The sequence below is a fragment of the Cetorhinus maximus genome, chromosome 12 (assembly GCF_964194155.1).
Source record: "Cetorhinus maximus chromosome 12, sCetMax3.hap1.1, whole genome shotgun sequence".
Taxonomy (NCBI): Eukaryota; Metazoa; Chordata; class Chondrichthyes; order Lamniformes; family Cetorhinidae; genus Cetorhinus; species Cetorhinus maximus.
This window is the reverse complement of record NC_135890.1, coordinates 101,367,453-101,439,541: the sequence shown is the minus strand read 5'-3', so window position 1 is coordinate 101,439,541 and position 72,089 is coordinate 101,367,453.

The window sequence follows — 72,089 nt, the reverse complement described above, 5'->3', positions numbered from 1 at the left end:
ACATTTTTGCACAATTTTTAAAGTACTGGAAATGCACAGCAATCAGTGACTCAGAGATTTTCGATGTAACTTACACTTCCAGCTGTCTGCTCATGTATGCTGATCAATTTACAAAGAGGTTTCAACTTCAGATTCAGGTAGTTTTTAATTTATTCATCCCTCCCCTGTAAGTTGTAAGAAATTAATGTTAAATATAACTAAATGAGTGATGTTGTCAGTTAAATTATTAGCGTGATAAACTGCTGAGAATCCAAGGAAATGAATCTCCAGTTGTTGCTGTTTGCTTTTTCTGTCTAAATCGCTACTCCCGGAGCAGGGAGGGTGAGAACATTTCTGGAGTCTGATCCCAATCTGAATCCAGAGCACAGGGTGCAAACATTCCTGGAGCCTGATCCCAATCAGATTCCAGAGTAGAGAGTGAAAACATTCCTGGCGTCTGATCCCGGAGCAGAGGATGAGAACATTCCTGGAGGCTTATCCCGGAGCAGAGGATGAGAACATTCCTGGAGTCTTATCCTAATCTGAACCTGAAGCAGAGAGAGAGAACATTCCTCGAGTCTGATCCCAATCTGAACCCAGAGCAGAGTGTGAGAACATTCCTGGTGTCTTATCCTGGAGCAGAGGATGAGAACATTCCTGGAGTCTTATCCTGAAGCAGAGGATGAGAACATTCCTGGTGTCTTATCCTGGAGCAGAGGATGAGAACATTCCTGGTGTCTTATCCTGGAGCAGAGGATGAGAACATTCCTGGTGTCTTATCCTGGAGCAGAGGATGAGAACATTCCTGGAGGCTTATCCTAATCTGAACCTGAAGCAGAGAGAGAGAACATTCCTTGAGTCTGATCCCAATCTGAACCCAGACCAGAGGGTGAGAACACTGCTGAAATCGGCTGTGTAACTGGGGTTGAATCATTGCTGGTTTAAGAAGAGCTGAATCAGTCCCACCTCCTGAGTGTTTTTGAAACTTTCCCAGTGAAGATGCCCCAGGTTGGTTTAAAACTTTAAAATGAAATTAGCAACTTTCCACGAGTGCCCCGGGCATTCATATAATTTTTAAAGTTCTATGTAGTTTCGATTCAGTTTTTTGCCGTGGTGCCAGTGCTGGCATGTGACACCCACAAATCTTGCCACCCTACATGACCACTTAGTTCACCTGGTGGTTGCACCAGCCCTGAAGAGCTGCTAGCTCTGTTTATTTTTAAATAGCCTTTTACAGACTCATAATAACAACTCAGAATTTGGTTTGAACAATGAAAGAGGACCAAACTCTCCACCACCCACCCCACCACATCCCCACCACCCCTGCTACCACACCCTCTGCCATCCCCCCTCCAATTCCTGGATGCAGCAGGTCCATTAACAACTCAATTTAACTCCATCTCCAAAGATAAGTTCCTCAGGGATTATCCCTTCAGTTGCACAGCAGTTTTAATTCCAGCAACTCCGCATCCTTGAGAGGAAACATACAGAGTCCTCCTCTCTCATATTCCACCTTGCTTAGTCCTGAAATAATCTCCTGCATTCCTCCAAATCACGCAGGTCACCTAAACATCTCTGTTATCAAATGATGGAATTTCTGGGCTCAGTTTATATATGAGTGCATGCTGCTGGTATGTTAGCCATGTCTCAGCCTGCGTGATATGGGTTCAAGTCCCACTCCAGAGTCTTGAGCACAAAATCCCGTCTGACGCTCCCACGCAGTACTGACTGAGGGAGTGCTGCAATGTAATAGGTCCATTCTTTCGGATGAGACATTAATCCAAGGTCCTTGCCACCTTCGTGGGCAAAGATGAAAGATCCCAAATTACACCATTTAAATGAAGAGCAGGGGAGTAATTTCTGGTGTCTTGGACAACATGTATCCCTTAACTAAGATCAGTAAACCAGATTAACTGATCATTACCACAATGCTATTTGTGGGAGTTTGTTGTTCATAAATTGGCTGCCACATTTGCTACATTACAACAGTAAATACACTTCAAAAATGGCTGTGGAGCACACACCTCCTGAGGTCATGAAAGGCATTATGGAAATATAAGCCTTTCTTTTCCCTCTTAGTCCTTGCAGGTGTAAAGTTCAATTTCCTCCCCAAGCAAATGAACCTTGTGGAGATTATTAATGACCAGTTGATGTAGTGTGATGGACGACATGATGTGATTTGAACATTGTGAGATTCCATGATAGTACTGCCTGACCCCAATTATATAGACATTCAGGGAAAGTGATTGCAAAATTCAGAAGAATAAATTTCAAATGTCCATCGCACATTTCAGCTTTCTTGAATGCAGTATTATTTTCTGCAAGATACATTTGTAATCCAAGACCCTATGACAAACATTGAGCACTACCTGTGCTGTTACATTCAGGCTGATTTCACAATCATTTTGTTCAAACCCCCGACTAAATAATGTGGAGGAGAAGTCGAAGTAATTTTCTCATCTTTCCCTTGTATAGTTTGGTCAATAAACAGAATATTGATCACTAGGCTACTGCGGATTATTGATTGTCCCACAGGCAAAGTGATGCCTGTTAAAATTCCATATATTGATCAAAAGTCCTCCAAGGCACACTAGTTTCATAACACGTTTGGAGGAAACTTTGATTGGAAAGTACAAGCCTTCCTAAGGTTATCCAACTCAAAGCAGATTCCCATGAAGAAAATCTTTGTACTTTTTCATCAACAGCTTTCATATAAGGAAAGCGTTCTTTAGGGGATCCTTTCATCAATGTATAATAGAAACAGCACTCTAAGAGAAGATTGGGTACTGCTCTGATTTCCCATCTTCCCCTTTTTATTACTGAGAGGTCGCTATTGTAGCATTAGTCATTACTGGCTTATAATTTAATTGAGTTGTTTTTGCTTACTATCCGATGCACAATAAATAGAATTGAATCAACAAAGATGACCTTTGAAACAGACCTGGGAGAGACAGTAGACAACTCGTTCAATGAATGAACAATATTACAAAATAATTAAAGCATCTTGGTATATATAACCAGCGATTTAGGTTTGGTCTTTAGCAAGCATTAGTCATACTGCAGTTGGAGTCTATTCTGCTTGGAAAATCACAAGAAAATATAGACAAGCATAGTATTTTTCTCACACCCTTGCTCGTTCTCCTTCAACATAATAACTGGAGCCTGGGGAGCCAGAAAGGCACAAAGCAGAAAAAGGTATTGGTTGCTTTAGCAGTACAAGAAAAAGAGCTCCATGCTGAGCTGTTTGAACCTTAAAAGCCATGGCATGGGCATCAGGAGAGCTATGTGTCACTTCTTGAACCCTCCACTGTCCAGCAATGGATCCTTCCACTCTGAAGTGCAAGAATTCCTATGTTGAAGGTTATAAAGAGCAATGAAATCATGAAATAATTGCTTTTGGCCTGCTGGAATTCTAAGCTACCAGCAACCCAGGGATCCAAGCTATTTGGACTGAATAACAGACCTGTCACAAACACAGCAGAAAAAAATTGACTGTTAAAGGATTCTGTGAGCAGGAGAGAATGTCAAGTGACTTTATTTGGTTTATCAAGTTTTATTCTGGGAGTAACAGTACTTGGCACAGAACATCAATTTCACTTGAAATAAAAGAAGCTGTTCACATTTTTAAAAATTCATTTATGGGATGTAGGTGTCACTGGCTAGGCCAGCATTTATTGCCTATCCCTAATTGCCCTTGAGAAGGTGGTGGTGAGCTGCCTTCTTGAACTGCTGCAGTCCCTGTGGTGTAGGTACACCCACAGTGCCGTTACAGAGGGAGTTCCAGGATTTTGACCCAGCGGCAGTGAAGGAGTAGCAATATATTTCCAAGTCTTCAAGGTATCAGAGACAGAAAGTATTTACTTCCTTACTGTTCAACATCAGTATGTTTTGTACGGAAAGGACTTTGTCTTTTCTTAACTTTGAATGTGTATTCCAATTAAATAATTCATAAGCAATGTGAGGTTAAAAATACAGAAGGTTATTTATTCTCACATATTAATCCTGAATTGACGCATTCCACACACTTGGTCTCACACACACAAACATGCACACAAAGATTGGATACAGATAAAGATAATGCGCTTTTACAGGTTACGGTTAATTCAGTCTCTGATTTATGAATTCCAGTCTGACATGTGGCAGGCCTGGAGTTTCTTAGGTTTGATGATTTAAACTTGACCTGAGGGTCTTGTAAAACGAAGGGTTCACTGCAGGATGTGAGGTTTTTTGTAGTCAAATATCTAGGAGCTTGGTTCTCAGGTGAACTTTGAAACTGGACCAAGTTAAGTATTTTGGCTGCTTGATGACTTGCAACTAGTTTCAGAGTCTGGATCTCAGACTGGCTGATGACTGATGGTTCTATTGGATCTACTGGGTCCTAGGGTCATAAAGGTGCTGTCCCTGAAGCCAGCTTTGATCACATGAGCACTGAGTTATCAGTTCTCAGGCCCACCCAGTCTAGTTTGAATGGGAGAGGCCATCACGATACAATGGGAAATTGCTAGTAACTATTGAGTTTCAATCTTCCCTTTTGTCCGGTTAGAAACATAGAGACAAGCAGTCTAGAAATTTCATAGTCTTCAAGGGCTGGCCCATCCTTAAACAATGAAATATGTGAATTCAACAAGTAGCTATGAGGTACCCTCACCTATGTTCATATTTAATTAGGTTTTCACTGAAGTCTTGATACTGCCGGTAGTCCAAATGCCAAAAGCCGCATGATTTGTGGCAGCCTTCTTAACAGCTTGTTTGTGTCTAATTTTTAAAAGTATTGACTGAAAGTTCATAGTATGACAAGCCTTTGCTGGGTATGACACAGTCAATCGATTACTTCTGAAGGGTGGTCAGTGTTGTTTTGTAGGTGAACATGCATTGTCCCATAAAAAGCAAATGAATGATACCAAGAGAAGTTACCACTCTTCTCCAAATAAAGCCTTAGGACCTTTGTGACAGGTCTCAATATTTACTTCTTGGGCCGGATTTTCCTACGGGCTTGGACAAACCCAACCTGTGCACTTTTGCACCATACGAAATGAACACCCGACCCCTTTCTTACTTTGCCCCTGATTTTGGTCTTTTCACAGGGAATGAGTGAATTTTGTGAGCTGTAACAGACTTTGTGAGGAGTGTGGGTGTGGAGGTGGCCTGGTTGGAAGGCCTGCCTCGGTTCTCCAACAGTCCAGCTCCCAACAGTGTTTAAAGGCCTCCGAAACATTAACTCTCACCTCCCTACTCACCTCTCCATGCCTCTGCATGCCCCTTCAGGTCACCCACTCCACCCCACCCCATCTCAGATTGCCCATGCAACCTACATGTCCCCATATATCCTTCAAAGCCACTCACCTGGTTTGCACTATGTACAGTCCTCAGGAGCAAGCAATAGCAATGGGAATTATTTTAAAATCATTGGAAAAAAACAAACCTGTAACAATCTAATAAATCCTAACTTCAAACATTGATACTAGAAAGAAGAAAGACTACATCAGTACAAAAAATATTGTAACCTTTAAGTGCCTATTAAGTTTGTAAACAAACAATAAATTACATCAAAGGCATATTCTGTTATTAAAGCCTATTAAAAGTTTCAATCATCCTTGGAACAATAGACCATCTGCTGAGTTGAAACCATTAAATGTTTTTGAAGCCCAGCCAAGCATTCATAACAGCTACAGCTGTCATAATAAAGTTTCCAGCTGCATTGTCTGAAACTGACAGAACAGAATAATATTTCATTTCTATTTCAAAGCAGAGTGCCTGTCAATCAATAGTGAGGAGCAAGTGTAGAGATTTTTTCAACTTTCAAAAACAGGGTTTTTTAACAACTGGAGCTGTCAGTTGATACAAATCGCAGCACAAAACATAACAGCATAGGCTGACATGACATTTTTTTTTAACCTTTTTTCAATGCATTATGGCTTTTCTCCAATGGAAAGAGTACTATAATACATGAGAACACTTACACAATTGTGGTCAATGTAAGGATCAATGTACCTTTGCAGGTCAGACCCCTATGATGAATCACTGCATTAAAAACATATCTTCATTACAATACAGCATCTAATAGTGACATTTGAAGATGTCAAAACATTTTAACTTACCTTCAGGATGTACCCGACTCCTCAGCAGGCTTCCCCCAGTGATAACAAACTCTCCAAGGAGGTACGGTTTTTTAAGGATTTCCAAACCCACACCAGCAAACGGAATTATGTGCAGAAGGAAATATAATTGTCCTGTGGTCCTCACAATGGGGCCCCGGACACAGAAGATGGACGTGTGTATTTTGCACCCAAAGCCTTCTCGGCCCATGAAAAGGCAATAGGAAAATGGTGTGGGTTCAGGAAGGCAGAGGAAAATTGTTTCTCCAGCAAAAAAAAATTTAAGTTCAGCCTTTAAAGACCTGAATCGTACCTCCATTGGGAGATGAAAATCCAGCCGCTTATCTGAAAAGACGCACCTCCAACTCCCTTAGCGCTGCATTGAAGTGTCAGATGAGGTGATGTGCTCATGTTGCTGGTCCAACCCCTCCCTGCATGTATATACTTGACACCTATTTCAAAGCTAACAGTGGCCCAGTTATAGCACAACTCTTTGCTGGTGGGTTCCAGCCTCAGCTCCATTGTAATTAGGCCTGAGCCCCAATGGGGACCTTCTGGCTGCACCAATAAGGAGAAGGGAGTTTCTGAACCTTTGTCTTTATTGGTGAGCAAGACTCTATGCTGGAATGCTTAAAACAAACGTTACCTCAAGCCGTGCACCAAGAAAGGAAAATGGGAAATAATAGGAAGATTAAAAAAGGTAAAATTAAACACCAGAGTGGTTGAGAGGAGAGTAATATCTATGCATTTTAAAATAAAGAAAATGCACTTTCTCCACAACCTGCTAGAGATCAAATGCGGTGTATGTATTGCATAAGTCAAATATTGCACTCCATCTGTTGTTATGTTGGTCCATTCCTCCTGAGCTGACACATGAACGGAAATAGTCTATTATGCAGCTTCTAAATGGGAATTAAGGTCAGTATAAATGCTGTGCAAACATTCTCAACCCAGATTATTATGGGAGCTGCATGCCCTTTGTTGATCTACATATGCTGTGCTGTAAAATCATTATTAATTAAAAAAGACTTTTACAGCCTACCCATGTAAACAAGTGATAATAATCAAAACATTAACTGTTCTATTTTTAGAACAGTTCTCATTTTGAACTATCTGCAGGATTCTCTGTAATCCAATATTGAATTAAAAATAATAACTATATTAAGGGTTAAAAACATTGTAAGTTCCAGCAGACGCTCAGCTTCCACTAAGAGCAGACCTTCAGTCTGCAGTCCTCCGGCTGTTGTCTGGCTGATATGTTAGCAAAAACCGAATGATAAGATATTGATCAGGAATCATTTCAAAGTGACGCTGCTAGAGGATCATTTTAACTTGCTGAAATTGACATTAACAAGGCCACAATGGTCTCAAATTGACATTAGTAGACCTACCATCTCATTAACATGGACATTCTGGCCTTGCAGGTGTCAGCTGTGACTCAGTTCATAGCACCCTCGCCTTTGAATCAGAGGGTTGTGGGTTCATGTCCCACTCCCGGAAACCAAGAACTGTGATTGTACTCGAAAGAGTTGCAATCTGTGACTGTTAATAACTCGAAAGAGTTTAACAGAAATCTAGCTATGGGCAGCCAAAGGGCCTGCCTGTTTCAGTAGTTAGGTAGCTTTTAAAATGCAAATCAGAGACCACTGATGTGCATAAGAGCTGGAATTTCATGTCATGTTTTGAACTGGTAGGAGCATGCATGATGAGCTCTTTTGACCAGTTTAGCTGGAGATAGTGCCAAAAGAGGCCCCGCAAAGGTAATTTTTAAATTATATGCCTTGGGCTAGGAGGAACCTTATGGAAATAATCTCTGACACTCCAGCCCCAAGCTCTCCCCACCCCCCCAGCCCCACCCCCCACCTCCAACACCATCCTCCACTGATCCCACCATCCCATCTGCAAGTACCCCTTGTTGGTGTGCTTATAGCCTCCCATCCCCCTAATATTGGGCCAGCCTGAGTCCAGCAAGCCACACAGGGACATAAATTTGTGGTGCACAGCTCGCTGGTAACATTTAAATAAGGCCTGGGCCTTAGGATATCTCTAAGGAATGGACTGCTGGGGTACGCTGCCAGTGAACAACCCAAGAGTCAAAGTCTCTCCGCAGTAGCTGGTTCTCTTGTGTACAAGTTATTTTCAAGTTGAGGATTATTATACAACTGAGGAAGATTAATTTTTCAATTTGTACTCCTCTAGCTTCAAATATCCAGTCTAACCCTTTTGGTTTGAGATAAAACCAAGTAAGATTCTGGAAAAACGCAGCCAGACTGACGGCATCTGTGGAGAGAGAAATAGAGTTAACATTTCGAGTCCAGTACCACTCTTCTTCCTCTTCTTTGTTCTGAAGAAGGGTCATACGGACTCGAAACGTTAACTCTGTTTCTCTCTCCACAGATGCTGACAGACCTCCTGAGCTTTTCCAGAACTTTCTGTTTTTCATTTCCAATTTCCAGCATCCGCAGTATTCTCCTTTTGATATTAAGGCAACGATATGATTATTTTTTCTTTGGGTTGCAAAGTTCCTCTCGAATCAATCTGTTCAATCTTATTCCAGGGACATTGTCAATGAGTTGCAATCAAGGCAGTCATCTTTTTTTTCAATTATTTCCTTCTCCTTCCAACTTAGTAATCTTGCACGTAAATGTTTTTCTCTGATATTATGCCGTAAATTGACCAATGCACTAAAATTTACACTTGCAAATCCTTGAGCTATCTGATACATGTTCAATTGCTTTTCATAAATAAAGTTTTTGGCCTATAAATTGGGCCATACAGCGTCTGTTTCCCTGTGCTAACCTGCCTACTAAGCTTCCAGTATGGCGGGCAGGAAGAACATTGCCATTCCATTTCGGAAGTGCATTTTCCACCATGTAGGTAAAGCTGTTGGGTCATTTGTCTATGCAAAGTAAGGGGCATAATGCCTGTTTGAGACTCCCGTTGAAAGATTAATTTGCCCTGACGTAGTCCACACTGGCTAAACTCAATAAGACCAGGCTTTGAGATTTGCTGGACCTACATTTTGGAAGTGTCCTGTCCAGATTCTAAGGATCAGAGGACTCATGCAGTGCAGGTCAGCTTAGGCATCCAAGAGAAAACATGGCAGATACTTAAAAGTTAATAGCTTTGCCCTGTTGATTTTTATTTAATGACCTGCCTGCCACAAAGAGGACAAAGAACAGTGAAGCTGCCACAGGGGCAATCTGAGACAAGCAGCTGAGAGTGGCTGATGCCGGGATCTTAAGGGTGAATTTGTGTGTTGCGGTTCGATGGTTTTTAAAAATATTAACAAATGGAATTTCCATCAGAAGAGGATTAAAGGACATGTAATTGGATGCATGCTGCTGAATGGTTTAATTTATCTTTAAAGAGGGATTCGGGCTAACAGTGCTGCAGGTACACACAGCACTGAAAGAATATTAGTACCGCAACTGCCACTGTGATGGGGCCAAAGTACCTGTTCCATAGTACAAGAATGGCTTCACTTAGCAGACTTCTACATAGAAATAAATAAATTATACAACACAGAAACCGGCCAGTACACTCAGCCAGTCCATGCCAACGCAAATCTTCCACATGAGCCTCCTCACATCCTTCTTCTAACCCTATCAGCATAGCCCTCAATTCCCTCCTCTTTCATATGCTTATCTAACCTGTCCTTAAAAGCATCTGTATTATTCATGTCAACTTCTTCCTGTGGTAACAAATTGCACATTCTCACCACTCTCTGGGTGAAGAGGTTTATTCCCCATTCCTGATTATTTTTTTTAATGACTATCTTATATTGATGGCCTCCAGCTTTGCTTTTCCCAGAAGTTCAAATACACTCTTCGGGCTTGATTTTAAGCTTGGCTGGGGCCCTGCCCCCGATCCAGCAGTGCAAATGCCAATGGCGAGCTTGGCACTGCTCTAGCAACCTGCAGCAGCAATTTAACAGTCGGTGTACCAAAAACCTGCTCGAGGCGAGCCTCCTTTCCCCCACCTGGGGAGGAAGGCCTGCCTCTGAGAACTGCTGCACATTCAAATGGCCAGCAACTTTCTGGTTCCAGCAGTGTCACTGGGAGCAGGGGCCACTGTTGGGAATACATCCAGTCCCCAACAGAGATCATCACTGGAGCCATACACCATTGAGTGGAAGTCCATTATAGAGAATTGCAAGATCCTAAGTGACACAGATCACGAGATGGTGAGCAAAAATACAAAACAAGTAGCTGTACTTACATTTTAGAATAGGTGGCGGTCCTAAGGGACAGCATCAAAGGGCAGCTGAAAGAGAGCTGCAAGTAAAAAACAAAGGTTAAATAAAAACAAACCTGTAAAAATTAGGCTAGTAGAGTCAATATTTTTAAGAAGTAAAACTGCAGAGTAAAGCAGAAGCTGCTGAAAAAAATAAGAAAGTTGCCTGAAAGAAAAAACAAAGGGCAGGCAGTGCAGAGGAGAAAAGTGCTTTCAATTTAAGTTAAAAAAGGGGTCCTGATTGGACAACAAACCCGCGAAAATGCCAAAGAAGAGGACCTGCAGAGAAAAAAAGAAAGAATCACAGAGAAAAGCAATACCCCTACCTTAAATATTTAGTAGTTCAAAATCAAAAGCAGCCACGATCACTGGAGAGCCCACCAAAACCCAAAAAAGCACAGGAAACTCACAGCGCAGAAAGCCAACAGCTGCAGGCAACCCAAGTGAAAAAAACAGTTACCTCGCTGCCATCTTAAAAAGCAGTAATGACATTTAAAGCAGTAATTACAAGGAACAAAATGGCCATGGACAGCAACAAGAGACCCCAGAGAGAGGGAAACTCCCAATAAAGTACCAAGGGCACAAAAGTCCCCAGGGCAAGAGCAACAAAAGACTCCAGAGTGAGGGCAACAGAAAACCCCAGAGAGAGAGAGCCAAAAGACCCCAGCGCAAGGGAGACAGGTGGCAGTGCAGAGTGAGCAGGTGGCTATGAATGAAGGAAAGCTACCTGAAGTAACTCAAAAGAAGGAAAAGTGGCAAAAAAATAAATGAAGCTATTCCACAAGGGAATGTTCACATCAGAGCTAAACTGGAAGATTTGAAGCATAAGATTCAAGCTGAGATTGAAAACGCACAATAAACTGAAGTCTTCGATGAACCAAGCCGCTCACGATCTGAACAAACAAATTTCAGGGATGACACAAAGGTATCAGGAGGAAATAATGACCCTTAATTCCACAGTTGGCAAATCAAAGCAGGAGTGGGAAAGCTCAATCAAATGTACAGCCAGGCAAAACAGCAGGCAGAAAAAGCACACAAAGCAGTCACAACCCTGAAAGACATCTTGAAGAATCAATATGTAGCCATGGAAAAACATAAGGAGCTAAAAAGAACGTTGACTATAACTTCAGAAAAGGCTGCGTTGGAACTATCAGTAGCAATGAAATGATGCACTGAAGCCCAGAGTGAGTTGGCAAGAGGTCAACAAGAAAAAAAACAGTTGAAAGGACAGTTGATTGTCCTTCAAGATCAAATGCAAAAGGAATGTGGAACCATTCAGCAACATGAAGAAATGAAGACTGGCTTAAACAGCAGAAGAAACTCGAGGAGACTCTGCTTAATTAAAGGAAAGCTCAAGATGAAGTAAGCGAGCTTCGCAAAGAAAAGGAAAACCTGCTGACAGACCTTCACACACTACAAGAATTCCTTAGGACAAAGTTTATTCCTCTGGAAAATTATGAAGAGAAGGAAAATGAATTCAATGTCACTCTATAAAAATTGAAGAACTAGCTGGCAGAGAAGACACAACAATGTTCCATATTCCAGTAGGAAGCCAAAAACTACAGGAAACAGACTAAAGAGCTGAAGAAGCAGTTGAATGGAAAAGAGGAGCCATTGAAAGAAAAAGCTGTAGAACTTTCCAAACTGCGAGCAGATAATGAAGCCATGAGTTGCACAATTACAGAACTGAAACCAGTTAAGACTTCACCAAAAGCAGACCTGGCCAACAGTGAAACCAAAATGAAGTTCAAAGACAAAGTTCTGTTGCAGACAGAAAAAGAAAATGAGGTTGGAAAATACAAATCCGACACTGAAGCACAAGGCACTAAAAGAAGAGGAAGCTGAGATGCATGAAGCGATTCATAAGCTTAGAAAATGACTTGTAAATAAAACAGCAAACAAATGTTTGGCTGAAATTGTGGCACAAATGGAAATGAATATTCCAGTTGTGAAATGCCAAGGTCCAGCAAGAACATGGAAAACACCACGGAAAAAGAAAATTCGAGTCCACTCTAGGAACGAGAGTGCACATTCTCCTCAGAAGGAACAGGACACACCCTCAGTGTCCGAAGAAAGCTGGCCGGTAGTTAATAAAGAGAAACGCAGTTTGAAGGAACACAAAAGGCGACTCAAATGGAGATAGCCAAGTATGAGGAACACAGAGGACAGAATTTTCCCCCGTTGGGGGGGAAGTTTAAGAGCGGGCGCGCGGACGCGTGCCTCCGATCGGCACCCCCGATCGGGAGCGCGCCGCCATTTCATGTGGGCGGGCTAATTAAGGCCCGCCAAGCGTGACGTCTGCCAGGACAGCAGCTATGCGCTCCCTGTGTGGGTGGGAGGGAGATTCCCTGAGCCGAGAGTGCGTGCATGCGTGCAAAAGAGCGCGCTCATCTCCCTGAGGCTAAGTGCTGCCTCAGGGAGATCAGCTGTACATTAAAAAATCTGAAAAATAGAGAAAAAAAATTCCCTGACATGTCCCCTCATGTGACGCTGTCACATGAGTTGGGACATGTCCATAACTTTTACATACACTTTTATTACATTTTTTAAACCCTACATGAAACCTCATCCCGCCCATGAATGAGGTTTCTTGATTTTCTAATGCCCGCCGGGGCTCCTTGCCTGCCTGCCAAGCTTAAGGTTGGACGGGCAGGCACATTAATTAGTTTAATGACTCTGTCAATGGCCTCAATTGGCCATCGACAGGTCAGCGGCCGCACAGCTGATTTTGCTGAGTTCCCGCCTACCTGAAAATTTAAATGGGGCAGGGTAACATCGGGAGTTCTGCCCAATGTCATCCCGTGTCATTTTACACGTCAGCAAGCGGGCCCCGCCCCCCGCTCACCGACCGGAAAATCCTGGCCAGAGTACTCCTACCATTCCTCCAAATGTAACAGATCAAGATGTGGAAGAACTGTCAAGCCTCAAGACCATCTGAATTTATAAAGTCAGAGATTTGAGATGGGGGAGCAGGGATAACAGATAACGATTGTATCACAAATAGTTACACTGCATTGGAAAGGAAAGTTTCCATTGGATAAGAAAGGGGGATGTTGTATGATGTTGTATGCGCCTGCATACCATTGTAATGTAAAGGTGCTCAGCAAAGTAAGGGTTAATGTGGGATTGGAGAATAGCACTCTCCATGGCATGATGTGTAAAGTCACATGGCAGTAGACTCAGAGAACGGTTTAGACAGAACATCCTGGAACCAGTTTGCATGGAGGGAACAGCACCATGCATGGCAGTACCTGGGATCTGTAAATAGTTAAAGGTAAATAATAAATGGTTCATGTTTAAATGTACAAGTCTCAAGATCTCATCATTGAGACATCTAAAGACCCATATTACAACAGGTCCTACCTCTTTGGTACTGGGATGAGAAATTTTCCCTTTGTCTTTCTCTTTCTCGTTATCTTACTGTTCTTCTCCCTCCATCTCTATCACACTGCTTGATACCATTCTGCCCTTATTTCTTTGTGTCAGTCTCTCTAGCTGTGTCTCATCTCATGCTCTCTCTGTCCAACTTTGTTGCTGTCTCATTGCCCCACTTAGGCAGCATTTTTTTGTGACACTATCTCTTGGTCTCACCTTCCCTCCCTAGTTGCCTGACTGCCTTAGTCCTGAGTCTTTTTTTATTTCTAGATGTTCTTGTTGGTCAGTGTTATAGACCCTGGAAGGCTGTTCTTCTCCTGCAGAATGTCATGGAGTACATGTCTGTGTGCAAGTAGAGCTCTACTTAATCATCCCTTGCCCAGAGAAAGATCAGCTTTGAGCCCAAAATATCTCTGAACAAATACACTGAATATTTCAGGATCTAAGCTTGCAAATTACACTGTGCAATATGATCATACGGTGCTAAAATGGCTCTATATCAAATTCTTTTGGCCACTATTTTGACAGAGGTATTAAATTGCTCAGAAGAAATCATTTGCACCTCTCTCAAAATAGCAAAAGAAGTTTGTTAGGAACACACTAAATATTCCTGCAATAATATTACACTGTGTAATTTCATGCTTAAATGGAGAAATTCTCCCTTGATGTTCACAGATATTTCTTGAATGCTTTGAATCTCTGTTGATTGACAGTTTGAGGTGTTCCCAGGATCTGACTGTACAGCACACATGGGAAACATCAATAAAACAGTTTTTAAGATTTATAACACATCAAGATGCTCTAAAAATGTTTTGCTCCCAAACTCAAAAAGACCTAGCTGGTTTCCCTGGTGGCCGGCCATGCTGATTGGATGAAAGTGACTTGTGTGACAGATTGAGAGGAGGTATAAGAGGACTGGGCTCTGCATTGTCTCCAGTATCATTGAGTCATTTCCTGGCATATTCGGTGCTTACTCATTACTGAGATTTCAAACCAGGATTGGAGTTTGTCTGTGTTCCAGTTCTTTTGAAGGTTCTAGAAACAGTTGCACAACTCAAATAAGAAGTGAGTTTCTGTGCAAATCTTTACTCACTTGAAGAAGAACATAGGAGGTCTGTGGAAACTCAACCATCTCCTTGAGATTCAGCACTGTAATACTAGCAACACCTCCATTCCTTACCAGGATCATGTCCAAGCTCTTGGCTTCCTCTTTGAGCAGTAAATCAACTAGTCTCCTTCCATTATCACCCTATACTTTTTTGATTCAGTTTTTCCTTATCCTGAAAACTTCTCTTAACTCCTTTCATTTCTTCTGGGTCAAAGCAGTCACTATGGTAATTTGCAAGGGACAGAGTGATGCTAGATTTCTTTGTATTGTGGAACACTTTCTGTCCGAATCCTACTTGATCCCTCTTACTGACCACTTCTAATTCAATGCTGACTGGGTTATTACTGCTGCTTGTTCTTGCTCCAAACTAGGGAATTTCATTGAATATGTCTCCTCCCAACCATGACCTGTTCCATCAGATCAACTCCTGGACTGTTTCTCTACCTCTGGCAATGGGCTTTTCATGGACAATAATGAAAATAAAGCAAACTGCCCAGACCATATTTCAGTCCCTTGACAAACTCTGATTGATCTTCCCAATTTCTCCAGCGTCTTTGTACCTCCCCTGATGAGTTCACTTGCTGCACCAGCTATTCTGAAAACAGGTCTTTCTCCTCAGTTGAGGCTGCCTGGCAGCTGTAGAAAAGTGTTTCTCTAGTGGAACTGCCTAATTTTATGTGCCTTCCCTCTCATTCCCTTTTCTTCCGATCACAACACATTGTCTTGTTCTCACTTTCCACTTGTATTTGATCATTCTTCCCCAGGGACACAGATACTTCTCCTGTGTGAAACTTCTGCACATTTACTTCCCTTTGTTCGGTCCTCATGAAATAGTCTCTTCTAAATTAAGGAAACCGAATACATGCTAGGTGACCATTTAACAACACATCTTCAGTCCAGCTGTTAACATGATCCTGGCCCATTGACCCTCACTATTTAAATCTTATTCCAATTCTTTTTCTGACTTTTCAGTCTTTGTTTCCCTATATGTGATCACCAAAGGATATAAATAGGATAGACATCTAGGATTATTGATCGATTGATGGCTAAAAACAACAGTGCTGTCTAAATAAATATTACAGAAATCTGGCTAAATCTAGAGATACACAGCCACAGGGGTTACCATTGACCAGAAACTGAATTGGACTAGCCATATAAATACTGTGGCTACAAAAGCAGGTCAGAGGCTTGGAATCCTGTGGCAAGTAACTCACCTCCTGACTTCCCAAAGCCTGTCTGCTATCTATGAGGTATAAGTCAGGAGTGTCATGGAATACATTTCATTTGCCTGGATGAGTGCAACTCCAAAAACACTCAAGAAGCTTGACACCTTCCAGGACAAAGCAGCACGATTGATTGGCACCCTTTCCACAAACATTCACTCCCTCCACCACCGACGACCAGTGACAGCAGTGTGTACCATCTACAAGGTGCACTGCAGGTACTCACCAAGGCTCCTTAGACAGCACCTTCCAACTCCACAACTGCTACCATCTAGAAGGACAAAGGCAGCAGATACATGGGAACACCACCACCTGAAAGTTCCCCTCCAAGCCACTCACCATCCTGACTTGGAAATATATCGCCATTCCTTCACTGTCACTGGGTCAAAATCCTGGAACTGCCTCCCTAACAACACTGTGAGTGTACCTACACCATGTGGACTGCAGCAGGTCAAGAAGGCAGCTTACCACCACCTTCTCAATGGTAATTAGGGATGGGCAATAAATGCTGGCCTAGCCAGTGACACCCACATCCTGTAAATGAATAAAATAAAAGCTTGACACCATCCAAGACAAAGCAGCCTGCTTGATTGGCACCCCTTCCACAAATATTCCCTCCCTCCGCCATTGGCAAACAGTGGCAGCAGCATGTATCATCTAAATGATGCACTGCAGAAACTCACCAAGGCTCCTTAGGCAGTACCTTCCAAGTCCATTACTGCTACCATCTAGAAGAACAAGGGCAGCAAATACATGGGAAGACCACCATCTGGAAGTTCCCCTCCAATTCGCATACCATCCTGAGTTGGAAATACATCGCCGTTCCTTCACTGTCGCTGGATCAAAGTCCTGGAACTCCTTCTCTAACAGCACTGTGCGTATACCTACACCACGGGGATTACAGTGGTTCAAGAAGGCAGTTCACCACCATCTTCTCAAGGGAAATTAGGGATGGGCAATAAATGCTGGCCTAACCTGTGATGTTCGCATCCCGTAAATGAATTAAAAAAAGACAGGACATAAATTCTTGGAGTTGATAACTTCGAGGACAATGTAATCTTCTTCACATGCATTTTAAAAATGCTTTTGCATTTATCAAACAAATTTTACAAAATGCGTTCTGAAAATCATCCTGCGCTGTTTTGCTCACCATGGATATATCCATTGTCAGGTGATTAAAGGGCATTCTAACACCAGCAATGGAGATGTGCATATTTAAACCTGGGTCCTGACCCCAGGGAAGAAAGCAGGAATGGGTATTTTCCTGTTGGAGAGGACAATATAGAGGCATCAATGCCACAACATTGTTGGGGAAAATATTCAAACTGAGAGGGCCTTCTGGTGTCCTGCTGATACAGGATACTTCTTTTCCCTTCCACCTCCTCTTCCAAGGTCTCCAGTACAATATTAATGGATGTCACAGCCCATGTTCTCCATTGCTGTGCCATTATCCAATGTTTGACAAGTCACATTCACTTTCAGCACCTGCTGCAACCACAAAGCAGTTCCTCTTTGATAGGTACAGGCTAGCTTTAAATGGCACTAACCACTCACGATATTGGCCCCTTGTTCAGGCATCAAGTCAGTCAACAGCCTAGTTAGTGCTGGCTGGATGCTGTAATTGTGTAAACCAGCAGGCAAGGTGAAGTTGGTGTGTTGCAGGCGCGGGTTAATTACACATCACGACCCATGCATCCGTTTTTGGGGGGAATGATCAAATTAAGACTCAGTTGTCTCATAAGCATTCCATCTACCAACTCAAGTCTTCAATGCCTGTCTTTCCACTACACCCACTGTCATCTTTTTATTCTATTGGTACTAACTATTCTCTTTTGTTCCTCCTAATCTATAAATTTGTCTTCTACACTTTCTATTACATCCCTAAGTGTTTACTGTATTAAAATCAATGGTGTAATTCTAAAATATGGCATTTCAAGTATCATATCTTGGCTAATTGTACTGCACAGCCCTTGCCCTTCCAAACTATGCTTCCAATGAACACCATTTCCTACTGGAAGCATGAATCATGGAATAAACGCTCAAGACATTACACAGACTCCGACTCTCACTCAATCTTTAAAAGAACCTCAACATTGGGAATTTACTGCATTCAACCCCCCTTTTGCCTAGTATCAGGCTTTCAAAACCCACGGTTGATGTTATTAGTCCTAATTTACCTCATCTTCTCTTGTACTTTTTCCAACATTGGTGATATTTTTCACTGCGGGTGAGGACATATTAATAAGATTTTCTCAATTAAAGAAGAAAATTTACAAATCATTCCCCAATAGTCTGTATGCTGGGTGAGAGGTGAAAAATGTGCCCTGTTATTTGTGATTTGGGGCAGGATCGTCCCAGGATCGCACTAAGTGCAGTAGAGGGCGTGAAAAACGACATTTTACCCATCGGCCGCAATGGCGGATTTTCACGCCTCATAAATTATACAGTTACAGGAAACACACCATCTCGCTCACGGGCGGTCTCTGATTTGCGTGCCACACTGTTACTTTGCCGCTTCCTCACTCCAGGAACCATATTTAAACTGCAGCCACACGCACAGTTCTCAATGCTTGCAGCTCAGGACTGCTCCAGTGAAAGCATGGTCCCAAAAGCGAAGAAGAGTGCAGCCTACCGATTCAGCAACGCATCCCTGGGACACCTTTTGGGTGAAGAGGAGGCCAACCTCAATGTCCTCTGCTCCTGCTCTGGCCGCAGGAGGCCCATCAGTCTCACCAGTCCGGCTTGGGATGCAGTGGCAGAGGTGGTCAGTGCCAATGCTACACACAAGAGGTCAGCCATCCGGTGCAGAAAAAGGATGAATGATCTCATCCGTGCTGCCTGGGTAAGTCAACCGTCTCATCAATCTCAACACATAAGCCCATCACAAACTCATTGGCATCTCACTCACCCTCTCATACACACCCTTACATTTCCATCTGGCCTCACCTCCTCTGGAGACTGCCTCCTCATCCCATCCATGGCTGCACTCGGCACACGGATGCCTGGCATCCTTTTGACCTGGCATGTGCCTTGCTCACACTCTCTCCATCTGTCTTTATGCAGGGCAAGATCACGCACAATCAACGGGAGAGGTCCCAGACCAGGGGTGGAGTGCCAGACATCAAGGCCGTCTCTCGATGGTGAGGTCAATGGCAACCATCCACGTGAGGATTCTGCATCACGTGATCACACTGTCAACACTGTGTCCACTAAGCACTTCAGGGAAGCGTCTCTCAATCAGGGGGCAGCATGTTTCCTCCCTTTGGCAGCCATCAGTCCCCAGCAGCTTCCTATCCTTTGAAGGGTGCTAGCGGTGTGCAGGAGTGCCCTTTTAAGAATGCGCTCAGTTTGCAGAAGGCCTAAGGTGACGGCCAGCGAGCGAATCAGAGGCTGCCCCACCAGCGACCCAGCGTGTTTCCCAGGAATGCATTATTAATGAGATGGGAATGTGATAATACGGCACGAAAAGCTGCTATTGCGGCCGGTGGGAAAAAACACCCTCTTTCCTGCCCGCTACCGCACTTGGTGCAAATCTGGGACAATTCTGCTCTTACAATGTGCAGTGAAGACATAGGCACTTTGGGGACCAACAGGGAATGGGTTATGTGTTTCTTAACAAATAGCTGCTGATATTGGATAGCTAGATGGGCAGAATTGGTGACGAGGAGGTTATTATACATTCAGTAACATGTTGGTGTTTGTGTGAATTAATTACCTGAATAAAATTTCAAGCGGATTTGAGTGCTGTTCTGCTTTGCCACATCAAAACAAGCAAAATTATTTGAAAGAGGTTTGTCGTGTCTCTGTGTCGTGCCTCAATGAATGCTTTGCGCTTAACTTAGTTTATAAATATGATTCAGTTTCTTTGGATTTGCAGATCGCGGGGTAAAAATGTTATGCCCGTCTTCACTTCCACAAAACAACTGTCAGAGTCACAGAGAGAAGAATTCATTCATTCAAAATGAAACAAAAGTCGCAGCTGACAAGAAAGGGTCGTCAGTTTTCAGCAGAGCAGAATAGCTCACGCTCACGCAATGCAATCGATGTTTAATTTCATTTTCTGAAAAATTTGTGGAAGTCTGGGAAGCAGGGGGGGTGGGGGGAATAACCAGCAGCAGTTCACAAGCCAAATAAAGCAGAGAGTATGCAAGGAAAGAAGCGAGCTTCAAGGAGTGCTATTGCATGAAACCTGATTTTCTCCACATTTGCTGCAATTTTACCCTTCCTCGGGGAAATCAGTTGTAACATGGTGCAATTCGCTTCGTTTGCAACACAGTCCCAGCATGATAGGCTGATTCCTTGCCTGCTTTATGCTGGGTTTTTTTATATTGGAGCTCACGTTAATGAGATTCTCAGAAAATTCTGGCATAATTTGCCGTCAGCAAAAATCGGCGCAGAAACGGGTGTAAATTTCAGCGTAATTTCAGTTTGGATCAGATCGAGGAAATTCTACCCCCAGGGTATCTAATATTACAAACACGTGTAACAGGCTTGATTTAAGTATACATGAATTTACATAGAGTGTAATCTGTCACAACCGAGTTGCACTTGCAGAGCACAGGCTGGGATGAGGAGTGTGTTTTTCAAGCTATAACGGCCCCTGATGGTCACCAACCTGTGGGTGGGACCAACAAGACTCATTCCAGTTAATGGTAATTATAATTGGACTGTTTCATATGCAGTGCACAGTGACTAATCAGGAAATTTTACCTGAGGATTTTACAGTGGGTTAAGGATTCTTTTGTGAGGTTAAAGGGTAATTGAGAGCAAAGTAGAGATGACTGTGTTAATTAGTGAAGGATAAACAGATGAACATTTTATGTTTTTGTAATCTATTAAAATATGATAATTACACAAATACCACTGGGCTAGTTAGACATTGAGAGCCTGATTCTTGGTGCCTGTGTGTGCAGTCACAGTACTTGAGCAAGTATTGTTGCGAAAAGATGACATGCACCTTTAAGGGAAAGTATCATAAACTTCTGTCAATCATTACACGCTTTGGCAGGGTGTGCTGTATTAGTTCCGTGACTTGTAGATATTGTGCAAGCAGGAGTGGACAAAGTCAGACACATGCCTCATGGTCTCCCAATGAACATTCTCTGCATATAGTCTTATCTTCAAATAAAGAACCCATATTATTGTTTCACCAATCCTTGTGTGCGGGACTGGCATGTTTACATAAAAGAACAAGAATATAACATGGTGGCAGCACAGTTTTGAAGATTTGACTGCAACCATTCGCACGCAGTGGAAGAAAAGAGCTGGTGTGAAAGAGAAGCAACTATCAAGAATCACCATATATAAGGATTTTGCAGCTTTTTAGGGATTTTACATACACCGTACCATCGTTCTAGGATTGCACCTTGTTCTAGCCTTCCCAATTCTTATTGCTCTGCCAACAACAACCATACCTTCAGCTGTCAAGATCCTAGGCTTTGGAATTCCCTCCCTGAGCCTCTCCAACTCTCTAATCCTCTATCCTCCTTTAAGACACACCTTAAAACCTAGCTCTTTGATCCAACTTTGGGTCAACTGTCCTAATATAATATTGCCTTATGTGGCTCAGTGTCAAGCTTTGTTTGATTATTCGGTCAATGGCCCGAATCTTCCACACCATCGGATTACCACTCCAACTATATTTCTCTGTGCCCTGACGCAGCTCCGCATTTCTGGCCGGGTCTTCTGTGCCGAGCCTCTTCAGAAATGCAGAGCATACAGTCCTTTGGGGAACTCTAATACAGTGCTGTAGCATCAGGGGAGAACTGGACACCCTCACTACTTACAGCACCAGCTGCCGTAAGGTAAGTTTAAATATCCAGTGTGACTGTTAGCGAATGGGTGAATTGATGAATGCTGCAGCCTTGGTTCAAACATGAAGAAAAGAGCTGAACTCCAGAGGTGAGGTAAGAGTGACTGCTCTTGATATCAAGGCAGCATTCGACCAAGTGTGGCATCAAGGAGCCCGAGCAAAACTGGAGTCAATGGGAATCAGGGGGACAACTCTCCACTGGCTGGAGTGATACCTCGCACAAAGGAAGATGGTTGTGGTTGTTGGAGGGCAACCATCTCAGTTTCAGGGCATCACTGCAGGTGTCCCTCAGGGTAGTGTCCTATGCCCAACCATCTTCAGCTGCTTCATCAATGACTTTCCCTCCATCATAAGGTCAGAATTGGGCATGTTCGCTGATGATTGCACCATTCGTGACTCGTCAGATACTAAAGCAGTCCATGTCCAAATGCAGCAAGACCCGGACAATATCCAGGCTTCGGCTGAAAAGTGGCAAGTAACAGTCGCCAGGCAATGACCATCTCCAATAAGAGAAAATCTAACCATCGCGCCTTGACGTTCAATGGCATTACCATTGCTGAATCCCGCACTATCAACATCCTGGGGATTACCATTGATCAGAAACTGAACTGGACTAGCCATATAAATACTGTAGCTACAAGAACAGGTTAGAGGCTGGCAATCTGTGGCAAGTAACTCACCTCCTGACTCCCCAAAGCCTGTCCACCATCTACAAGGCACAAGTCAGGAATGTGATGGAATACTCCCCACTTGCCTGGACGAGTGCAGCTCCAACAACACTCAGGAAGCTTGACATCCAGGACAAAGCAGCCTGCTTGATTGGCACCACATCCACAAACATTCACTCCACCCATCACCGATGCACACTGCCAGCGGTGTGTACCATCTACAAGATGCACTTCAAAAATCCAACAAGGCTCCTTTGGCAGCACCTTCCAAACCCATGACCTCTACCATCTAGAAGGAGAAGGGCAGCAGATACATGGGGGCACCAATACCTGGAAGTTCTCCTCCAAGCCACTCACCATCCTGAATTGGAAATGTATCGCCATTCCTACAGTGTCTCTGAGTCAAAATCTTGGAACTCCCTCCCTAACAGCACTGTGGCTGTACTTACACCACATGGACTGCAGTGATTCAAGAAGGCAGCTCACCACCACCTTCTCAACTGCAATTAGGGATGGGCAATAAATGCTGGCCTAGCCAGCGACACCCGCATCTCATAAATGAGTTTAAAAATGCATGGGTGAATGGATGAATGAGTGAATGGGTAGCCTGGATAGGTGGTAGGTGAGTGGAGTGAGCGGGTAGGGTGGGTGAGATATGTGGTTAAGAGGGTAGTGTGGCAAGTGGGTGAGATGGGTCAGGAGGTGTAGTCAGGTCAGGGACCAGTCAAGTCAGGTCGAGGTAATCGGGTGGTGGATGGTAGTCAGGTTTGGTCAAGGGGTAGTTGGCAGTTCGAGGGGGTAGTCGGAGGGGTCACGGGGGATAGTTGTGGGTTCAGGGGGGTAGCCAGGGGTCAAGGGGGAAGTCGGCGGGTCAGTTTGAGTGATCCAAGAGTTAGACTGTTTAACATTTCCTGGGTAACTATCCAGTTAAGTATCTCGGAACTGCTCAGACTGTCGGAGACTTTCACCGAGGGTCCTGGGGAGCATGGGAATTGCTGGTCGGAATATCAAACTTCCCGGGCAATTCCCACTGAAGTCAGCTCATCAGGAGTTCCCTGTGGTCCCAACGCACCTCTTGGATCCCACGTCCAGTCTCCAACAATCCCGCAGGCCTGAAGGTCAGGGTCAATATGTTTTGCATAGACCAGCAGGCACATATGGCAGGGTTTTCCCTGAAGGGTCCTGAATCCCTCCTTCAGGCTGAAATACGGGGCAGAAATTTTCATTCAACGGTGGGGAAGCTCGCCGACATCAACATGTAGCCGCCCGATAGCTTGGTCGACGGGCGACAATTAAAAGGCCTGTTAAATAATCAATTAAGTTAATTTTTTCACTGCCCGTCCAACTTAACGGATGGCGGGCAGGCGAAAAGGCCAAGCGGACTTTGCTTTTTTTTTGCAAACCTCACCCACGGGCGGGATTAGGTTTCCAAAAGCAAATAATAATAAAATAAAAGTTTTAAAATTTAATCAATAACATGGCCCTGCTCATGTGACAGAATCACATGAGGGGACATGTTTCATTGCATTGTTATTTTTTTTTATACCTCTTCATCTTCAGCATGGAGCTGCCTCAGGGAGATTACCCAGCGCTCACTCGCACGCATGCATGAAGTTCGCGCACAGTCCGCTGGCCCTCTTCCTCCCCCCACCCCACCCCCACCCCGCCGCACAGGAAGCGCCCAGCGTGAAATCACGGTGCGGCGCCAATCGCAGGCAGCGGGCAGCTTCCTGACCATCCCCGCCCGCCCCCACCGAGCACCCCTCCACCAAGGGCAAAATTCTGCCCATGAGTCAGAAGCCCGCACTGTGTGGGAAACAATCACTCACTCAATGTGATCTTCCCTGGAGCAGCCAATCACTGGCCAGAGGGTGGGCTGACCTTCCAATTAAGGATGGTGGGTGGGCCCTGGAAGTTGGAGGGCCAATCAGAGATTTTCCAGCTTGAAATGGGCAATAGGTTGCAATGGAAGGTCAGTAAAAGATAGGGCACTTCACAATGGAGGTGCCCTCCCTCTCCAACCTTTCAAGATTTAAACTGAAAGATGGGTCAGGATTTTACAGCTCCGTCACAGAGTGTCTCCCCTCCAGCGAGTCATTTAAATCTCCATTCGGTTCAGCGGGATCATAATATCCCGCCGGGGGGAGGGGCTGTAAAATGCTGGCCATGGTTTTTTGCAGCAGGGCCACCACTGTTCAGGAGAGCTCCTCCACAGTGTAGCCTCTAGCTGTTGCTGCAACTATCTAGGCAGGAAGGGCCTGTTGCGCCTGGAGTGCTGCACACCAAACCCACCCAACCGCGCCCCCCGCCACTGGCTGCCACTAAGAGGCCGCCTCCCACCACCTGTGGGAATCTGGAGGCTAACTGGAAAATGCCAGTTGACTTTCTTTAATTGGCCATAAGTGGCCATTAATTACCTGGATCAGATAGCTGTTACTCTAGCCCCACCCCCCCCACCCCCCGCCACCTCCTGTAAATGAGCCGGGGGGTGGGATGGAGACTGGGAGACAGCATACAGGTCAGTGGTACCGCCCACCTCTGATCCCACCCCAAGCAGAGGCTAAAACCCAAGCCCCAGATCTTTCCAAACCACCACAGTGTCAGCTGCGGCCCATTTGGTATCACTCTATCCTCTGAATCAGAAGGTTGTGGGTTCAGGTCCCTTTCAAGAGACATCAGCACAAATGAGTCCAGGCTGACAATCCAGTGCAGTACAATTGGAGTGCTGCACTGACAGAGGTGCTGTCTTTTGGATAAAATGTTCAACTGAAGCCCAATCTCACCTCTCAGATGGATGTAAAAGATCCTGCAGTACTATTTTGAAGAAGGGCAGGGCAGGTCTACCCAATGTCCTGACCAACCTTTATACCTCATCCAACATGACTAAAACAGACTATTTGGTCATTTATCACTTGGCTATTTGTGAGACCTTGCTATTCATAAATTGGCTGCTGCATTTCCAGATTACAACATTGACTGTACTTCAAAAATACCTCACTGATTGTAAAGCACTTGGGGACATTCTGAGCTCAATATAAGTGCCATATCAATGCAAGACTTTTCTATTCTTTTGCCGTCTTTTTCTTATTCATTCATGGGATGTGGGCGAGCATTTATTGCCCATCTTGAGTTACCCTCAAGAAGGTGGTGGTGAGCTGCCTTCTTGAACCGCTGCAGTCCGTGTGGTGTAGGTACACCCACCGTGCTGTTAGGAAGGGAGTTCCAGGATTTTGACCCAGCAACAGTGAAGGAACGACGATATATGGATGGTGAGTGACTTGGAGGAGAACTTCTAGGTGGTGATGTTCCCATGTGTCTACTGTCCTTGTCCTTCTAGATGGTAGTGGTCATGGGTTTGGAAGGTGCTGTCGTAGGAGCCTTGGTGAATTTCTGCAGTGCATCTTGTAGATGGTACACACTGCTGCTACTCTGCGTTGGTGGTGGAGGGAGTGAATGTTTGTGGATGTGGTGCCAATCAAGCGGGCTGCTTGTCCTGGACAGTGTCAAGCTACTTGAATGTTGTGGGAGCTGCACTCATCCAGACAAGTGGAGAGTATTCCATCACACTCCTGACTTGTGCCTCATAGAGGGTGGACAGGCTTTGGGGAGTCAGGAGGGGAGTTACTCGTCACAGGATTCCTAGCTTCTGATCCATTTTTGCTAAATGGATTTGCCTAGTTTGAGAGGGGTAACATTTTTACCATTTTCCCCATAAAATGGAGGCAAGAGTGTGATAGGGTGCAACACTTTTATCAGATGGCAGGCTTTGTAAAGCTGTAGGGTCTCAGGAGAAGGAAGAAGACTGGCTGAGAGATATGCACATTCAGGGTGACAGCTGCATCATTTAATGATGGAGGGATTTTTACTTAACTCTGTAAATGTGTCCCTGTATGAACAATCCTATGGTCTTGAACACTATGTGGCCCATAAACAACATATCCTCCCTAATCATCAACACTGCTAAACAATCAACAGCCTGCTACATTAATATGTCCCTTCTAGTAATAAGTCTCCACATTACATCCAAAAGAAGTTGCAAGCAGTTTGTCTCATGTCTACAATATGTCTTAATGTTTTCTTCCCTCCTGTTTGTGCTCAGTGGAAGTGTATGGTGTGTGGTGTCTCCTACCTAATCTTGGGAATACAGCTACTTAAATCACTAAAAGTAGCAATGCAAGTTGAAAGAGCCATAAAATGTGTAAATGAGGTTCTGGGATTCAGTTTGTAGAGCAATAGAATACAAAAGTAGGGAGGTAATGTTAAGTTTAGATAAAGCCTTGACTAGGCCACACTTGGGGCAGTATTTTCAGTTTGATGTGCAGGGGGCAGGCTCCACACGTCCGTGTGTAAAATGACACGTGGTGACGTCAGGCGAGCATCCCGACATCACCGCGCACAATCACGGTATTTCACTGGGCGGGCGCGTGATGAAGTTTGACGCTCGCCCGCCATTAATTAACGGGCTAGTTAAGGCCCTTAATTCATCAATCAACTGTGATTTTTAATTTTTGAAGTATACCCAGAAAACTACATTTCATCCTTTATTGCATCAAACATCAGGCAATCAAGCATTATTCCTACATCCCATTCTAATGCTGACGGTTGCCAAAGGAACAAAGATAAACCAAGATAGTTCAGAAAACCTATCAGGAACTGTATTCTTCTTCACCATGGCTTAAAGGAGCCGATGAGAGTCACCCAGCTCTTTAATATAAAGTCTGAAGTAATATACAACTATTGCTCCTGATATATCCCCTACACCAAAGAAATTTCCAGAACATCGAACAGCGATTTTTAGGCGCCTGTGCGATCTTCGGGTCGGCGTACAGGTGCAATGGGCAAGCAGGTAAAAGACTTTTCTATGAACCTCATCCACAGGTGGGATAAGAGGGCTCAGTGGGGTTGTCAATCTGCTTCGTAGAGTGTTTATTGGTGAAAGTATTTTAAACTTGCCTGTGTGATTTGCAGCGGTTCAGAATGAATTCCAGAGCTTTCTGTGTACTTTGAAGCTTCAGGTCAGCACTCTGCAATCAGTAATCTTTAATGGGCCTGCAGCTTTCCGGAGGCCTCCCCTTAGCCTGGGTATGGGTTCTGACATGTCCCCTGGAGGCAGCTCCTCTGAGGAGGAAGGGAGGGCTAGAATGAGGAGGAGGCCAGGAGTGGACAAGCAGCCTCCAGTGGAGCCACCTTTGGGAGTACAGGTGCAGGCACAAGGGGTGCAGGGCCAAGAGGTAGCCCAAGGTGGAAGGGACCACAGAAGACACCACTATCCTGCTGCCAGGGTATACAGGCGGCGAAGCAGCTACCTCAATATGACTGAGGTGCAGTGCCAAAGGAGGCTCCGACTGTCAAGGAAGACAGTCAACTACATCTGTCAGTGGATTGGCCCTGAGATCTCCCCTAACTGTGTGGGCGGACACCCCATGCCAGTGGCTCTGAAGGTCACAGTTGCCCTCAACTTCTATGCCTCCGGCTCCTTCCAGGGCTCGGTGGGTGATCTTTGTGGTGTCTCCCAATCAGCTGTCCACACTTGTGTCAAGCAGGTTACAGACGCTCTGTTCAGGTGTGCATTGACCTTCATCCACTACCGCTGGGACCAGGCAATTCAGACACAGCGAGCCAGAGGCTTCACGGCCATTGCTGGCTTCCCCCGCATCCAGGGTGCAATGGACTGCACACATGTGGCCATCAAGGCGCCAGCAGATGAGCCCAGTGCCTTGGTCAACAGGAAGGGATTCCACCCCATGAACGTGCAGATAGTGTGTGACCACAGGATGCTGATTCTACAAGTCTGTGCAAGGTACCCAGGCAGCTCCCACGACGCCTACATCCTCAGACACTCCCAGGTGCTGGGGCTCTTCAGTGCTCCAGCCCGGCTGGATGGATGGCTGCTGGGTGACAAGGGCTATCCCCCCAGACGTTAGCTCATGACGCCTCTCCGCCATCCAATAGCAGAAGCTGAGCAGCGGTACAATAGGAGCCACGGCACCACAAGGGCTGTGGTAGAGAGAACCATCGGTCTTCTCAAGATGCGCTTCCGATGCCTGGACCGCTCTGGGGGCGCACTCTAGTACCTCCCAGATCGTGTGTCGATGATAATGGTTGCATGCTGCGCTCTACACAATCTTGCCCTGGAAAGGGGGGGACGCAGTGGGTGATGAAGACATTGACGCAGTGTCTGCAGCTGCACACAATAAGTCCAGCAGCGATTCCGAGGATGAGGAAGCACAGGGGAGCGCTGAGAAGGTAGACGCTGACCCGTGACCACACCAAGGAAGCAGGGACACCCGGGAGGCTTTAATCCAACGAACCTTCAGGTAGCTCAACACAAATGGATCAGCAGGACAAGCCTGGACCGCCGCCTCGATACTCGATACCTAAGTGCAAAATCTGCCAGGCCATCAGCAGGAACTAAGGGCTTTGGACATAAATTTGAATGTCCAAACAAACACTCATGACATTTCTCTTAAACATACACATGCAGAACAAAGGATCCACCCTCAGCCATGGTACCGCATCTGATTTTTATTTTAAACATCAGATGATCTCACAATTCCAAAACAAAACATTAAGCAAGCAAAAAAAAATTATAAGGACCTAATCTCAGGTCAACACAAAAGCACCAGTGAGAAACCCGTGGTGTGCTTAAGGTGCCTTATGTTTACGTTTACAGGTGCTACGTCTTGGTGCTGCCCCATCGCTGGGAGTGGCATCTGAGACAGCCTGCTGACTCTGCTGTCCTGTTGGCCTCGATGAACTTGACAGTCACCCTCTGGCCCATGGAGCCTGTGCTGGGCCCGCCTGGGAGGGATCTGCCAGGTCCACAGCTGGCATCTCCCCTGTTGTCGCAGCTTCAGTGAATGAAGTGGTCACTGGGAGAGGGTCGGAGCAGCTGGTGCCCTCATCCAGAGGGCCGTGTGAGGACCCACAGATACAACAGGCAGCTGCTTCTCCTGCTGGCCATGCTCGGACGACGCTGAAATGAACAATAAGGACAGTGGACCAGTTAGCGTGCACACAGTGACACACTTCATCCCTTTCCCTCTGGCTCATTATGCACTCAAACTTCCAGAACCAATGGACACGAACATTGGTGGAGTGGCAAATAGTGCGGAGGATCGCCTTACATTACAGGATATAGACGGGCTGGTCAGATGGGCTGATGAATGCCTAATGGAATGTAATGTGGATAAGCGTGAGGTGATGCACTTGGGCAGGACAAACAAGACACAGGAATACACGATGAATGGTAGGACCGTGGGAAGTAAGGAGGATCAGAGGGACCTTGGTGTGCATAACGACTGGTCCCTTAAGGTAGCAGGACAGCTACATAAGGTGTTTAAGAAGGTAACTGCCATACTTGCCTTTATTAGCCAAGGCATAGAATATAGGAGCAGGGAGGTAATGTTCCAAGTGCAGAAAACACTGCCTAGGCCACAGCTACAGTTCTGCGTGCAGTTCTGAAATGCACTTCACGGGGGGGATGTGATTGGAGTGGAGAGAGTGCAGAGGTCGTTGACCAGGATGCTGGCTGGCCTGGAGAGTTTGACTTATGAAGAGAGATTGCATAGACCGGGGTTATTTCCCCCGGAGCAGAGGAGATTGAGGAGTGACATGATTCAGGTGTATAAGCTTATGAGGGGCATAGATAGGGTCGACAGAAAGGAACTTTTCCCCTTGGCGGAGGGATCAGTAACCAGGTGGCATTGATTTAAAGTAAGGGGCATGAGGTTGACAGGTGAGGTGATGATCAACTTTTGCACACAGTAATGTGGGACGCACTGCCTGAAAGGGTGGTAGACGCAGAAACCTTCCTAACATGTTAAAAGTATTTGGATGTGCACTTGCGATGCCATGGCATACAAGGCAATGGGCATAGTGCTGGGAAATGGGATTAGAAGACTTAGGAAGGTGTTTGACCCACACACCCTCGAAGGGCCTTTTTCTGTGCTGCACACCTCTGACTCTATCACTTTATGACTGAGCAATGTTGCAACAATAACAAATGAAACAATCATCAGTGCTATGGATGTTGGGAGGACATAGCGATGTCACTGTTGACCTCAAATACCTGGCCGTTCCACCCCAGCCTCACTGACACCAGTTGACCTGGGCGCATGGCGCCTCTCAAGCTCCAGGGCCTCCTGTTCGAAGCGGCTTAACATGAGGAGGGAGCCTGGCTGCCTCCAGTCCGCGAACACTCCAATGTATTATGAGAATTCTCCTGAGAAAGAGAGAACACCATTCATTGGGGTTAATCGCACATGGACTCTGCACACATATGCCGCACCCCAACCACAGTGGGCCAGTTCAGGCCTCCAGTGCCTCCTCTCCCCGCTACTGCTGATCAGTCACACAAAGTTAGTACGCCTGCTCCCAACGGGGGGCAAGGGCCACCTTGGACACATTCTGCGTCCATCACTTTAGGAAACACACGGTCTTTGCTCCCATAGCAAGGAGGCGCAACTAGGTGCGATGTCGAGGGCAGCAGGTGGTTCTTGGCCATGACACTCTGAGGCTCCCCTTCCACCATCTCATCACCGTAAATAGGACATGTGTTGGAGTTCTGAGTATGCACTGAGCTGCATCTCCTGCAGGTTGCCCCAAACTAGTCATGGGCAACTAAGAGCAACACATGGTGCGGGGGAGAACTCATCTCCTCATGAACCACTCAGGCTGATCTAAGCATGGGCACTATCTGCTTGCCCACCCAGCGTAGGAAAAATGCCCAACATGATTCAATGCAGTCACGATAGTAAGACATCGGGGAGGGCGGCCTCAAAGGCTAAGTCTACCTGCTGGGTTAAATGCCCAATGCCAACATGGTACGCACCATTCCAGAGCACAATAAATCGTTGAAGCGCTTGCGACACTGGATCCAGGTGCTCCTCACCACATCGCGGGAGCTCACCACCTCCTCCGCCTCCCCCCAGGCACGTTTGGTCATGTGGGGGGGGGCCTCCTCCTCCCATCCTGGGGAACCAACACCTCTCGCCATGCTGCCACCTCCTCGCATTAGCCCCCCGCTGGCCTACCCTACAGCCTGCCCTGCTCCTGCGACAGACCCTCCAGCCTGGCCTGCTCAGCTGACCCCCTGTGGTGAGCCCTCGAATTGGCCATTGTCACTAGCCTACAGGAGGCTGCCAGGCCTTCTTTCAAACAGACTGCCGGGTCGCCATTGGACCCAGCGATCAGTGCACGCCCGCTGCCGCCCACACACTCCCACTATCCATGGGAGTCAGTAAATACGCTGGGCAGGCCTTAATTGGCCCGCTCACATAAAATGGTGGTACGGACCCGATCGTGGGCGCCAATCGGGTCTGCGCCCGCCTGTGCCCACACACGCTCCCCAAAACGGAAAATTCTGCCAGTATTGTGAGTAATTCAAACTACAGAAAGGATATTGAGGCACTGGAGTAAGTGAAGAAAAGATTTCAAAATATTACCAGATCTGAGAAGATGTGACAATTTTATTAGGAAAAATTGAGCGGGCCTGAGATCTTTTATCAGGAATAGGGAAAACAAAGAGAAGATTTAATACCACTTTAAAACTTATAAAGGAGTTCGATAAGGCAGATGTGGAGTAACTGCATGTGAGTCTAAAACAAGGTGACATAAATATAAGGTAGTCAATAACAGATAAATGATGAATTTACAAGGAATTTATTTACACATGAGAGCAGTGGGAGTTTGTAACTTGCTGCCAACATGGAGTGGTTGAAGCAGAGAGATTTTATGCATTTATCCGAAGGCTTGTTACATGTATGTGGGCAAGGGGAATAGAGGGTTATGAGAAAGTGCGTAAGAAGCAATTAGAGCTGTGTGGAGGCTCATGTGGAGTACAAACACCAGCATAAACCATTTGGGACAAATAGCCTGTTTTTGAGCTGTAGATTCTATGGCTTCAATTTTAGCAGGCCTCTCTACACATATCCAAACCCTCCCCCCACCCATTGTCAAGAGGAGGTGCGAGGGAGTTTCAAACATCAGGATTGGGCAACCTGACCCCAATTCCACCTCTAAGTTTTAACATGTAGATATCAGGCCACGGACAAGGCTCCACAAGAGGCAGACAAAGCCCAAATTAACATTAAAAAGTTGCAATGCAATGAAATCATCCACAACTTGACTTGAATTTAATAGTTTGTGAGGAGGAGACCCAAGCTGTGGGATTCCAGCAACTGATTCAGGAGCTGTCGGCTTCCTATGTTAAGGGGCTTTAGCACTCCTTATGGGCTAAGAGGAGCAGTAGTGCTTCGCCCCACCCGTGGTCCTTTAAGAAAGCCTTCGACCTCCCCTGGACACAACATCAGTCTCCCCCACTCCGCACCAGCCCTGGTGATCACCTCACTCCTCCCATCCTCTTGATCGCCTCACCCCTCCAGCCCTTCCAATTGTCAACTGGAACTCTTTTCCCAGATTATTTACTTAGCTATTTAGCGCGTGCATAGTCACAGAGCCAAGCAATAACCTTGTCAGTGGCTAGATGGAGTTCTTTAAGCCTGTTTTCAAGCATATTCAGTGGACGTTCCTCGACAATGTGAGTCATTGTTTGGATTGCACCACAGCTATAGCCTGGCAGGCCTTGGTGACCATGTTGATGTTGGGTGGCTCCCTTCCCAGTGAGAAGGGCTGGCTGCAGGGGACCCCCAACTCCAGCCCCCTGCTACTAGCTTTCTCTCTCATGCATTGATCAAGCTTTTCATTTGGCCGGCTGCCATACAAGAGGTGACGTTACAAAATACTAATAAAGTGCTACCGTTGAGATCAACAGTTCCTCCATGTTCCCAGCCTTGTCGGGTTCTTCAGCTGATTTCAGCCGCCCCCTCACCCTCCCCACCTCCCCATGAATATTGGAGCAGATGTAATTCTATATGACGTACAGTTCATCACCATTCCAGGGTAGTCATTGATTTTGAACTCCTTTTATCTTTTTAGATCCACAACTTCAGTAGTATGAGAACCCATGACATCCATTGAATGTTGAATGGGATTTTTTTAGCACCCTCCCTGCTAAAATTCCCCACATGGCAGTCACTTAGCAAGCTAATTCATGCTGAAGCAGGTATTTGTCCATCTGGGTTTTTAACTCCATCCTGATTAACTCCCGCATCTGTTTTATTGATTTCCAGTTTTTTTGTTCACACCCCAAGCTCACTTTAGATCCTTTTCTTACACTTAGCCAAATCAACGCCCTTTCATCTCCCCCTCAATAAACATAAAAATCAGCAAAGATGTAAAACAGGCTGTTGATTTTAATATTCCAGTGAAAATATTTTGTTTTCTAACAATGGCCTAAACTTGCCTAAACTAAAATAAAAATCTTCACCAGCATAGTGATAATTGGTCAAATATCCATTTTTGGAAAATATCCCTAATTATTATGATTGATTTCCACAAATGTTAACGTCTCATTTCTTTTCTATTCAAAATAAGCAATACATTTAATAAAAACACATTTTTATCATTCAGACTATCAAACTGGTTTGCCCTCTGCATCACCAGGACATCATTGTAACTCACTAAGCCTTGTCTGCCAAAAATAACCAAACAGCATTGTTTGAAAACCTCTGTTATTTACCAATGGCATGTTTTTAGTTAACCAATCAGTATGCTGTTTGGGAAGTATTTTAAATAGTGAGCTTTTACCTATTAAAGCCTTCCCCATAAAATCAGAAATTCTGGAGGGCCACGAGATGAACTTAGTAACTATGTTAAGCAATTAATTATGAAATGTGTCAACCAGACAGATTCAGAAGAGGGACAGGAAAAACAAAGAAAAAAATTGCAGAGCAAGAAGCAAGGAAAAGAATTTCAGAATCTTTTGGAAGAAAACCAATTTAGTGTAGTGGGAAATCCTCAGTCATCAGAGAAGGCGGAGTTCAGAGACAGGGAGTTCAGAAGCAGAGAATTGTGAAATATCTAACACATCTCATTCTGGTGCTGATAGCAAAAAGATGGAGCAGGAGCAGCATGACACTGAAGAAAATAAGTAAGGTGCTAATCCCCCAACTGGAACCATTTTAAGAAGTACCAACACAATTATTCTTTAGGCTGAATATCATTGTAATTGCACATGAAATTTAACCTGGCGACTTCTAGAATGCTGAGGTATGTTATAGGATAGGTGTTTCTCTGGAGTTGTAAGTGGACTGGTGAAAAATCCTGCTCTGAATCATAAATAAATGCGCATCTGTTATTCGTGTTATTTCATGCGCTGCTTGCATTGTTACAAGACTGTCAAGCAGTTAACAAGAAAGTGGAGAAGAAAATCTTGTTAAGTGGTTGCCACCATCTTGTTAAAATGAAATGGAAAGAAACCCGTGAAGAACCTATTAAGTTTGGCCTTCTCAGTGTGAATAGGTTTTTGCAGCTGGAAGGACAGGGTGTGCAGAGGGCCATCACCTTGCTATTCCGAATGTGCTCTCCTCTGCCACTCTTACCCTCTTGCCACCCACCACCACAATCAGACTGGCTACATTTCTGATTCTAACTATGGCTATTAATGTTTCATTGCTATCTCTGACTTGGCCCAGTTGTTATTGCCAACTTGGTCCCTGCTGCCACTGGCAAACTCACCTGCCCAATGCATGCACAGTAAAAATAACGAACTAGCGGGAGAAATTGTCTAACCGCCAAAAACAGGTATGAGAATCTCAATACACGATTAATCCATGCGTATGCAATGTGTTGCAGACAGCACATTAAACTGGTACGTGATTCCACATGACTTCTGAATGAAGCCAGCACTAAATGCAATGTCCAATGGCTGCACTTATCAGCTGGCTCCATTTCACGTGTGGCTAGGGCAACTTAAAGACAGCCTGCAGCTCTTAAAGGGCAAGTGCATGCAGTTGCAAGAAGTGTGGGAGCGCTGTTAAGAGCAATGATCACCTTGGCAGCCACAGGAAATGCTGTCCTTGCCCTGCTTTGAGGTTGCAGTTTTGGCTGCAGTACTTTACAGTTTTCAGTCACAATCACATTAGCGGAGTGAAGAAGTCTCGAGCATTTGTCCACACTGATGTTGAAGTATGTCCTCCCACTGAGAGCCCTCCCACACTCTTCTCTTCCCTCTTTCAACAGCTTGTCCTGCTCTGTGTGGCCTCTGCAATCTCCCAGTCATGCTCAATTCCAAGAGGAAGGCCATCCAATCACCCATGCCTGGAAGCCACTTGTTTCAGCACAAGATTTTTGAATACCCAGAAACGAAAAAACAGTTTGGACCAGTACTCTTATTTCCCAGTTTTTACTGGTGTTCCATTTAAGGTATATAAGACCAGTTCAGACCAGAATTCTCATTTCGCAGTTTTTACTGTTTCTTCCTTCCAGGTACATAATCAAGTAATTCGACACTAGCCGGTTACTCCCTTTAGAGTACTCAACCTTTAGGCAAGTAATAGGAAAATTCCAAAACATGTGCAATTAGAGCCAGGGGAAAGAAATCCACCAATTAATCTGTAAGTAGTTCACAATGCCTTTAAATAGGACTGGGCTGAATGGATGGGTGGCGTAGGTCCTTAATGCCATTTAACACTGTATGCCTTTGTGGGAGATTAAGACAAGCCATAGGCTGGAGCTTGGCATTGAAAAATGATAGCACTGACATCAAATCAGTGCTGCAAACTGATTGACATCATGATTTGCCTACTATGCATGTTGCTGGCAGTGGTTAGCTTGACACCACAAACCCTATTACTGAGATGGCATCCAGAGCACTTCCTATCGGAAACGTGCACACATATCTCAGATTCAGTTTTCCACCATTAAGACACTGCATAGCAGTTTAAAAAAAAATAGGCACTACACAAGCCAGTTGAAGCTGTTTGATTTCAATTGATGAGTTTCTGCGATTCAGATTTCAGAAATTTGTATTGCAAAAAACTGCAGAAGGAAATGTGACAGTAGATGTCAATTTGAATGGTCAGCATAGACATGACCAGAAATATTGCACAATGACCCAATTTTAATTAAAAGCTGGAACATTAACACAATGAAAGTGTTTTACACAGAGGAGCAAAGGGAGAGTAGGATGGTATGCTGGAACAAGTTATTCAATGCTGGGAAACAGGACATTGTTAGCTTCGACTGACACTGAGTACAGCAACATATTTGGCACCCTTATGACTCGGAGTTTATAATTAGGCACTTGGGACTTCACATTGCTTCCATTTTTATGGAGTTGTGCTGTCTTGTGATTACAGTGGAGTCTAAGGTTAAACCGAGAATTATTAAAGCGAGAAGCAGTCAGCCTTCAGAATTGCACGTTCAGCAGTTCTGACTCTGCACTTCCATCGCTCATCACAGGAATTACTTTAAATACTTTTCAAACATTTCCTCTTTTACTTTTTCGACTGGGTCCAGCAAACTGCACAAATTGGGATCCAGGTGCTCTTTCCAGGTAGGAGTATCCAAACTCATTGGGAGAGGGGGCAGGAGGGAGAAGGTGCATAAACCCAATCAGGAAAGGAGTGTTTGGTCAGTTCAGGAAACAGTACAAGCCTGACCATGGTTATATAAAATAAAAACACAAAATGCTGGAAAAACTCAGCAGGTCTGACAGCATCTGTGGAGAAAGAAACAGAGTAAACGTTTCGAGTCTGTATGACCTGATGGCTCAGATGGTTATATAAAACCTGCATATCGAGCTTCTAATTCCTGCCCAGAGGATGTATGAAATACATGGTCTGTTTGGGAAGACACAATGAAGCATATTCAGGAAATAATAGACATTTTGTCTGTGGGTATATGAGTCTGAGTATATGGGTATATCTATCTGTCATAAGCCCTGTGGCAATGGGCGAGTGACAGAGCAGCAGATGTGAATTCACTGGGAGCTGCAGCTGAGAACCTGTACACAGGCGCCTCAGGCCATAATGTCTTTTTTCACTAGGATGAAGCAGAAGTGGAATTCAGCAACCCCCTGAACGAGTGAGTAGCCCATTTCAGGACCACACTGCTCACTTCCCTAGTAAGAAGAAGGGGCTAGAAAAGGTCCCCTCAATATTGTCTACTTTATCTCCCTGGCCAGGTGGACAGGGATCCCATCAAGTTGTAAGTCAATCTCAAAGAAGTAAGCAAAAGTGGGACCGGTCACCACTGGTGCATGAAACGTGTGCACTCCTGTGAACAATGCCACAGCTGACAGACCTGAGACAGGAACTGCTCTTGGTCATAGAGAACTGTCTAGGTACATCATCCTGATCACTGCCCTCAGCGAAATGCATCTACCTGAGGAGGGTCAGCTCAAGGAAGTCGGTGCAGGTTACACATTCTTCTGGAATGGCTGTGGAAAAGAAGAACGACGCAAAGCTGGCATGGGCTTTGCTTCATGAGCCATCTCGTCAGTAAGTTAAATTGCCTTCCCAAAGGTGTTTAATGATTATCTGATGGTGCTTAAACTCCTCCCTGCATGGCAACTGGTAAGCAACTCTCATTAGTGTGTATGTCCCTACCATGACCAACCCTGGTGAAGTCAAGGATAAATTCTATGATGACTTCCACTCCTTGATTGCTACTATGTGAAAGCCAGAGAAGTTAATTATATTTGGTGACTTCAACACAGGAGTTGGTGCAGGTCACCAGGCAAGGGAAGGGGTCATCAGAAAAAAGAAGGTTGGATATTGTAACAGAAATGGTCTCTTGCTGAAGGTATGTGCTGAGCACGAGCTCTTAATCACCAACATAATTCTCCGCCCTCTGAATCACAACAAGACATCTTGGAGGCATCCCCTTGGCATCTAATTGACTTTGTCATCACCAGGCAGAGGGACAGGTAGGATGTGCGTGTAATGAAAGCCATGTGCGGCACTGACTGCTGGGAAAATTTCAGGGGTATAGTGTACTCCACTGCTGTAGAGGCCTTTGGCCCTACCTCTCTTTTGCAGCAACAGTAGTTCGATGAAAACAATGAGGTAATCCAGGAACTACTGGAGGAGAAACATTGCCTGTATAGGGTTTTCCTCAATGACATGTCATCCCTAACTAAACACAATGCCTACCGGAACATTCGCATATAAAGAAGCAATCAACAGGCTGCCACAGGTTGCCATTGACTGCTCCCTTGATAACCCTCCGACGGTGTTAGAAATGAGGAGCACAAACTCCTGTATAGTGACAAAGTTCCAGGAGCTCATGCTATCCCAGCTGAGGTCCACATGCCTGGCCAAGAAGCTCACTGAACTCTTTCAGTCTATGTGGGAGCAAGAAACCATCTCGCAAGAATACAAAGATTGCTCCATTGTCCACCTGTACAAGTGGAAAGAAGCTCACCAGTCTTGCGATAGTCATAGAGGAATCTCATTCCTCTCCATCGCCGGCAAAATCTTCGCCAGAATCCTTCTGAACTACTTAGTGCTGCATCTCAGCCAGGATCTGCTCCCAGAGGGTTAGTGCAGTTTCAGAAAAGGCCAAGGAACCAATGATATGATGTTTACAGTTAGACAGCTCCAGGAGAAATGCCAAGAATAGAACATGGACCTCTACACCACATTTAATGACATGACAAAGGCCTTTGACACAGTCAGCCATGAGGGCCTTTGGAAGGTAATGGAGAAATTAGGCTACCCTGCAAATTCATCACAATGGTTCAACAGTTCCATGACAGCCTGCTCACAGGTGTCCTAGGTGATGGTGAGTCTTCTGACCCATTCCCAGTCACTAATGGAGTTAAACATAACTGTGTGCTAGCGCCAACCCTCTTCACGTTTTTGTACGCCATGCACTCTGATGCCTTCCATGATGGTGATCCTGACATTGATATCTGATATTGCATGGACGGAAAGTTGCTCAACGTGAGACGACTCCGGGGAAAGACCAAGGCCTTCAAGGACTTTCTTTGTGATTTCCTGTGTGCTGATGACAGAGCACTAGCTGCCAGGAAAGAGCTGGACAAGCAATGTAGCATGGATTTGTTCTCCAATGCATGCGACAAACTTCGATGTTACGATCAGCACGAAGAAAACTGAAGCAATGTACCAACCCACTTCAAGAAAGCCCCATCTCAAGCCCAGGGTTTCAGTTCATGACCAGAACCTGTCAACAGTGGATAAGTTCACTTATCTCAGGAGCACACTTTCTTGAGCTGTCTATATTGACAACGAGACCCATACAAGAATTGCCAAAGCAAGTGTAACTTTCGGCAGACTTTGAATATAAGACTAGGAATGAAGAAGAGTATGTCTGTCATCAAACTGGAAGGCTATAGAGCAATAGTCCTGTCCACGCTCCTGTGTGTGAGACTTGAACTCTGTACCTGCGTCATACCAAGAAGCTCAACCACTTTCACTTGAGATTCCTTCAGAAGCTTCAGAAGATCAGATGGCAGGGCAAAATATCAAACACTGAGATGCTCACCTGAGTTGGCTTTCCGAGCATCTGAACCATACTGAGACAGTCACAGGTGAATTGGGCTGATCGCGTGGCCAGAACGCCTGACACTCACTTACCAAGGGGAATCTTCTATGAATAGCTTGAATCTGGAGTGCGCTGTCATGGCAATCAAAGGAAGCGCTACAAGGACACTCTGAAGGCTTCACTTAGGAGTTTTGAAGTCAAATTTGAATCCTGGGAGTCGTTCGCCCAGGTTCACTACACTTGGCTTAACCAAATAAAAAATAGTGCAGCCTCCTTCCAAAGTAAGCACAAATCTGAAGCAGAGTGAAAGCGCAAGCAGAGGAAACCCAGAATGAATAATGCATCCAAAACTCAATGTATGATTGCACTTGTTTCAGCTAAACAAAATAACTGACAGCCATTCGCTTATTCATTCCCCAGAGCAATGTCTTGACCAATCAAAGTCAAGCTGCCTGGTTTAAATTTCAAATAATGCTTGGCAGTTAACTGTCAGTCACTATAAACTGATGCATTCTCCATGGCAATGCCTCTACCAGAGTCCACTTGCCAACCAATCAGCACTCCCTTCTCATACAGTATAAATATCATCATTCCCCTGGCATTGATATTTTCTTATAGATTGTCCTGATGAGTCTAAGACAAAAAGCTTTGACAAAAAATCTCTTTTTTTCAGCAATGCTCATTTGTATTTTACTGAAGATAAAGATCCAAAAGCAGAAAAGACGTAATGCACCTCAATTAAATTAATTGACACTACAAAGAATATATTGTGTAACTCACCATTGGTAATGGCATGTTAGTTATTTGTTAAGATGCACAAGTGAAGGGTATTCTTTAATTAAGTACTTAGAGTACTTATAAAGAGAGACTGCTGGGACACTGCGGTTGGTAGGTCAGAAGCAGGCCTATGTAATGCTGCATTCTGTGAATGAACCTATTATCAAGAAAAGTATTAGTGTCTGGTTTCATACTTCACCAATTGGCTTGGGATCAATGTAACAACCATCCTACAGCAAAGGAGAAATTATACACCTCTTTGAAAATAGGGTTCCATAGCAAATAAGATATTCTGGGCAATTTTCATCTCCTATGCATCAATTTATGAGGTTGAAAGGAAGGAGATGTTTGGCAGCGATCCATTCTGGTGGATTCCTATTGAGTTTGCACTCCATGCACATTTCTGGTTTCCCCAAAAAAAAGGTGGGAATTTTAATGCAATATTAAAATGAGGCTGGGTAAAATTATTTCTACATGCACCCAATTTCCTGTTGTTCCAAGAATTGGCAGGGACTAATCTTGAATTTTAATGAGCTTCCGACAGTCATAAGTTCAACTGGCAGAGAATAAAAGTTAAAAATGAAGAATTCTGACTTAGACAGAAAGTCAGGCAGAACGATTCCACTGACTGGGTAATAGAGTTGTGAAATGAGTCACCAGGACAATGCTTTGAAGCAGTCAGTATAAATGAACATTTTCTGGACATGTTCACCAAAGGTGATAACACTCACTTACTATCAAATCCTATGGTATATCTAGCATCCTAGAGCAGCTTAAAGTAAGTTGGCAGAGATATTTGATAAGTTAAAGGGACCCCAGGACATATTAAAGGAGACAGAGGAAGACTGGATATAATCAAGCAGGAATCTTTGAGGGCTGGTGAGCTCTCCAGAACTGGAATGAAGAAATGTATATTGAAAAATGGCAACAAATCAGATTTACCAGCCCATTAGTCTAAGAAAATTAAATAAACCATTCAAAGGGGTAGCTGGAGAAGGTAGTTGCTAAAAAATAAAAAGATGGTAGCTGCTAAAAAATAATAAGAAACAGCCAACATAAACTTCAAAGGAGAATATACAGCTCGACAACCTTCTGTGACTTCTTTGCGGACTTTTCAAAGTAGACACCAGGGTCTCAATTTTAACCCATTCAAAGCCCATCCACTTTCACAAGAGTTAAAGTCAGGCTCTGGAAATCACTGAGTGCTTTTATCTGGATGTACAAGAAGTTTTGATAAAGTTCCATATGAAAGATCTCAAATTAACTAGGAGATTGGATCAGAAACAGATTTAATATAGGCATCTCACAAGCAATGTAGCGTAAGTGTGAAACTAATGGAGGTGTTGCATGAAGTCCCACTTTGTCCCTGTTGTTTTACTTTGTACAGCAAAAATAAATGTAACCTTATCCGATCTGAGGCCCTGAATTGGGACAGAGTGAAGTCAAGATGCAGTAAAACAATTTCATTTGGCAAAGCAATTGGACATTCAAATGACAAGTTAAATTCAACACATCCAAAGACAGCAGAATTGGTGGGTAGGGCTTCAACAATGTAGGGTCATTTCTTTAACCCCTGCTCCCTTCCATACAGATTTCCATTGTGAGTGTAAGACCAATGAATATACTCTATTGTGTTCAATGCTCTGTCACCACAAAAAGTATATATCTACATTAAAAAGATGCACAGAAGATCAAGCAGACTGATGCTGAATGATGAGCTATGAGGCAAGATTGGAGGAAGTTCAAGTTTTGCCACCTAGAAAGTTAAGGGTTGCTCACTGGGTTCTATAAAATATTAAATGGTAGTAGGTTAGATACATAAGATAAACCAAGGGAATTGCTTCAAAGTAAGAGAAAAAGTAGGACTGGAGGGCATAACAGAAATGAAATAAAAGTAAATTTATAACACCAGGAAAACATTAGAAATAATCTCTCAGGCAGGGTTTAGAGACAATAACGTTATACAGAGTCAAAATGCAGCCAGATGCTATAATCGAAGAACTGAAATCACAGAAATTTCAGCATCGCAGAAGGCTGTTTGTGCCTGTGTCATTGCCATTGCTATTCCACATCAAAGCTATCTACTCCGGCCCATTTCCTGTAATATTTTTGCTCATAAAAACTCACCTAATTCACTTTGATAGTCATATTGAATTTGGATTTAATAGTTGCCAGTGGTAATACATATTCTAACAATCTTTTGAGTGAAAAAAATCCTTTTAACTATCCCCCCGCAGCTTCCTGCTTCTAGTGCTAAACCTAAATTTATGATATCATTTTCACAATTCATTGACCAGTAGAAATGATCTTTCACTCTCCATCTTCTCACAAATTCAAACATTTCTAATGGAGCCCCCTTCAACCTGCTCCGTTCCAGTCAAAACAGCCCTCATTTTTTAAAATAAATCCTCATTACTGTATCAACATATTACAGGTAACATCATCTTGAATCAGGATTACATATTTTCCAAGGGTCCAACACCCTTTCTATAATGGAGCATGAAAAACTGCATACTGTGACCTAATCAATGTCATGTACTGATTCATCATCACCTCTTTGCTTTTAGTGATCTTGTTTTTGAATATGTGTTTCTGCTTTCCTAGACCTCCAGTTCCTCCATTCGATTGAGAGTGTTGCTGCCCAGTGTCACTATCAATACAAATATGTCTTGTGCTATCCTGCTGATATACTTACAGCCCTGCTGCATTACAGTGCCCATGGGATTTTAAAATATACATTATCATGTTTGTCTAAAAAAATGTGAGCATAACTCCAGAAGTAATTAGTTGGCTGTGAAGCCAGGTGGGGATGTCGAAGGAGCTATGTCAATACAAGTCTTTCTTTCTTTTTCTACATTGACTGGAGTGACCACACTTTAAAAGTACTTCATTGGCTGAAAAGCACTTTGAGGCAGATGGTGGTTGTGAAAGATGTGATCTTTTAGTCAGAAAATTACAGGTTCAAATCCTACTAATGAGTTGAACTCAAATCTAGACTGCTGCTCCAGCGCACTCCTGAAAGAGTATTGCATTGTCATTCTTCAGATAATGTATTCAATCAAGTTCCTGTCATTTGTTAGAGTTCACACTTTTTCCAACACTGTTTTCTCACAAAAACAGGTTGACTACAATTTCTACAAATAGATTACATCTCTTATGAACAGAAGTACTATTTTACTTCCTGGCACTTTGTGAGTTTATGGAGCTAAAGTCTGACAATTAACCCTGATCATGATAAATTGCTTACTGCAGATCATAGAGCTCCCACAGCGCCTCCTGTCAGTCAGAATGTGGAAACTATCACAATGCTGGTCCATGTTAGACAAGCTAATCTACTATCCTGATTAACTTACAATTAAAAGAAAGAAAGTCTTGCATTTATACATCTTTCACAACCTTAGGATGTCCCAAAGTGCTTTATAGCCAATGAAGTACTTTTGAAAGTCTAGTCACTGATGTAAGTAATTTTTCATAGAAGCAAAAGCATAAGCAAAATATTAAAGTACCCAATTATCATACAAAAGTTTTGGAAGCAGTCTTCAAAAAGTTAATTTATGATTTTAAGTGCCAGCCTTTCTGTGATTACAGAGCAAAACACAGCAAATTTGGCTTACAGCTTGTCTTACATTTTCATCTGTGCAGCTTGATCTTGTTTCCTGGTGGATGGAATGTAGCCTGAGCAAAGGTTTTTCAGCTAGATGTGTAACATGCAGAACATATGAGCCCCAAAATGCTAGTAGAATTTGATGTGTTTCAACAGATATCGAACATTGACATACAACTAAAAGTCAACCCTGGAACACTTAACCTTCGAATCTCTTTTTCTGACAAAACATGTATTTTTAAGGAAGCTAAACAAACCAAAGTTGAGGGTCATCATATCTCAAACCCTGGAATAATTGCTTGGGGTGTTTATCTCATCCGTGTGATTTTCCTTCATCCCAATCAATCTTTTTAACACTTGGCAACAATCAAAGATTGCATATTAATCTTCTCACTACACCAGGATAAATTTAATTGGTGAACAACCTAGGTGAATATTTAACAGGAGGTATTTTTATTCAATCTAAATATGGGAAAGGCTATTTGCATTCCAGCTGATCATATGGAAAAATTTACATCTCATAGAGCTACCCCAGAGAGACAGCAGACTAACCATTTAAAATTGAATTTCTCTTGTGAGTTAAAATTATATTAATCTTTCTTTTTTTTATATCACAATCTGCTTGTTTCAGCAAATTAAGAGAATGTTAAAGGCCCTGATTTCACATTCAGCGGCAAAGCAATTGTGTTCACCGCTGACCTCAAAGAAAGCTGCCCACAAAGATCAAATGATCCCTGTGGTATGGCTATCCCTTTCCCAATGTCAGCTTGAATTTGTTGCCAAGTCAAGGGGAGCTCCAGGCATCCAGCAACACTGATATCATTGAGCAGGGTAAGCAACCAATCATATTGGAGTATCCCCACAGAGAGCAAACCAGAAAGCAAAAACTAATGAATCCCTCCACTTTTAATTTTAAATTTGATGGAGTGTGAATAACATGATTGGGACATACCCATAAGTAGAAGCTGAAATATCATAAACAAACATCTGTAAAAATACTTTTTAAAATGCGGATCTTTTTATCATAATGCTTTTCTACAAATTGATATTCTACAAATATTAAATTAGTATTTGATGGCCAGTGAAGCAGTAATTATGAAGTTAGTAGGTTGTTAAAAACCCAGATACACTTCTTTCAACAAGGTTTAACATTTTCAACAGTAATTACAGAGTGAACAGCAGTGTAAAAAGTGCAAGTTCTCATCAGTTTAGTGACTTCTATTTGAATGCAGACTGTGAGAACTTCAATAGGGTATCCTTTGAGGAAGCACAGAATTAACGGCAGCAACCTCAGGATTTTCACATCCAATTGCGCATGTGTAGCTTCCAAGCCGATAGTTTCACCATCTTTGCTACCACAAAATCTGGCCCATTGATCCTCTGGCACTATTTGAAGACTGAGGAATTCTCCAGGCAACTTGGTCAACGTTATAAAAACAGAAAATGCTGGTTAAAACTGACCTGCTGAGTTTTTCTGTTTTTATTTCAGATTTCCAGCATCCGCAGTATTTTGCTTTAACCTGATCAACATTCCCCACCTTAATGAGCATCTCTAGAGACAGATCACCTTGTCCGCCACCTCATTGTTATTTGCAGTTTGTCGCTAAATGCAAAATGGCTGCTGCATTTGCCAACAGTTGTTGCACTTCAAAGTGTTTAATTCTGTGTGAAGCATTATACTGAAATCCATTTTAAGGCTCTATATAAATGTAAGCTTTTTTTGTATTAATGAGTTAATAATCCTTGCTGCCAGCAGTTACTATGAACACGCAAATGAGCTGAAAAGCAGCAGATTTCACGTAAACCAATTTCCAATCTCCTTGGGAGACCTCACTGCTAAGGATTGACCTACTAGTTGTAAAGTATTAGGAAGCGTATGCCCTGCTGTGATAATCTTCGTGCTCATGAACAGGCTACATCTCACGCGTGTATCAGGTACAGCCGGGAAATTGAATTAAAAATAATTATGTAAATTAAATCCAGTGAATTGTTTCTGATTGTGCATAAATCAATTTAACATCCATATATTCCACTGAGCCCCATGTTGTCACTGAGTAATTATTCAGAACACAATATTTCCTCAATAGAAAAATGTGGCCAGAACCTTGGTTTCAAATGACCCATTTCCCTAAAACTATGAATCCTGCAATTCAATCAGCTCTAGAAACATGGCAAAGACTTTTTCTGCTGTAGCCACTTTTAATGTTGCAATGTGACTGTCATTATTTTCCCCCTGAAAGGTAGTCAACGAAATGCCATTGTGAACGAGCGCAGGTATGAGGTTGCCATTTGCATTTTCTTCGAACATGGATCACTTTGTGGCCTCAAATTCTGTCTGGGCAGGTAAGGTAAAAGTATCCTCCAGTCTTCAACTGAATAGAACTCAGGAAAGGCCATGCTGGGCATCAGAAATGAGCACCCAAAGCCAATAGATCATTATTTAATTACTGGGGTAGAGGTACCAGAGATGGCTAAAACATCATAATGAGAGACAAGGATTAAGAGACCAGAACCAAAGTTCTGAGATTCAGGAACCTGAGTTAGCGTGGTTGTTACTGAAGGATGCAAGATTAAGGTTAAGAGACCAGGGTCAGGACCCCCCCACGCAAGCTCTGAACCCATCGTCAGGCTCAAACAAGGGTCAGCAGCCCCACTGTGTGGGAAACATTTACTCATTGTGATTTTCCCTGGAGCGGCCAATTAATGGTCAGATGGTGGGCTCACTTTTCAACTAAGGATGGTGGGCAGGCTCTCAAAGTTGAAGAGCCAATCAGAGGCCTTCCAGCTTGAAAGCAGCACCAGTATCATGATATGCAGGTGACGGAGGGGGTGCTTCAAAATAGAGTTTCCCTCTCTCCAATCTTTTCAACCTTTAAATAAAGAATGGCCTTTGCAGTTGGGTCACCGCTGCCTGGGAGAGCAGGGTAGCCAGTAGCTGCTGCTGCACGCAAACAGGCTGGGAGGGCCTCTGGAGCTGTCTGGACCTGCCACCGGGAGGCCTTCTCCAGGCAGCTGAACCATCTTCCGCCATCGCTGGGAACCCGAGAGGCTGACTGGAAAACCCCAGTCAACCTCCTTCAGTTTCCCTTAAGTGCATTTCACAAAGCTGAACTGACTACCCACCACGTGTGGATGGGTGGCCCTACTGCTTCACAAAGATGCTGAAGGGTCCACATTGTACTCCTGCTCATTTTATTCTGGGTATTTGCTGCACACCATATTGGTTTGTCAATGTAAATAGGGGGCCTAATAAGGCAACCTTTGCAATTTTTTTTCGCAATTGACTGCACCATGTACTCATGCATGCTGCTGTCAGATTTGTCAGGTAAACACCAGCCAAACCAATGCACTTTAAAGAAACCAATGGGAGGCTGTCGTTAAAATATTAAATACCAAATTCTTCACATATCTGTGTTTATTCAATTGTTATCCAGGATATGGCAAGCCTGGCATTCAATGCCCATCCCTAATTGTCCATGAAAAGGTGGTGATGTGCCTTCTATTTGAACCCCATATTGTGAAGGTGCTCCCACAATGCTATTAGGTAGCGAGTTCCAAGTTTTTGACCTGACCATGATGAAGGAACAGCGATATATATTTCTAAGTGAGGATGATGTGTGACTAGTAGAGGAAATTTGGAAGTGATGTTGGGGAGATGCTACTCGAGTTGCTCCTTCTGGCTCCACGTTAAATCTGCTGCCACCACATCTCTCCTTCTGATCTCCTCCTTTTGCACCCGGAACCCTATACTCACATTAGGTACGTTTAGGCACTATGGGAGTCTCCAGCACAGCGCTCATGTCCAGATGACGCAGGAGGACTAATTTTGCATGTTCCTCTTTCTCATCAGTTGTGATGCAGCAGTTCGTGTTAGTGAATTTCTAGGCCACTGCATCTGTGATCACTCTGATCTTAGACACATCTGTCTTCCTTTTATGTAACTGTCACAGTTAGTCTGAAAGGTGCTCTCAGTGCAGTTAAATCTGCAACATGATCTGACATGGCTTCTTCAAACTTGTGTCTCCCATGGGCTGAGCTCTGCTGTTTATATCCTGCATCACAGCACTGAGGTTTTCGCAATGCATACAAAGATATGGTGCACTTGGTGGCACAAATATATCATGTAGGTTGTATTTCAATCATCACAATGTGTGCATCAAATATGCTTGTGCAGAAATTGAGAGAAAACGGAAGATCATAGGTATACCCTAACATAAGTCTGTCTTCCAATGTTGCCTGTCTCTCTACCTGCTAATCAAAGTATGTATAGAACTTGCCTGGGGTTTCATATAGCAAGAGTGTAGTTCTGTCTGAAAACTGCTTCCAGTCAGCAGCATAAATGAGGTAAAGGATACTTGGGCAGGCTCCAAAAGGGTTGGAAAGCTCATATAAAGAATATTATTAGAAACATTAAATCAGCTGAGGGACCTTAATGCCTTTTACTTATCTAGAAATGTTTGAGTCACAATGCTCAAGCCTATGATGAAAAACATTTAAACAAAACTGCAGCTGAGGTGCTGAGAATTCAGTTCTGAGAGTTTGGCTCCCATTCTGACACCTTATTCCTATTCATCCTGCACAGTTTCAGAGAGATGCTAATTATGCTGATGTGGTATCGGCTGTTTCCTCATCCCCAGATGCAACACAGACATTTTTCAAAGCCATAACAGGCTCATGTTTACAGCTATAAAGTAAATGAGTTTTAAATTAGGCATTAGATTGCCGCGGTATTAAACATTACCAGGGAAGCTCGAGTTCATTTGTACAGCAGAGGCATATGTTTTCTTTTTTAATTAAGCAAGCCGAGGAATGACAGGTTTTTCTCCTACCCACTTGCTATTTAATGACAGTATCAGGCAATCCAAGGTTAATACTGAATACCAAACAAAGGTTTCTGCTTTGCCCTGGCACTGTGCCAACACTGAATACCATGAACAGCTCCCCCTGCTTTGACCTGGCAACAGCATTCAGCCAGCACTGTATACTGTACAGAGCACTCTCTGCTCTGGTGGTGTATCTCGTCCCTATTTCCAGATGTTCTACTTTCTCTTTCATTGTGGCCAATTAGTAGTTTAGCTCAGAGGAGTTTGTCATCCAACATCTGTGTGACTGAAACCTACACAGCAATGCCCATGGGCTCAATGAATGCTCAAATCAAAATGGATTTCTAACGAGTTTGATTATAAATAATGTTCGTTAACAGTGACATAAATGCTGTGATGTTGAATTTAATGGGAGATTAATTTCCTACAGCCCTCCTACTCGGAGGAGATTATTTTTGGAATGAGCCTGTTTGAGCAGGCAAAAAAAAGGGAAAATACAGGGTGGAGGCCTGGTGATACAGTTCTGGTTTGCAAGCCCAACCCACCATATGGTGAGTTCATGATGCTAAGACTCTAATAAAAATCCTTGTGAGAGTATCCATTAGCAGGCATTAGGTCACCTTCAAAACAATGGGTTTCTAGCTGCATTGGGATTATTAACAAGAAGGGAAAATTGGGAACTAGCTTTCCGACTCTCAGACCAAAGGCAGTTAAAGTAATGATACTACTTGTGTTATATAGTCTGCTGCCATGTTACTTGATGTGATTTGTGCATTTAATTGCTACAGAACCAAAAGAATCCTATTGAAAGGTTTTGAGAAACATTGAAGAAAAGTGAAAAAAAGCTGCAAATATACACATGCTATACTAAAACAAGATTAACAGCATTACTTTAGAATTGCACAAAATTGCTTCAACACGCTTCACTTACAATGAACTTTAATAGTAATTGTTCTTATGTAAGCAAATACAAGCTGCTTTGAGTCAATAAATCCTGTCAACAGCAATAAGATGAATGGCCAGTAACATTGTGTTTCGGTGACATTGGCTAAGGAAGAAACATTTGCTTGAATGCCTTTTCTTCAAAATATACTTTATTCATAAAATTTTCAAAAGTATTACAATACAATGCAAGTGTGATAGCAAACATAGTGCAATCCAGATTAATTTGGTCAAATAGAATAACCTGGCACTCTGTGGTGCCTCAGTCCACTTACAATACAGATTGTGTTAAGAATATAAGGTTTTATACGATGGTTATGTTTTAAATTGCCACTTTTAATTCAAGGTAAAAAGGGAGCACATGACCTCTTTCTAGTTCTGTCTGGCAATAAGCCTGTGTGGCCTTGTTAGCATGGGAGCTGGGAACCCAGGTCAAGTGCTATTAAAATCCATATACCAGATTTAACACCTGAAAAAGACAGAGAAATAGATAGACTTACAGACTCTCAGGCAGTCTGATTAAATTGCCCTGGGGACAGAGAGAGAGAGAGAGAGAGAGAGAGAGAGACTGAAACAGAGAGAGAAAGAGAAAGAGACAGGGACAGCAGATGTTATGTTTGCTATCACAGTTGCGGTCAGCAGGGGGAAAAAGCTGTTTCGCTGTTAGCTACCGGAAAGAATGTGGGTGAGGGAATGTTCCCTGGTCGAAGAGACAGAACCCATGGAAATTTAAGGACACTGGAAGATTCATCTTGGTGGGGCCAGGATAAGGAATTATCGGGGTGAGTCGTGCATTGCTTCCAACCCCTATGTGTACTATGGCAGGAGGGTCCTAAACGGAGGCCTTTGCCCATTCAGACTTTGTAGTGGCTCCCCCTAAGCTGCAGTGGATTCCTCAAAATGCAACTGAATCATGGAATATGCCAGTATGTGACACTCGATCATGGACATCTCCTTACCCTGGAAGGCCAACATGTTCTGGGGCAAATAAAAAAACAGCAGTGCCAAGATGTCAGATGAGCACAAAGGATCTGATGGGGAGGGATTTGAACAAGCCATGGCATAATTGATGTTCCCACAAACCACCAGAAGTGACAGGAAGTATAACTCAGTTTAGTTTCTCAACCAAACAGTTGACAATACCATTAACTCACCATAGGGTCAAAGTTATTACCACTGGTGTTAACTTTACTCCTGGGCACTACCAGGCACATCAGAGAGCACTTGCATTGTCAATTGATGTATATGGTTGTGCCAGGATTTCGGTAAAGGAGTATTATGCTGAAACTCCTTGCATTATTAAGGTTAATAATTATCCACATACAGTTCTATCAATTAACATTATCCTTTTGTAATGCCTTTATAATACAGATATTCTGGTTTTCTGCTGTTAGTTACTTAATGACCTACTTTTTATATAAAGAGGGCGAAGAAAAGCAATGTTGCCACACCTACGAGAAAAGAATACAGGGGTTTTGTTAATAGTCTAGTAATTCAGATACCCATAATAATGATTTGGAGACGTGAATTCATACCGCATGGAGGCTGCGTATTGTATATTTTATATATCTCAGGCCAATGCAGAGAAGACACTAGTTTCTTATTGTGCAACAGATTTATTTACTTGAGTTTTAACATACCTATGCAATCACAAAATGTCTGCACTCATACTTACAGCTCAGCTTTTTAAAACTGAACACTACACTGGGGAATTTAAATTCAGTTAATAAATACAGATATTAACTTTTTATTTCAGATTTAATGGCAGCCATGAAACTACTGGGTTGTTATAAAAAGCTATTTGGTTCACTAATCTCTAGTGTGACCTATATGTGACTCCAGGCCCACAGCAATGTGCTTGATCCTCTAAATTGGCCTAGCAAGCCTCTCGGTTAAGGGCAATTAGGGATGGGCAATTAATGGTTGCCTAGCCAGCAATGTCCATGTCCCATGAATGAATTAAAAAAGGGGCAGCTGAGAAAGACTGATGCTGAATCTTAAGGGTGAATTGCTGTGTTCCATTGTGCTGTTAGATGATGAGTAAGAATCCCAGCAAATAGAATCTGCATCAGAAAAGTGTTCAAGAAGTCTGTAGGCACCATAACCGTTCAGTCACTAAATCATTGAACTCTCGATGCAGACCAGGGATCAATATGCCTTTACCCAAGAACTTGGATGGAGTTCCATATCACCATATCAACAGACTCCCACCAAAATTATGCAGCACTTAATCTTCCAAACAGCCTGAAGTGCTTTTTCACATTCCATCATGGAAATGGTAATAGAGTTGTAATGTCTTCTGTGAGAAAGAAACCCTATCTTTAGTAAACCTTACTGGTTTGCTTCAGCGACACTAAAGCCCAATTAAAGGCAAGTCACTCCGCTAAGACTCAAATGGACTGGATCAGAAGATGGATAGCCACATGTAACCAGTCCTGCCCAAGACCTTCCAAAACCAACCAAGACAGAATCCCAGGAAAGACAAAGCTATTCTTCAAAATCATTCCAAGTTAAATCCTATCAAGATTGTAAATATAAATTTTAATTATTGGAGGGAAAGTATAAGTGTCTGACACATACAGGGTTAATGTGGGACTGAGTAGAGTACCCCCCACATAGTGCAGTAAGAAGGCACATGACCAGACCCAGGGGTCAGTGTGGTGTTGAGCAGGCACATGTGTAGGCCTAAGCGTGAGGATATCTCCTGGCCTGTACCCTTTACTGTACATGTGTAAATAGTTCTAGTAGTTAGTAAAGGTTTACAGTTAACCTACAGAAGGCTACAGAGGCTTATTTAAAGCATACCATTCTGTAATCAACACTCTCCCAATGTGGTGGCAGCAATGGGATCAAAACCCAGAACATCGCTAAAATGCTGAAACAAACCGTAATGCTGGAAGACTAAGAAAAATTTCAACAAAGCTTTCTGTCCTGAAAGAAGCCTTCAAAGCAAGCGGAGGGGGAAAGAGGGAAAATCACCAGAAAATGCTCCAGAGAAAGGCCTGGAAGCTGAAGGTGGAGATCTTTACTGCAGCAGAACTCCTCTGAATCTCCCTTGGAAGTCCAGCTTCAGAGTGCAGAGTCTACAGAACCTGCAAGGGTGAGCTAAATCTTTTAAAATTCCAGGCTGGAGCAAGTCCTGAGAACCCTTTAATTAATTCAGAGTCAGAAGTGCCATTTGAAAGAAACCCATTGCTAAAACTTGATCCCCAGGTCAGAGTCTCAACACATGGCCTCTGAGCTCATCAGAGACAAAAAAAAATGAAAATATTAATTAAATATTTTGGGAACATCGCAACTGTCCCACTCCGAAAACAGAAAGCATGAGCTAGAATTCAACCACCTCATCACTTGGTAAAGTAAACCACTGAACAAAAGAAGTCGGCAGGCAGCCAATCCAGGCAACTATTGATAAAAAAAACTTCTATCAAGGAGCATGCCATCGCCATCTTGCAGACCCTACCAAGCTGGCAAAGGCGGAAAATCCCTTTGACTCCGAGTGAACGGCGACGCCATTTTAAAAATCCAGAAGCTCTTAAAGCTGAACCCATTTTTAAAAATTTTAACCATGGATCACAATTCCACACTTTCAAATCAATTTGGACTAATCCAGGGCCCAAACCAATCACATCACTGGAGACTTTTGAGGAAAAGACTCATGAGATACAGCATTGTTTCAGGTTTAAATAAAAAGTCAGAAGAAGAGCAGGTGAACATGTTGCTTTCCTTGATAGGCTGGATCGCAGAGGACATTATTGTAAGACAGGGAATTAATGAATCGTCCACCAAATTCGAGGAGGCACTGAAATCTTTTGACATTTATTTCAACTTAAGAACCAATAAAATAATGGAAAGAGCTAAATTCAATAAGAGAGTGCAAATGCCAGGGGGACCCATTGATCCATTCATAAATGATCTCTACAGGATGGCAGAAGGTTATGAACACGGAGATTTAAAGACTGAACTCATCTGAGACAGAGTAGTTAAAAACAGAAAATGTTGGAAAAACTCAGCAGGCCTGACAGCATCCGTGGAGAGAGAAACAGAGTTAACGTTTTGAGTCTCTATGACCCTTCTTCAGAGCTAAAAAGGGTCATACAGACTCGAAACGCTAACTCTGTTTCTCTCTCCACAGATGCCGTCAGGCCTGCTGAGTTTTTCCAGCATTTTCTGTTTTTACTTCAGATTTCCAGCATCCACAGTATTTAGCTTTTATCTTGAGACAGAGCAGTGGTAGGAGTAAGAGACAATGCACTCTCTGACCTCCTACAAGCAAAAGAAGCTCCAACCCTGGAAAAGGCAACACAGATGGTTAGACAGTCAGAACTCCGTGAATAGCACAGGATAATCTTAAGGGGAGAGAATAAAACATGGTTGAGAGGCCAATGGTCAGTCCAGCTTGTCAGGCCACAAAGACACAGGAACAATCCAAGTCAGGGAAAGCTATTCCTGAACCAGTCAGCAGGGAACCACGCCAGTCCTGTGGAGTGAGGTGTCGTCACAGCCAAGATCAATGTCCTGCGAGTACAGCCCAATGCTTCCACTGCAACAGGATTTGACACGATGGCAAACTGTGCAAGGCAAAACCCCTGAAATGCATGGAAGGCCCAAAGATGATCCACGAGGTCGAGCCAGCAAACCCAGAAGACACACAGCCATGGGTGAGGTCAAAGATCTTGGTTCCCCATTTTGGAATGCAGACACTTTTGCCAATGGCTATCTAACAAATTTTAAATCAGATTCAGGTGCCAGTGTAACAGTCCTGTTGGACAAAGAACCGTGACTGGAAGGCCTCAGGATTCGGGAACAATGGACACAAGCACTTTACGCACCGGGAGGAACCCAGTAGCCCCAAGGACTCACTAAATGACAACACTTTATAATACAATGTCGTCACCCTCCATCATATTAAGTAAGGGTTTTAATGTCCTTGTTCTTCCTTGGAATAAAGGTGTGCAATAAACCCACTTCAGGGAAAGTTAATATAGTAAATGGCCTCTTGTTAATGCAAATGGTCAACTTTCCTGAAAACTGAGAACATATTGTATCTTTTCATTGTGCATCCTGAGATTTGCTTGGCCCCATTCTGGGATAAGTGACCTTTCAGCTATATTGGGTGAGTATTGCATTAAGGCACCACTGCACTGAAAATAACCAAGGAAAGTGCTGCAGTGGCAGAGTATAAATATTGATGCGTTTAACAGCCATGCTGCACAGATTTAAAAATAACTGCTTTTAAATAACACTCCTGAGACCAATTCAGTGGACAAGAACTGGAAAATGTGTAAATCATCCTGTAAATTTCTATGTTCCTCCCAAAATCTACCCTGGAAAGAGGAGTGCTCCATGCTTTACAGCCTATCTCAAAAGAAAGTTCACAAGAAGCTGAAACTATTCTTGTTGGAATGACAACCCTTTGAAGAAAGGGGAAGCCTGGATTAAGGCTGAGCAGTGTTAAACTGTGGTCAACAGGGAGATCTGACACGCCAAGCGTAAATACAAAATTGAACGGTCCAGGACAGAAAACCCCAGGAAATTTTGGAGGTATATTAAATCAAAAAGAAAGGATAGTGCTGGAATACCAATTCTGCATGTTGGGAATAAGTTACTGCTGGATGACAAGGAAAAACATTGACGCTCTAAGCTCACAGTTTCTGAGCATCTTCAAGGAACTCATCAGGGCCCCTGAGTACCAATCTGTAGTATGAGAGAAGCCTTACAAACACATGCCTGGTGTTATAATTGCAACAAAAGGTGTTGAGAAACTCCTCCATAGCATTGATCCATACAAAGCTTCTGGTCCAGATGACATCCCAATCCATGCACTGACAACTGCAGCAAGTGAGTTTGTACCAATGTTACAAGATATCTTTCAACATTCCATAAACACAGATGATCTACTCATCGACTGGCTATGAGCTAATGTCGCTCCAATTTACAAATAAGGACCCCTACCAATCCAGCAAACTACCAACCTGTTTTGCTTACTAGTGTTTGCTGTAAATGACTAGAGCACGTCGCTAATCAGACAACTTGAAGAGTGGAATATCTTTATCAATGCACAGCACCATGAAGTCAGATCAACAGAATCAAAACTCATCCTTATCATGCATGATCTAATCTATAACCATGACAATCACATCACCACAGATCTAGCTATTTTAGATTTTTCCAAGTTTTTTGACTGTGTACCAAATGCAAAGCTACTGGACAAACTAGATCATTATGGAGCCTAAAGAAATGCTAAGCACTGCATAAGAGCATTTCTTACCAAAGGGCAACAATGAGTCACAGTGAATGAGGAAGCTGCAAATTGGAAACCAGTCTTATCAGGCGTTCCCCCAGGTACCGTCCTGGGCCCACACTTGTTTCTTCTCTTTACATATGAGATCAAGGATGGAATATCAAGCCAGATCAGATACTTTGCAGATGTCTGTCTAGTCTACAGAGCTATTACTGAAGCAGCAGATGAGGTTAGTCTTCAGGAAGATCTAAATAATCTCGTTAAATGGGCCAATATTAGGGGAATGAAATTCAATGTTGAGAAATGTAACATCATGCAAAGCAGCAACACTCAATGTCCATCAGTACCCAACTACACAATGCATGATTCCCCCTTTGAAGTTACTAAAGAATGCCACTTTTTAGAAATCCACACCCAGAATAATTTAAATTGGAATGTACAAAGTACAGTGTACAATGGTACAAGTCTCCAAGCCATCCAAAATGCTTGGGTTCATGAAATGGAACTTCAATCACTCTTTAACTACAGAAAAGGAAATGCTGTACCAGACATCGGTTAGACCGTACTTAGAGTATGGCATAGCCACTTGGGACCCATAAACTGCTAAAAATATTACCCTCCTTGAGAAAGTTCAATGTCAGGCAGCTTGTTTCATTACAAACAATTACTCATGAGACTCTAGTATCTCCCAGTTGGTCACATCGCTAGGCTGGCACAGACTCCAGAAACAAAGAAAAGGCCATAGGTTGGCATGCCTCTAGAAAATTTTGAATGAACAATTAAATATTTCTAAGCAGTACATTAAGTGCAAAAGCGACCGAATTCGGAGAGTTCGTAGCCAACAATTGTTTACATTCGTGCTTCCTTTGCGAATTCCTTTTTCCCAAAAACAACTAGGGACTGGAACAATCTTCCACAAACCTTAATCTCCATGTGCTCCAGGGATTCATTTAAGGAAAACCTGTTAAACTTTTTTAATGAATGTGACCATCGACTACGCTCATTGTGCACCTCCTGTGAAAATTTCCTGGTGAAAGGCTATGAAGGGAAACCTTACCAAGTACCAAATATTCTGTGTCTCTCATTTAACATTTTTCCAATTTAACTAGTGGTGTTGTACCTTGTGAAAACCATTTGTTCAGTTGAATATTAAAAAAAGAATATTGAAGAAATAACTTATCACATCTATAAATGCCCATTGTATATTTCTCTGTAGTTTGATCACTACTTTTTCTGTTTTCAAAGAGCAATCATCCCAGGACAATCATTACCAAACCAAGAAATTTGTTTGTGTATTTCAACACAAGTCACGCAACCACAAACAAAGTGAACCTTTCACAAGAAAACATTATGCAGAACTGCCTCTTCTCCAGACGTGTTGGTAATGGCGTGCATTTACTCATGGGCGCAGGATGCAAAACAGGTGGCACCAATAGCTCTGAATGTCAGGAGTCTCTTATAACAAATACATCAGTTTTGCACCACTGTCTGATTTTATCCTTACGATCTAGACATCATTAAATAATATAAATGCATCAAAGTGCTGTCAATTATCATGTTTTTACAATAGAGGACTAATCAGTCTGCAGCTAAAATTTAGATAAATCCTTCAGCATCATACAACTTCAAAATTGTCTCTTGGCATTAGCAGTCCCTTGAAATTTTCTCGTGATTTCCCTATTTGTAGTTAAAGCTCTCCTCCATTTCTAACTGTTCCCTAGCTGACATAATGCCAATACTCATGACTCCCACATTAGTAACTAGCTCAGTGACTCCAAATACACATTGGTCCTTTCAATTTCATTTTTATGTACCCCTGTCCCTCAAAACAGCACTAAACATATGTAACTTGGAACTTGCTTGATTCTGTTTTAGTTGTCAGAGATCAGAGGGCATTTCTAACTTGCTAAAACATTTTACAAAACAACTTCATTGTCAGTTGGAAGCTTGAAATATTCCCCTTTGAATAGGCCTGTTTAGATCTCTTGGATAGGAACACATTTGCAATTTACCATTGCTTTCATCAATGACACTGGTGATTTTCCCTATTCCATTGGTTCATCTATTTCCTTATGATCTTTAACTTCTCCGTTCCATCAATTTTCATTTTAATTTTTCCTACAAAGAGCACTTTATTTCATGCACTGGGAAAATTGACTGTAAGATCTGATCTGGTCTTCCACACTACCTTTGAAACAAATCCTTGTAATACTGTCTAAATGTTCCAATCCCCACCTCATTTTCAGCCTTTACTGAAAATTCTTTTTTCAGTAGGTCAAGTTTATTTAGCAAGGGCTCGGACCTAAAATTGACCGACCCCCTTTCAGCATCATTATAAACATGTATCATTCCATAACCCTTCATTTGAACCATTCTGAAAGGATTGTATAGGCATTCTAAAGATAAACTAGAAGCATTTAAAAAGTGGATATTCCTTAATGTACCGTGAAATTTGATTAAACTGCTTCTTGATGTACTGGCATATGCCTTTTAGAATTCTTTGCAGGACTGATGTGGTTAATATGTTGTCAACCAAGAGTGAAAGTTTTACCCAAATCAGGAATTCATCTTTCAGGCATTTAACTATAGTAGTTTTTTTGGTAACCTGTGCACATCCTCACTGTAACATCTACAACCAGCTGGAAGAAAAAATCTGCAGCAAGATTATCAGAATCCCTTTGCTACAAAGGCTATCAGTCATTGTTTTCAGGGGTGTTATAGATCACACAGTCACTTGCTGCCATTTATTTGTTCAGTGGGAGCTGTTTTTTATCACTAATACCATGACCTTGTCATCTACTGCCTGCTCTAAACAGATCAAATCATTAACCTTTTCAGGACCAGTCCAAGTACGTGCATAGCCGCAAATACACTGGCTTGTCAGGTGGGAGAAAACAGAACTTAATGTCAAATAGTGTGGCAATGGAGTGGTGGGTGGAATTACCAGTCAGTCTTAGTAAACAAGGTGTTTTAAGTGATAACATTACAGATTTTAGCGATATCTTGGAGCATGGTGACTCTTTGGCAAAGCTGATGTTGCAGTAGATATTGTACTGTGCTGTGACTGTGCTCACTGAAAATGTATGTTTCACAATTTAGTTACCTTGACTTCAATTGCAAGACAGCACTCTATGTTTAACGATTTAACAGGCAGTGTGTGACATGACCCCTCAGACCATGCATATAAATGACAATTGAAGGAGGAAATAGATGAAAATGAAGGGAAAAGGGGCAGCTGCACATGAATGTGCTGTTACACATGTGTAATATGTGTGATCTCCTGGACTTGAGAATACCCTGATATTTGGAAAAATACAGGGAGCAAAATTTGATAGCCCCCAAAATCAAGTACGGGGATCACCATGCACGATTAACCCATGCCTGTTCCTTCTGATGCAGGCAGCACACAAACTTTGATTGTGCCATGCAGCCTAGTTGATCTCAGCAGGAGGCTCAAGTTTGTGTGAGGCTAGCAGCACTTAAAATTAGCCAGCACCACTTAAAGCCAGCTTCTTAAAGGGGAAGTGCATTATGACTGAAGCAAATGTCGGAAGTGGCTGACAAAGAGAGCCTGATTTGCAAGTGTGACTAATAAAGCAACAGGGGAGAGAGCTCCAAACTTCTCAGGCACTACACTGGAGGCCTTGGTGCAGGAGGTCGAAAGGAGGAGAAATGCCCTATGCCCATAGGGAATCAGGAGGCCATCCAGACTACATTGCAAAGGTAGTGAGATCAGATAGCCATTAAGGTCAATGCCAGCCATCTGGTCCCTAGGACCTGGATGCAGTGCCACAATAAGTTCAATGACTATACATGAGTGATTAAACTCAGTGAATGCATCTTTAAATGCAATTTCCTACCAACTGAACCATTAGTCTCACACACTGATCAATTCACCACACCTCCATTGCCAATAAGCTTTATTAATTAAGATTCACACGTAACATTCATATGCTGCACCTCACCCTCACACACTTAACACTGCTGCAAGCCTCACACCCACATCGCACAGCTTGCAAACAATGCCAGCTATTCAACCATGACTGTCACATCACCCAACAGATTATATCACACTTCCCTTTCTCTTTCAAGCCAAGGTGATGCATAACTGGAGGCAACATCACCGAACCAGTGCAGGCATGTCCTAACCCCCCAGATTGCTATCATTGAGGTGTTCACAATTGAGGCCACAGTCAGTGTTGGCACTGAAAACATCGAAGATGATAGTATGCTTATACCTAATCCTCCTTCTCAAATCCCACTTTCCCCTTGTTCTTCACAATCTTTTCTATTGTTGTAAACATGCTTTCCACCTGTCCCCTCATGCAACTCTACCCTTATGCTTTTCCCCTTTCAGACATCCAAGCAATGTAAAATGGCCAGGCAGTGGTGGAAAAGAAAGAGGTGGAAGAGCAGGAAGACAGTGAGGAAAAGGAAGCATCATCACTCACTCGCACACTTGAGGCACCAGCTCAGATAATGGTATGTAGTTTAGGGGATAGCGTTGAGGCAAAATCTTCACCAGGCATGAGTAGTCTGAAGGGCTGAGGCAAAGGTTAGTGCAGGTGACAACTCACCAGAGTGCGAGGTGACACATAAGCTCTGCTGCAGAGATGAAGACTTAAATGGTACAGCCCACAGAAAAAGGCTGACACGTATATACACTGAAATGCTTGGTGCATTGAAAAGTCTGCCATTAATATCAAGGAGGATGTAGGAATCCAGCATCAAATTGGCACAGGGCAGTGCACAGAAGTTGGAGCTATCCTATCCAGCGTTGACGGGGTGACCAGTCCCATGCAAACACTTGAGGATGCAGTGCCGCAAGATATTCAATGACCTCACATGAATGGTCAAAGTCAGTCAATGCATCTTCAAATGCCATATCATACCAACTGAACCATTAGCACTTGACGACCCATCCACGATGCAACATCGATGTTTCAGGTTTCATTGCAGCACAAGCAAAAGCCAGCCAGCCTTTGGATTCTGCAGTGAAAGCTCAAACTGAAGCCATGCAAGGTCAGCTTGCTGCCATGTAAGCTCAGGCTGCTGCCATCATAGCTGTGGATACCAGTGTGCAAAGGAGCTTGCAGGGTCTTACAGTAGCCAGAAATCTGTTCCCCAACACATTGCTAGGATCGCTGAGCCACCGAGAAATTGGCAATGGCTCTATTGAGCATGAACCTGTTGTCGTCACTCAGAAAGACAGTATTTGCCCTCCCACCCTGCCCTTGTTGTTACCTGTTAGCCAGCCAGCCTAGACTGCTGCCACTTATGCCAAGATGGTGTAGTTCAAAGCCAGGCCTCCTAGGACCAGGACTGCTAGAGGCCATTCTGGAAAGTCATGTACAGTCTCCTTGACTGAAAATCAGAAGCCTTCCACCAGCGATGTTACAGCCGCTGGGGCAGAACTGTGTAGATGCACTAAGACAGGCAAAGGTACACACAAGACAGAAACTAAGCAATTAGTTGACTTTTGTATGGAATACTGGATGGTTTGATATATAAATTTGGTGGGAATGTTTATTTTGTGGTGCTTTTTATTTCAGCATTATAGCCAAAAGGAGATTGTAGTGGTCAGTAATGTCATGATCCCCAGCGGAGATCACCACTGGACAAGGCTGATCCCAGGATGGAACCCAGCTTGATAGATCATAACTTTTATCTTTTTGTTTAGATACATGCAGATGAGTCACCAGAGTCAGCTAATGAACTTTTAACAAAAGCATAAAACATTTATTAAACAAGAAAAGATGAACTATATTACAATACTCCTTCACCCACAGCTATACCTTTACAGATATATACAGATTTGTAAGGATAACGCAAGTTACAAAAACTATCTTATGTTCTAATGTTCACAGTAAGTACACGATCCATGTAAACCAATAGGCAACCTGTGGTCAGGCATACCACATTCTGAAACCAAGAGACATATACTACCAACTGTCATCAACTCCCCCCAAACATTTGTTACACCATGGGCAGGATTTTCCCCCCCTCAGGGGCGAAGTTGAAGAGTGGGCGCACACAGGTGCACTTCCGATCAGCGCCCCCAATCGGGGGCACGGCGCCATTTTACGTGGGCGAGCCAATTAAGGCCCGCCCAGCGTGACGTCCGCACAGAAGCACTGTGCGTTCCCTGTGCGGGCAGGGGGGGTTTTCACAAAATCGAGAGTGTGCTCTTTTGCGCATGCGCTTGAAAGAGTGCACTCATCTCCCCGAGGCTAAGTGCAGCCTCAGGGAGATCGGCTCTAAATGTCAAAAAGCTAAAAATAGAAAAATAAAATTTCCCTAACATGTCCCCTCATGTGACACTGTAACATGAGTTGGGACATGTCCATAATTTTTACAAAAACTTTATTAAAATTTTTTAAAACCTACATGAAACCTCATCCCACCCGTGGATGATGTTTCATGCTTTTTCCAATTCATGCCGGGGCTCCTGGCCTGCCCGCAAGCCTTGAGGTTGGACGGGCAGGTCCTTTAATTACTTAATTGACTCTGTCAATGGCCTCAATTGGCCATTACAGGTCGGCCGGTGGGCAGCTGATTTTCCTGCGCCCCCGCCTACCTGAAAATTTAAATGGGGCGCGGTGACTTCGGGAGTTCCGCCCAATGTCACCTCGCGTCATTTTATACGTCGGCGAGCAGGCCTCGCCCCCACTCGCCGATGCATTAACCCCGCCCCATGAGCCAACCAGTCTCACTGAATTCCGTCTTTCACATAAGGGTTTCAATCTCCACTTTCCAAGAACTCGTCTTGGAATCTTCTCCCAAACTTTCTTTCTTTAAATGCTTTCTACAAGGGTCCAACTTCAGGGTTTCGAACTCTCCTTCCGATGTTCCTTTCCCCTGGGTTACCACATGCGTCTTCTACACACTCTCCGTCACTGACTCAGCTGTCAACAGTACCCACTGCTTCACATGCCCATAGCAAAGAGTTACAGACCTTCAGCTGTCTCTTTGGACCTTCGGGCTTCTGACAAGCCTTTATATCACTTTAACTCTGCTTCCTGCAGCTTGGAGCTTGAAGCTTGGAGTCTTTCTCTGCCCAACACTCTTAACTTCACTTAACAGGACCTCTTCCAGGTTTCAGTCCTTCTTTTGACTAGGTCTGTTTGGGACTTTCTCCTGTTCCACTCCCCTGGATTCTTGAGGACTTTCTTCTTTAGCTTGGGACTGGCTATCTATCCTCTTTGCTCCAGTCTCTCTCTCCCTGGCAGCTACTTTCAACTGACTTTAACTTGGGACTGGCTATCTGCCCCTTCCAGGCTGCTTCTACCTGGCAATGTCTTCAAAACCAACTGAACTCAAACAGCTTCCAAACCAAACTGCTGTTTCTAGTTTCTTCTGTGTGTGTCAATGGGAAGGACCTGCCTCTTTGGACTCCTGTTGCTAGGCAACAGCCCAGTTTTTCCACTCTTGTGTTTGCTTAACTTCTTTTACAATCATAAACTCTGATTAGAAATGCAGGCACCTTTCAAAGTGAAACTAAAACTCAAGTTGACCTTTTCTTAACACAAAGAAATAGAGATACAAATCAAATTTAAACAGTAAAGCTAAAACTCATTCCTAACACCCATAAATCCCAATATAACTTTCTTGAACTATCTCTATTTGCTAACAGTAACGGAGGTGTGAAAGTGTTGGCCAATGGGGAATTAGGATTCAACCACAGACAGAGCAGCCAGAATGGGGATAGGGTTGCCTCCTCCTCTTCCTCCTCCTCTATCGCTGGTTGCTGTATTCCTGATAGCAGCTGTATTTTCTGGTGGCGAGGGTGTATAGCCTAGAGCAGACCACAGCAAATCATGAAATATACTCAGACAAGTACTGCAGGGTTCTCCTAGAACCGTTCAGGCAGCAGAAGCATTGTTTAAGCATTCCAAAGGCCTGTTTGATCACATTTTTTGTGGCAACATGGTTTTTGTTATACACACAATGCCGACATGTGCGTGGGTTGTGCAACGGAGTCATGAGCCGTGTGCTCTGTGGATAGCCCTTGTCCAATCGCCACCCTCTGGTTTATTGTGGTATTTCAAATATAGATGGTATAGTGAGCTCTTCAGAGTGAAGACATCATGACATCTGCCAGGATTCTGGGCATTGACCTGTGTGATATGTTAAATATGGTCACACACCAGCTGGATGTTAAGAGCATGGAATCCTATCCAGTTGGGGGAGGCGGTGGCATAGTGGTATTGTCACTGGACTAGTATTCAGGATAATGCTCTGGGGACCTGGGTTTGAATCCCACCGTGGCTGATGGTGAAATTTGAATTCGATAAAAAGAAATCTGGAATTAAAAGTTTGATGATGACCATTAAACCATTGCCAATTGTCATAAAAAAAACCATCTGGTTCACTAACATCCTTTAGGGAAGGAAATCTGCCGTCCTTACCTGCTCTGGCCTACATGTAACTCCAGACCCACAACAATGTAGTTGATTCTTAAATGCCTTCTGAACAAGGGCAATTAGGGATGGGCAATAAATGTTGGCCTAGCCAGCGATGCCCACATCACATGAATGAATTTTTAAAAAAATCTCAGGTTTGGCCTACAGCTCCTACAAAGTAATCGTGCACCTTCAGCAGCACCCTGCAACATGGGGAAAGTATAGTTCATATAAAACTGCATGTTCACTCCACCTGCTTTTCACTGGCATAAGAGAATAAGATGTATATTGCTGAAAAAGGACAATTCTGAAGCAACTTGCACTCATCAGGACAATTCACAAAAATTCAAAATGTAAAGGGAACAACAATTTATACTTCATGAGAAGAGAGTGCTGATTCGTTGGCAAGTGGACTCTGACTGGCAGAGATGTTGCCATGGAGAATGCACCAGTTAACTGATGACTGACATTGCCCTGGGGAATAAACTAGGGAATGGCTGTCACCTATTTTGTTTAATGGAAACAGGTGCAATGTGTGTACATGTTCTTTCTGTCTGCAAAGAACAGGGCCCTGTGTGTTAATATGTGTAGCTTCTAGCAAGTATAAGTGCACCACACTGCAAGCCCAACTGATCATCTTAAATTGGTTGTCAGCATAATTCCTAGCACACTCAGGGTTGTTTAGCAAGTGTTGTCCAAACACGGAATCACATCTAATGTTGTACACTGTGTTTTGAGTTTTGTAAGCAAGGGCTGGTTGGTTACGGTCGGTACCTTGTCTGTTGCGAACAGCCGAAGGGACATGCTGTTTCATACGATCTGCCAGTCTTTGGGACATAAGGCCTAGGTACCTAGCATCGGACTGGCATTAAAATTCATAGACCACATTACTCATTTGTGTGATAGGCAGAACTTCTTTTTGGCTTGATGGCAGAATCCTGTTAGTGGCGAAAACCACTCATGTTGCTTTTGCATAATAGCAGCATGAAACAGCTAGCTTCACCTGTTGCTCAAATTTTTGAGACACCTTACCTTTCCAGGATAATCTGAGGTAGATTAGGCACTTTTCAGGACCAAAGGTGGCAACTTTAGGCCCATTCATTAGTTTACTGGTGCATTCTCCGTGGCAACACCTCTATTAATCAGAGTCCACTTGCCAACCAATCAGCACTCTCTTTTCATGAAATATAAGTTGTTGTTCCCTTTATATTTGGCATTCTTGTGAATTTTCCTGATAAGTGCAAGACTAAAAGGTTCAATTGCATGTGTCTTTTTTCAGCAATACTCAAGTTCCGTATCACCGAAAACTACTGGAATAAAATACATTCAGCTCTCTTTGCATAGCGACCTCAGTGATTTCCCTTATGTAACAGTGAAGGCGAAACTACAAGATGTTGCAAATATCTAGAAGGAACCAGATGTATAAAAGTTCATGGCCTCGGTCCCCTACACAGCCTCTGGCAATGCAGCCCATACCCCACTCAGGGGATATGGCTGTGGCTGCAGCAGATGGAAGATTTCAATGACTACCTCTTCACTGAAGTGCGGACATCTGACACATTGTTCCTCGCTGAAGTTCAGGCAGGACTATTGCTCCCTGAGCAAATATAGCCTTCTGATAAGAAATCTTTCCCCCCTCCTCCTGCTCTCTTTTCTTGCAGCTTGTCCTCCTGTGTTGCCTTTGCTCAATCTCCATGTCACGCTGTAGTCCAAGAGGGTGAAAGCTATTGCGCTCATGTCTGGGAGAAAGAGTTTTGTGCAGAGCTCTTAAGTCAGGACCTAAGCCCTTCGGTACATGTCACTCCAATCCCTGTAGACTTCAGCAGCTTTAAACAGCACAAACCACCAAGCGCTTTCAGAAACTTAGCAACAGCCAATAGAAATCAATGAGAAACTTTAACCTAAAATTGGTTGATAATCCCATTAAATAATGTTGGTGTTACGTTATAAAGCATAACGCTTTGTTCTGATCTGACCGATATTAGTGGAATCAAAGGAGATACAACTACAAACAATAATCTCATGCCCTTCTGCCCGTCAGGGACCCCGTGGCGAATGCTGGTCGAGAGATATCCTCAAGTTCCTTGGCACCGGTCGCAATCCCGGTCCACAGGTGAAGTCCAAGTTCAACTGGAAGGTCCCCGCCTTTATAGTATGGTATAAACAAAGGACTTATCTTGTTTGCTACATTCTTTCTCGAGTTAGTCATGGCCATCTGGTGCTTGCAAGCATTAGACAGATTATACTATATTAACCCATGAGTATCAAGGGGTAGAATGTGGGAAACTGCGGATTGCCATGGTCTCAGACTGATACTCATGGGTTAACATAGCATGACCTATCTAATGCTTGCAAACACCAGATGGCCATGACTAACTCGAGAAAGAATGTAGCAAACAAGATAAGTCCTTTGTTTGTACCATACTATAAAGGCAGGTACCTTCCAGTCAAATTCAGACTTCACCTATGGACTGGGTTCACGACCGGTGCCAAGGAACTTAAGGATATCTCCCGACCAGCCATCACTACGGGGTCCCCAACGGCCAGAAGGAAGTGAGATTATTGCTTGTAGTTGTGTAAATACAATAAAGTAACATTTAGTAGTCAGTTGTCTCCTTTGATTCCACTAACATCGGTCAGATCTGAACAAAGCGTTACCCTGTAACCTAACAGTTGGTAGGGAGCCCTTCTTGCTGCTGAACACATGTTCAGCTGTGCAAGGTTAAGAGAGGGCGTTAATTAAAGTGTTGAGGTTGAAAATGACAGTATTTACTTAAATCCGTGTTATACACTGTTTATTGCCATGATCTGCTTATTCTGCATACATCCAGCACTCCCTACCGAAGATGGCATCCAATGTGGCCTACACCAGAAACGTGCACCAAAACAGCACCAGTAGCAATGAAAAAAAACTGCGCAATGAATTTTGCAATCGCAGTCTCGTTTAATGCCACAGCAGCTGTTCTTGTTGAAAGTGATGAAGTTGTGTAATCAATTCACCAGTCATCTCTTTAATGCATGTCACCATCCACTTCTCAACTCTTCAGCACAGGTGCCTGTATTTGAAGTAGGGGATCAGACACTGTAGACTGCAGCCAGTCTTTCAGGGATAGATTGTGCAGTAAGTGAAAAAAATCATTGCTTTTTACTGCAACATTGGTCTAAGGTCTTAAATATAGTATAACTGGCTACAATGCTATCACTCAGCCAAGCCACAATCATCCCTTTCTGATGTCCAGCATTGATCTAAGCAAAGGTGAACTCTCTGGAGTGCTGTCTGTGGCACACAACGATCACCTTTATCCAATAGTTCCACTTAAAGATTTCAGCCTGCCTGCAGTGAGAATAAATTGGTGAACCTGATGGCAAGCAGTGCTGCTGCCAGCAATTTACCAATCCCAGTGTTTGATTTTTCCTACTGAGACAGTACCGCTAATGCAATCAGGCATCAGTGAGCACAGGTAGGATTCTAATTCACTCCCATAGAATAGGCTTCCACCACAAACAATCCTAAAATCATTGCTATCCCCCAGTCTTTTGGAACTTATATGATTTGAGTCAGATGCCTGTTTCCATTGTATAGGGGAAATTTTAACATTGAACGATTTGTGGAATCTCTAGCATTAAACGTTTGAAAGAAAAATTACAGGAAAGATCCATTTATGGCATTAAAAATTAAAACTGATTATTGTCAGGGTGCTCATGTGCCTATCTTGGTTTATGGCTGAGCTCCTGGAATCTTTGTCACATAAAGAAAAAAAATTTAATGTTCTCACTCTGCTTTGAGCAGGTTTGCAATATTCAGAGCTTTCTATAAGAGGAATTCCTGTGAGATCCTCCTTAGCCTCAGGTTATGTCGAGATGCTGGAGACAGTTCAGAATAATACGACATTTACTTAAAACAATGGATTGCCACAGACATGCAGTGGGAGCTCTCTGCAATCCTAGAACTTTGTTTTTTTCAGATATCTTTCTCCTGCTCAGAAGAAATATCCAGCATCTTTTGGTGCTACCCCTGTAGGAATGCTCAACCTAAAATGAGTACCAAGGCCAGGAGCCTGAACCATTAAGAACATGGTAACAGGAATAGTGTAGATGATTCCCTCCTATGAAGTGTTTTGGGATGTCTCAGAACATTAAAAGCACTATATAAGTTGTTGGTATTCATAGAAACATAGAAAATAGGAGCAGGAGCAGGCCATTCGGCCCTCTGAGCCTGCTCCGCCATTCATCATGATCATGGCTGATCATCCAACTCAATAGCCTGCTCCCGCTTCCTCCCCATATCCTTGGATCCCTTTCGTCTCAAGAGCTATATCTAACTCCTTCTTGAAAACATACAACGTTTTGGCCTCAACTACTTTCTGTGGTAACCAATTCTACAGGCTCACCACTCTCTGGGTGAAGAAATTTCTCCTCATCTCAGTCCTAAATGGTGTACCCCATATCCTCAGACTGTGGCCCCTGGTTCTGGACTCCCCCACCATCTACAGCATCCTTCCTGCATCTACTCTGTCTAGTCCTGTTAGAATTTTATAGGTTTCTATGAGATCCCCCTTCATTCTTCTGAACTCCAGCAAATATAATCCTAACCGACTCAATCTCTCCTCATATGTCACTCCTGCCATCCCAGGAATCAGTCTGGTAAACCTTCACTGCACTCCCTCTATAGCAAGAACATTCTTCCTCAGGTAAGGAGACCAAAACTGCACACAATATTCCAGGTGTGGTCTCACCAAGGCCCTGTATAATTGCAGCAAGACATCCCTGTTCCTGTACTCGAATCCTCTCGCTATGAAGGCCAACATACCATTTGCCGTCTTTACCTCCTGCTGCACCTGCATGCTTACCTTCAGCGACTGGTGTACGAGGACACCCAGGTCTCGTTGCACATTCCACTATCTCAATTTATAGCCATTCAGATAATAATCTGCTTTCCTGTTTTTGCTACCAAAGTGGATAACCTCACATTTATCCACATTATACTGCATCTGCCATGCATTTGCCCACTCACTCAGCTTGTCCAAATCACACTGAAGCATCTCTGCATCCTCCTCACAGCTCACCCTCCCACCCAGCTTTGTGTCATCTGCAAATTTGGAGATATTACGTTTAGTTCCCTCATCTAAATCATTAATATATATTGTGAATAGCTGGGTTCCCAGCACCGATCCCTGCGGTACCCCACTAGTCACTGCCTGCCTTTCGGAAAAAGACCCATTTATTCCTACTCTTTGTTTCCTGTCTGCCAACCAGTTTTCTATCCATCTTAATACACTACCCCCAATCCCATGCACTTTAATTTTACACACTAATCTCTTATGTGAGACTTTGTCGAAAACCTACTGAAAGTCCAAATAAACCATATCCACTGGCTCCCCCTCATCATCTCTACTAGTTCCATCCTCGGAAAATTCCAGTAGATTTGTCAAGCATGATTTCTCTTTCATAAATCCACGCTGACTCTGTTCGATTCTGCCACTTCTGGAAGGGTAAGATCAAATGGACCAATGGTATTGCGGTTAAAAGCATAACATGAGAAAACGTGGAACCAGAAAAGACCTTACAGCCCATCAAACCTGCTCCGTTCATGCATTATGCACTCAATTGCGATGCCCAGCTTGGCTTAGTGGGCCAGCACAATTACCATTGGGTCAGAAGGTTATTGGTTTAAGTCCTACTCCAGGAATTGAATACGTAAAGGAAGCTGAGACTGGCACTTCAATTAAGCAATGAAGCGAGCGCTACATCATCAAATTTGCAGTCCAAATGAGATGTTAAACTGAGAAACTGGCTATGGACATTCATGATAAACTCAATTATTTCAATGTTGTCAGTCTTTTTCTCATAACCACAGAACATGTTTAAATGATAAACTGACAAATGAAATGGATGCTTTGTCACTTTACCACAGTGTGTTTTATTGTAGATGAGCCTGAAAGGGGCCTGTCAAAAGAAGAGATCACAGCCACTACCTGAAGACCAACAATTAAATGAAGCAAGAAATTAATTTGCTGATGTACAATGTCTCAACTGTAACACACCTGAGATTTAAGTCAGGTGCACTGAGAATATTGTCAGCCAGAAAATTATTGTTTTGACTCTATGGAAGGGTTGACTGAACATTAATGAAGGTTCCTGAGAATTTCTGAGCACGTTACTTACTTTCATGCCTCCCCTCCTCCACCCCCCCTCAAATTCTACCATTTTTCGGAGTTGTCATGAAATGTGGACTTTAATACCTGCACAGCGGGTCATTCAGCACTGTGTCAGACACATTAAGCCTGGCAATTATGTTATGGACTGCTATTATAATCCATTTAAACTGCTGAAATAACAATATTGATACCAGGTCAGATGTTTCCTGACCAGTAATGTTGAAGAACGGAGCAATGCAGAATAAATAAAGTGAACCTTACTAATCAGAGCTGGAAACATTTCTGGTGGGAATCAATGTAAAGAGGACATCATTCTGACACTAACGGCTACTGCACATCCTAGAAGTGCCCAATGCAACTGGTGGCGGATGAAAGAGTGACTACAGGACCTGCAAAAGCTAACAAGACATCGCGGAAAAAAAAGGGTCTGTTTCATGAAATTTGCTAAGTTACATCACCGTATTGTTCCACATGACACGCCCTGCCTCAAGTACACATGTAAAAAATCCAGTCTGCTAACAGTGTACTTCTTTAAACAATCTATTGGCACCCTGGCACCAGCAGAAACTTGACCTTCCTTTCACAAAAGCCTGCAAAAGATGATACATTTCACAATGTTCCCATCCCAAACTGCTCAGATTGTATTGTGGCTCTGACCACAAAGTCACATCTTAGCTTCTCTCCCATTTCTTTGGCACCTCTCCCTTTCTCAAACAACTCTTCCTCTTCTACTCTTCCCAAATTTCACTTAAAAGTCCCAATCATCTACCATCTTCACAAGTCTCATGATGAAATCTTGTTGGATTCTTCTCCCTTCTCTCATTTCATTGAGGTCTGGAAGTGTTTTGGATGGGCAGAACGAGTGCACTCTACACTGGAGAAAATTATGGATCATTGAAGGAAATGTTGATCTTAGGCCTCATTAGCATCCCACCGGTCAACTACCTATTCATTCTGGGCAGGAAGTGGACAAGAAATAGCCCTTGGCAAGAAGGTAGGTATGGCGAAATAGTCCAGGAGAGGGGAGGGGTCTGGAACAGGGTAGGGGGGGTGGGGCACAGCTTTTTTTCTGGGTACCGGAGAACATGTTTGTCTATATTAACAGTGCTATAATAATGTAAGTTGATATTGTTGTAAAAGTAGACCCCATCATAATAAAAGCAGGACAAATAGTGCCTCATAAGAATAGGTTTATATGATATAATTACAATTAGGAAGTGTGAATGTCAATGTTCACAGTAACAACTCCTAAAGGGGTTTCATATAAGGAATATACATCTTCACATTTTAA